The sequence below is a fragment of the Lathyrus oleraceus genome, chromosome 7 (assembly GCF_024323335.1).
Source record: "Lathyrus oleraceus cultivar Zhongwan6 chromosome 7, CAAS_Psat_ZW6_1.0, whole genome shotgun sequence".
NCBI lineage: Eukaryota > Viridiplantae > Streptophyta > Magnoliopsida > Fabales > Fabaceae > Lathyrus > Lathyrus oleraceus.
The window spans coordinates 460,727,886-460,799,974 of NC_066585.1; the positions used below are offsets into that span (position 1 = coordinate 460,727,886).

Sequence of the window (72,089 nt, forward strand, 5' to 3'; positions counted from 1 at the left end):
GAAACTTTTTGTCTGACCTCCAATTCCTCAATGTTGATGTTTGACATGTTATATGAGGCTTGTATGGACATGAATGGGACCTTTCCAACCATCTCACACCTTCAAATTCCTGATTAAATGCACAGTTGACCACAGTTGACTTTGCTAGGGTTTTGGTTGACTGAGCCATGCTTTGATGAATTTCAATCCTCTACCACTTGAGATCTTGATACCAAATGATGTCAAAACTCATATGAACTCTTGATGAATGATCATGGTGCCCAAATTCTTCAAGAATGGCCATCATGCATGGCTCAATGACTTACCTTTGACTGATTGACTGTTGATGGCTTCAGCTGCAAGTAACGAGGTTAGATGACAATATTTTTGTACTTTTGGGTTAATAAACAAATGAAAAGAAATGATATACAAATGCAATACATGCTTGGTGATCAAGAACCACACTCAGAAGATAACCCACCCACTAGGAGGGAAGCAAAGGTGCACAATGATCCTTGAGGCAATGATATGATATGATATGATGCCATGAGGGATCTTAGGGACAAAATTGGGGTCTTACAAGTGTCTAACCTGTTTGATTGACACAGGAATGACGAATCTCCCCAACGCCGACATTCTCGAATTGAAAGAGATGATAAGGGAGTTGTCCAATGTTGTACGAGGGCTCGCCAAGGGGCAGAAAGCGATCGCCGAGAAGGTGGAGAGGATTGAAAACTGGCTGAGAATGGGGGAAACCCAGGGAGATGCTCTATCGTCTGGAGTAAAGAAGCCCTCTGGCGGTATTCAGCACAAGAGAGAGGTTGAATCAAGTGATGTGCCTGCCAAGAGGGGTAAGGATCGTTATCACCCGTACACTGCTGCGGTAACAATGCCTGCTGGTAATCAATCGCCACAGCGACAACGGTCACCTCAATAGAGAATTGGTTTGTGTTCCAAGACACTCATCATCCTGAAGAAAGCTAGAACAGCAGACTTGTTTATAGGATGGATATTCGATTCTACAAAGAATACGAATCTTACTCTGCGGAGAAAACAATCAAAAGATTGACCCAAGAGTGAAAGAGACATAATATCCATTACCGTCAGAACGTGGATAGTATGCTCAAAAGGAAAATTATCCTGAATCGGGTTGTAGGTTGTTTATAGGATAAAAATCCGAAAAGAAAGGCATCGGGATACCAACTAGGTATATAAAGATGACCAATCAAGGGGAGCAACAGACATTACCAACAAGAGGGTAAATGAAAGGCGATCTGCTGAGGATTCATTGATGAAAATCAATGATCCGGGGAACACAATCACTGACAAACGGTGAAGGGACCCGCTGGGGATAAAATTGCTAGCATACGGCAATTATCCACAAAAGACTTGTTGGGGATACCAGTGCTTATTCAAGCAACTCATCCAAGCGAAGGAAAATCAACCTCGAATACTAGATGAAGATAAACCACAAAGAGAGGATTACATCTACCAGAAATTGGATAGAAAACCACAGAAAGGGAAATGTCATCGGTTGGGATGAACAACAAAGTTGACTCCGTTAGGGGAGAAAATCGGGTTTAAACTACCGGGTAGTAGGTAGAGAAACCGCAAAGATAGGACTTACAACTGCTGGTTTGTAGGCAGAGGCCAAAAAGTTCTGCTGAGGAACAGAGTGAGAAAAAGGATTTACAACTACCGGGTAGTAGGTAGAAGACCGCAAAGGTAGGACTTACAACTGCTGGTTTGTAGGCAGAGGCCAAAAGTTCCACTGAGGATAAGGTGAATGAGCGCCGGTTTGTAAGCAACTATTCATTTATGCCACAGTGAAGCGCGAGAGACAGTTGAAAAAGGCCAATTCGGGATCGATCCGAAAAGACAAGCTGAATCAAGACACGTCCTAATGAGGATATAACTCAAATAGGCACATCCATCCCAATATATATGTTGGGAGGAAACGGAAGAAACCGTCATCCACGAGGAGACATCTCAGTGGGGAAAGGCAGGAAAGGATAGACACTTTCTGCTTAAGGGCTTACTCTATTCTGAGAGATTAAACGCCCGACATCTGCTTTGGGAGATCTATAAAGGAGATCTATATCACCATAGCAGGGAACAACAAACAAAAGATATATGGCAAAAATGCAACATGAATATCTGAATGTTTATGAGTATGCATGAATATGCGTGATTTATGTTTGATGAATGCTGACAAAACAGACATATCTAACACAAACAGGACCAGGAATCAAACGTCCGGTACTATACTTCCAGGGGAAGGTCCAACTGGAAAGCCAATCTGCTGGAGATCTTCAAACTGGAAAGCAAAGATCTGCGGGGAGGCAAAAGATCGGAGATATCACCAAATCTCTGAGCGATGGATCAACAATCAACCCATCTAGAGTACAGAAAGTCACAACAGGCAACAACGGCCACAAAGACAAATCTGTTGGGGAATGGGAGAAATCCCAAAATATCTGCAGGGGAACAAGAATTCACTGCTATGAAAGCAACTCTACAAAAACTCCACTGGGGAACAACCCTCAAAGGGCGAACAAATCATCCATGTAGAATCTGGCTGCACAAGCAACTCTACCTGGGGATAATGCAAGTATCCAATCCATTGGGGAACAAACCACTGAGGAGGAAGAAAAGATCACACAAGTAGATTCTGCGACAAGCCACTCTACTGGGGATCAAAAGCAACGGGAAATCAACCACATCTATGGATGATAGATCACCAACCAACCCTACTGGGGAAAACAGAGATTTCCAACTCTGGCGGAGACTCTGAGGGGAATATTCAGATGCAATCCTGACTCTGTTGAGGAGTACCCATCCCATTGGGGATTTTGCACAAATACAATCCGCCAAACCACAAATTTACAGGCAGATCCACTGGGGAAGTCACTGAGAAACCCACTGGGAAATATGGAAGAGAGCTGGGGATCAACCACCAAATGCTGACTCTTCTGAGGAGAATATCCACAACTTCTGAGGAGGAACACAATCACTGCCCTGCCGAAGGAATAAGCGCACTGATGGGGAGATATAGCAACTCCGCTGGCGACGTGGCCGGAGAAGAGAGTACTACTGGAGCAAACAAAATCTTCCACAATACTCTGCTCTGGGGATATATCACGGATCCCACTATCGACTGTGCTGAGGAAAGATGGCAACAATCCTGCTTACGACAATGCTGGGGAAAGCGGTAAAGTACCGTGATGTCAATCTACCAACCATTGAATCTTCAATAGGAAAGCAACCATGCTGAGGAGAAAAACCACAACTCCATTGGCGATCGCACTTGGGAGAGTGACAGGGTACCGGGGTCTCGAACCACCTGCTACCGAAACTTCCAAATGGAAAACACCCATGCTGGGGGGAATACTGCTGGAGAAGAACACGAAGTCTTCAACAATACTCCGCTTAGGGAACAACCCTAATCAAGAGCTCTGCTTGGGGAATAGCCCCAACAAAAAGCAGGAGAAAGAGGATACAACCAATGCCAGGAATATGAACAAATGTCTTACCTGTTGGAAATCATGCCACCCTCGGGAGAGCACTGAGAGATTCTTAAGTATCCTTTTGTCATTGTGAATGTTCACTTTGTTTAAAACAACAATTTGAAAAATTTATTTGTTTAAAACAATGACATTTTATCAATTAAAACATGCAAAACATTTGTTGAATTGAAACAAATAAGAATGCAAATAATTGGATAAAAGCTCAAATTGATTTGATGGAATGGTAGCCTGCAAATGGCAAGACTCCATAGATCTGTACAAATTTGAAATCAGTGATATATATTGGAAGAGAGCTACATTGAACATAATGATCCTTTCTCTACCGATTTGAACCTCGATGTATGCGAAGCTTCAGTCGACAACGAATCGAGAACCTCTGACGAAAAGACGGTTGCGGAACAGAAAGTCTTGTCAGGATGCGGTTACTTGCCAAATCCCTAATTTTTGCCTAGATTGCCCCAGGGTGAGGTACTCAATCTAGCGGGATGCAAATATACTCTTTTTTCCATGTCTCTAATTTTTGCTTGGATTACCCTTGCGGGTTCTCCACCGAGACGCTCATTTTTGCCTAAGCCGCCCTTTCGGGTTTTCAACTTAGCGAGCTATTCTGTTTTTCATTTGCATATACTTTTTTTTAGGCAAAGTATTTCTTGACTGCATCTGAATTCACAGGACGAGTGAAATCCTCCCCATCCATTGTTGTAAGCATCAAAGCACCGCCTGAAAAGGCTCTCTTGACAACATATGGACCCTCGTAGTTTGGAGTCCACTTGCCCCTGGAATCGGGCACGAAAGACAAAACTTTCTTGAGCACGAGGTCACCTTCTCGGAATACACGAGGCTTGACCTTCTTATCGAATGCTTTCTTCATTCTTTGCTGATACAACTGACCATGGCACATGGCAGTTAATCGCTTCTCTTCAATCAGATTCAACTGGTCATAACGACTCTGAATCCATTCAACATCAGTCAACTTGGCTTCCATCAAGACTCTCATTGATGGGATCTCCACCTCTACTGGGAGAACAACTTCCATGCCGTAAACAAGAGAGAAAGGGGTTGCCCCTGTTGAAGTGCGTACAGATGTGCGATATCCATGCAAAGCAAATGGCAGCATCTCGTGCCAATCTTTGTACGTAACTGTCATCTTCTGGATGATCTTCTTGATATTCTTATTAGCAGCTTCAACAGCCCCATTCATCTTGGGTCTGTAAGGAGAGGAATTATGGTGTGCAATCTTGAATTCAGCGCACAACTCATCCATCATCTTGTTATTCAGATTAGATCCATTATCAATAATGATCTTATCTGGCACACCATAACGGCAAATCAGCTGGTTCTTGATAAACTTCACAACCACCTGTCTGGTCACGTTCGCGTACGAAGCGGCCTCAACCCATTTGGTGAAGTAGTCAATTGCTACGAGAATAAACCTGTGTCCGTTGGACGCCTTCGGTTCAATCATGCCGATCATGTCGATTCCCCACATAGAGAAAGGCCATGGTGATGAAATCACATTCAGAAGTGTCGGAGGAATATGAATCTTATCCGCATAAATCTGACACTTGTGGCATTTCTTCACATATTTGCAGCAGTCAGACTCCATTGTCAGCCAATAGTAGCCTGCTCTCAGCATCTTCCTAGCCATGGCATGTCCATTGGAATGAGTACCAAATGAACCCTCATGGACTTCAGTCATCAACAGGTTTGCTTCGTGTCTATCCACGCATCTGAGCAAAACCATGTCAAAATTTCTCTTATACATCACTTCACCACTGAGGTAGAAACTGCCTGACAACCTTCTCAAAGTTTTCCTATCTTTCACAGATGCCCCAGGCGGGTAGACCTGGTTCTGGAGGAAATTTTTGATATCAAAGTACCAAGGCTTGTCATCATGTACTTCTTCTACTGCAAATACGTGAGCTGGTCTATCCAAGCGCATCACGGCAATATTGGGGACTTCATTCCACCACTTCACAACAATCATTGAGGCAAGCGTAGCAAGAGCATCTGCCATTCGATTATCCTCTCGAGGGATATGATGAAAGTCAACTTCTGTAAAGAAAGTTACAATCCTTCTTGCATAATCTCTGTACGGAATGAGACTTGGCTGATTCGTTTCCCATTCACCCTTGATCTGATTGACAACCAGGGCCGAATCACCATATACATCAAGATGCTTGATTCTCAAATCAATACACTCTTCTAGTCCCATAATACAGGCCTCGTACTCAGCCATATTATTCGTGCATTTGAAAGTTAGCCTTGCTGTAAGCGGAATATGCGTGCCATGAGGAGTAATGATTATTGCCCTAATTCCATTTCCGTACTGATTTACAGCGCCATCAAACACCATCGTCCATCTGGAACCAGGTTCCGGACCTTCATCAAGTGTAGGCTCATCACAATCTTTCATTTTCAAATACAGAATCTCCTCATCTGGGAAGTCGTACTGAACTGACTGTTGATCTTCAATCGGCTGGTGCGCTAAATGGTCAGCCAAGATACTACCTTTGATAGCTTTCTGAGCTCGATACTCGATATCATACTCAAACAACAGCATCTGCCAACGGGCAATCCTCTCGGTTAAAGCAGGCTTCTCGAAAATATACTTGATTGGATCCATTCAGGATATCAACCAAGTGGTATGATTTATCATGTACTGGCGCAACCGCTTAGCAGCCCAAGCTAAAGCACAACACGTCTTCTCAAGCATAGAGTACCGAGACTCACAATCAGTAAACTTCTTACTGAGGTAGTATATAGCAGATTCTTTCTTCCCTGATTCATCTTGTTGACCGAGTACACAACCCATCGAGTCCTCAAGCACAGTCAGATACATAATCAGAGGTCTTCCTTCTACAGGTGGAGACAAGATTTGAGGTTCAGACAAATACTCCTTGATACTGTCGAAAGCTTTCTGGCAATCCTCGGTCCAATCATGAGACTGATCTTTCTGAAGGAGCTTGAATATCGGCGCACATGTGGCAGTCATGTGGGATATAAATCTGGAAATGTAATTCAAGCGGCCAAGAAAACCTCGGACTTGCTTCTCAGTTTTGGGTGCAGGCATCTCTTGTATTGCTTTGACCTTGGCAGGATCAACTTCAATACCTTTTTCGCTGACTATAAAACCCAACAACTTGCCGGAACAGACTCCAAATGTACATTTGTTCGGATTCAGGCGAAGTCTGAACTTCCTCAGACGCTGAAAAAGCTTTAACAAATGCTCAACATGCTCAACTTCCGTTCGGGACTTAGCAATCATGTCATCAACATAGACCTCTATCTCCTTGTGCATCATATCATGAAACAAGGTAGTCATAGCTCGTTGATACGTGCTCCGGCGTTCTTCAAACCGAAGGGCACCACTCGATAACAGAATGTTCCCCAAGGTGTGATGAATGTTGTCTTCTCCATATCTTCGGGTGCCATTTTGATTTGATTATATCCGGAAAATCCGTCCATAAAGGAAAAGACTTTGAATTTAGCTGTATTGTCTACCAACATATCAATATGTGGTAGAGGAAAATCATCTTTCGGACTAGCTTTATTCAAATCTCTGTAATCAACGCACATACGGACTTTTCCGTCCTTCTTAGGAACAGGCACAATATTGGCCACCCATTGAGGATATGTGGAAGTCACCAGAAACCCCGCATCAATTTGCTTCTGAACTTCCTCTTTGATCTTCACTGCCATATCTAGATGAGTTCTTCTGAGCTTCTGCTTCACAGGCACGCACTCAGGCTTTAAAGGCAGGAAATGTTGCACAATATCTGTATCTAGACCCGGCATGTCTTCATATGACCAAGCGAAGATATCAGAATATTCTCGTAGCAAGCTAATCAAATCCTTCTTAACAGACTCTTCAAGAAGTGCCCCAATCTTCACCATACGAATACAATCCTCAGACCCCAAGTTGACTGTTTCCAGATCTTCAAGGTGCGGCTGAATGATCTTCTTCTCGTGCTCAAGGAGACGGGTAATCTCATCAGGAATTCCTTCAACATCATCTTCCTCTGCCTCGAATACAGGGGATTCAAAATTGGGAGATGGCGTTGGATCATTATGTTCAATGGGTTTTAGAATCAACCTGCATAATGATTTTGGTTAATGAAAAACTTTAGAAATTAAACAAACAAATCATTATGCAAATGAACAATGTTTGCTTTTATTGTTTTTCAGGGTTTTTTGTGATCACTGATTTCATGCAAAAAGCAAAAAGTGAAAACTAATGGAAAAACAAATGTTTAACAATGCATTAATTGAATGAAAACATCATTGTATTAAATGCTGCCAACAATGTCATCACTTCTCCTTTTGGCATGGGAGAAGGGTTTCAAACAAAGTGAACAATTACTCTGATCTATGGATGACTGTAGGAACATCTACAGCGACCCAATTGTGGCAGACACCACCAGGTATGACGAAATCGTTCAGGTCTTCTGCATCCTCTTCCAAGATAGCAGCAGCTTCTTCTTCAGGTTGATCGTCATGGATGAAACCTCCACTCTTGAACAGACCTTGCTCATTAAATGCCCCAGAACAGTAGCCAATGCCAGCCCGAGATGGGTTAACCAGGAATAAATCCATCAACAGTACTTAGTCTGGCGAATATCTCTCTGAGTTCACAGCTCTCTTGCTCAGGATGATCCATCAATCTGGCAGAGATAACCCAATGTAGTACCGGCGAGGTGCGTCTTCAAAATAAATGAAGATCGCAGGGTCAGACCACAGGACGGGAGACCGGAACAAAACACCCGCTTATGCAAATGATGCATGATGTGTTTGTGCATATGCTTGGTTTTTACTTCATAGGAACTCAAGGGTTTTACTTGCAAACTTTGAAATATCAACATTTTGATCGTATATGAGAATATCTCATCAGATACATCAGGTGAAAAAAATTTCCCGGTTTTTTCCATGTATGAAATTTTTTGCAAATAAACTCCTTTGAGTTCCTTGAAAATTTTCTTTTTATCTGATGATATGGATGCAGATGAATGCGTGAATGCATGAATGCAACAATCACACTCAAGGATCAAGCAAGGCACACCAAACAAAGGTCATGGGAAAGCTCAATGTATCCCTAATATCAATCATCCATTTTGGTGGATTTAGGTTTTCACCTCATCAACACCCAAGTTCCATTGATATTAACGGTACATGAACCGGCTCTAACATCCTTAATATCAATCATCCATTTTGGTAGATTTAGGTTTTACACCTTATCAATACCCAAGTTCCATTGATATTAACGATGTTTGAACGACTCAACCACGAATCACGGGTTTGCTGAGAGTCACGAGCCTGGAGTCTCGGTTAAGAACCACCCAAAGGGAGTGTACTAGGGTTTAAACCTGCCGGACATATTCTACCAGAGGTTCCCATAATCATCGTCCCATCTCTCGGATATTATCGGAGGAACGAATACTCGTATTCCAAAAATATTCTCAAGAGAGACTCTTATGAGTGTAGTATCGCGTAACAATCGCATCAGATCTTACATCTGAACGACCTCCACACTACGTCCTAAAAATAGGCCAAGATGGGTTTGGTAAACTACGGTCCTTGGCTTCTAAGGCACATGATTGAAAGAATAATGCCTAACCACAAATAACTTGTGTGACATTATTAATCCAACATGACCTCTACCAAGTGAATGGACTCGCAAGTCAACTGGCTAAGGAATACTCCACACCAGTCAACAAGACTACGCCATTCTCCTATCCTAAGGTGCACTCGAGTTCGGGTATAGAACTCATCTCAGAGAGATCACCAAAGCAAACAGCAATTGTATATCAAGTAATTCAAGCATTACAATCAATACAGTTATCCCAAATTGTACAAAAATATGTCAAATAACACATAAACAAATATCATACAACAAGGGTGAAAAGTAGGCAATACCACCAGGGAAGGTCTAATGTTGTCCCCAGCAGAGTCGCCATTTTTCTGTAGCGGTGTATTCGTCGCTATATGATTTATTGATTAAACCATAAGCAAAGTATACAATGAATCGAGTCGCCACCGCACTTTTATTTATCCTAAGGATTGGTTAAAAAGCGAACAAAAACCTAAGAAGTTTTACACGTAGAAAACCAATAAAAGATCAGAGAGTCTGGGTAAGGGGTAAATTACGCAATGGGAAGGTGTTAGGCACCCATCACGTCCTAGGTACTCCTAGGGAGCCCTTTTCACACTTGTTGTATAAAAATGTTTATTTGTCTATGACATATTGTGCAAACATGAATGGGAAGATGAGAAAAGAATATACAAGTTAGTTATTTTTGTGTTTGAACGGATGAACCCGTTGCCTACGTACCTTCCATCAAAGGTAAGGATCAAAACGCCGTAGTTCGGCTAAAAGATTTCCAACAATTAGTGAGTTTATTTTAAAACACAAGCATTAAGGCTTTTCATTACCAATGGGAGAAAACTCAATCTGAATCAACAATCCACCATGCGAGGACGGCTTCGACGTACTAGAGGGGTTAACCCTGTTTTCAGCACGGAAGTCTTACAATCGACTCACTAAGGACAAGGTAAGATTTACATCAACCGCTATGGTAATTGAAACCTATGGCTAATGTATGAAAACATATTAACAATGGACAAAGCCACAAAACAATTGAATGTGTGAAGTTAATTGATTATGAGTATTCATAAAATATGGTCAAAGTATGGTTAGGATTGATTCAAAGAAGTGTTATGAAATGGGAAATTTGAAAAGTCAAGGACTTAGGGTCCAGGTTTCTAATTTGAAAAGACATGAAGATGTTTGCACAACAAGTCAAAGTTTTTGAAAGCAAAGTGTGAAAAGGTTTAGGACAAAGAGGGTGAATGGATAATGGAGTGTAAAACTTCTCAGAAAGGTTCACCTCTTGAGATCATATAGAAGATGATTCAGGTGCGTCCTTAGGAATAAGCAACAATGCAAGTAGACAAATAAAAGCAAGGTGATACCGGATGCCATCAATGGACTTATACCAATCTCACAAACAAAAGCGGATATCGGATACCAATAAATGGGTTTACACCAATCTCCTAAAACAAAACAATGATACCGGATGCCATCAATGGTCTTACTCCAATCTCACAAAAGCAAAAGCGTATGTCGGATACCAATAAATGGATTTACACCAATCTCCTAAAGTAAAACAAAACTTGGATGTCAGATGCCAATCTGTCTGGACTTATACCAACCTCCAAAGGATGATCATGGGAGTACAAATGCCAACAACATGGTCTTACAATTGCATCCTCACATACAACAAACAAGCAATAAGCAATGGACATGAGTGACCAAATGAAATGGTCTTACACTCTATCCCTTCCGAATCATAGGAACAATGACCAATGAGTGGACTTACAGTTGTCCTCAATGGGTAAACCAAACATGGATCACAAAGATATGCAATGATGATCATGCAATAATGAACAATTAATGATGATAAGTGCACAAAGGCATGCAAGCAAACATGTACAAATGCAACAAGCAATCAATCAAACAAAGTCATTTAGCACCCACTATAACCAAACAATTAGGCTCAATCAAAGGGTTAGACTTAAAAGTCAACTGGAATAGGATAAATGGTGCTCTTAACCTTGACATTGAAAGCCAAGGTGAAGTAGATGAAAGGATATGAGGGGTGTGCCTCATCACTCTTATCCCTGGTCAAGGAGAGCATTGAATATCAGAAGGTGTGGGAGTTCAGAAAGATGGAACTCTCTCCACAAGTTGGACTCGATAGATCTTGGGTTTTTTACTCACTATGCATCAACACACGTGGTGTGAGCAAGGTGAGAGACTCACAGAATAGTAGGAGATAGGCTACATATCTCTTTTGTCTACCAATTGCCTCATATGAGGTCTTTTCCTGCTTGGGGACAAAGTAAACAATCACAAACATTGCCTCTTAAGGAGGACTTCAGACAGGTGCCTGGCCAAGTAACAGGCCAGGTCTTCCAGACTACATGGAGACAAGAGAGTCTACCTCAATGCTTAAGCAAAGCAAAGCAATAGCAAGTTCTCAAAGGAACTAAAGCGACTATGGTACCTCTTGAAGATGCAGTTCGTGTTCTTGCGCTTTTCAATCCTCCAATTGCCAAAACAGATGTCCTATGGTGTTGTGGAAGATGAATGCAAGTGGAAGTTTAGCTCAACACAGCTGGATGATGAAGAAATGTCAAAATGCCATGGATGCTCGAGGTTTCAACAGTTGCGATCTAGCACGAATTTATCCACGTTTTGCTTCAACAGTTCTTCAACAACATCTGCAAATGATGATTAGCACGAAAGAAAGCAAAAAGAATGATGAATTCTTGATGAACAAGTGAAAAAAAGTGTGAGAAAAATTGAGAGAATTTGGAGAATTTTTGCTTTGGATCTGAGTTTCTGATTGTGGATCTCGAATTTCTGTTATGATTAAGCTCTTATACCCTCTGTTAATCCAGCTACTAAACATGATTAGCACAAACCAAATGGATTAGTAAAAATGAGCTTGTTATGTAATTTGGCAAAATTGCCCTTTTTCAATTTGAACCAATGGAACAGTGCAATCTTCCTTTCAGCAAGTCACAAATCATGTTTAAAAGCAATTTGAATTGGCTTGGCATGAAAATTCCATGTACTTTTTGAAAATCACTATTTTTCCCACCAAAATTTAAATGGTTCACTTGAAAAATGACCTTTTTATATGATGATTTTTGATGAAATGTGATGATGGGTCATGATAGTACATGTCAAATGGGATTTTCTCAAAAAAGAATCACCCAAATTGGCCAAATGGTTTGAAAGTTATGCTTCCTTGAAATTCCAAAATTCTTGAAAATGATTTGATCATAACTTGCCAACCACACATGTGAAAATAGTGTTCTTGGACTTTTTGGAAAGGCAAGAGCAAGATCTTCAACTTTCATGTTGGACAAATTTTGATTTGAAGCTTGCTTGAGGATGTAATTTTGAGGGGAAGAACTTTCCATTTTTGGCAGCTGAAAATTACAGGTCGTTACTATTTTGGGAAACTTTTTGTCTGACCTCCAATTCCTCAATGTTGATGTTTGACATGTTATATGAGGCTTGTATGGACATGAATGGGACCTTTCCAACCATCTCACACCTTCAAATTCCTGATTAAATGCACAGTTGACCACAGTTGACTTTGCTAGGGTTTTGGTTGACTGAGCCATGCTTTGATGAATTTCAATCCTCTACCACTTGAGATCTTGATACCAAATGATGTCACAACTCATATGAACTCTTTATGAATGATCATGGTGCCCAAATTCTTCAAGAATGGCCATCATGCATGGCTCAATGACTTACCTTTGACTGATTGACTGTTGATGGCTTCAGCTGCAAGTAACGAGGTTAGATGACAATATTTTTGTACTTTTGGGTTAATAAACAAATGAAAAGAAATGATATACAAATGCAATACATGCTTGGTGATCAAGAACCACACTCAGAAGATAACCCACCCACTAGAAGGGAAGCAAAGGTGCATAATGATCCTTGAGGCAATGATATGATATGATATGATGCCATGAGGGATCTTAGGGACAAAATTGGGGTCTTACAAGTGTCTAACCTGTTTGATTGACACAGGAATGACGAATCTCCCCAACGCCGACATTCTCGAATTGAAAGAGATGATAAGGGAGTTGTCCAATGTTGTACGAGGGCTCGCCAAGGGGCAGAAAGCGATCGCCGAGAAGGTGGAGAGGATTGAAAACTGGCTGAGAATGGGGGAAACCAAGGGAGATGCTCTATCGTCTGGAGTAAAGAAGCCCTCTGGCGGTATTCAGCACAAGAGAGAGGTTGAATCAAGTGATGTGCCTGCCAAGAGGGGTAAGGATCGTTATCACCCGTACACTGCTGCGGTAATAATGCTTGCTGGTAATCAATCGCCACAGCGACAACGGTCACCTCAACAAAGAACACAGAAAGCTGGGTGCCAAGTGAGAAGAAGGACGACAGATCGTCATTTTAATAAGCCGCCCGTGACTTATGCCTCTCTGTTTAAAAGTTTGATGGATCTTGGGTTGGTGCAGCCAAGGACATTGGTTCCAGGGAAACCGGAGCAGAGGCTTGCAAGTTATGATGAGAATGTCAGGTGCAAGTTCCATGCTGGTGCACCCGGACATCACATTGAGGATTGCAAAGCTTTTAAGCATGTGGTCCAGGACTTGGTGGATTCTAAAGCCATCAATTTTGCACTAATGTCGGATGTTAGTACTAACCCCATGCCGATGCATGGCCCTATGGGGGTGAATGTGATGTCCAAAGACAAGAGGAAAATGGATGAAACGAATGGGGATCAGTTAAAGATTCCAATGTTTGTGGTTCAGAGGCCTCTGATGAAGAATGGAGATTTCCCTGGTTGTGATAATTGTTGTGCGGTTGTCGCCACCAACGGGTGTGTAATGATGAGGGAAACGATCCAGAGAATGATGAAAGTAGAAATGGACGATGTAAGATGTAAAGCACCTGTCTGGTAGTTGAAACCGTCAAGGTGGAAAATGCCATTATTGCTGAGAAAGAGAAAAAGCCGTCCATTTCTTCTTACAAACAGGCAGTGGAAGTAGTGAGAAATGGAGGGATCCCAGGCTGGGGAAAGATCATAGGCATTATGGTAAAAGCGGATATGTTTGGGGTTGGCTATCAGGAAGGCCAAGACTCGTCTGAGCAGAACAGAGGACGTCGTCCACCGTTCACATTTGTCAGTGCCGGAGTGCTAGATCCAGATCACGCCTATACAGTGGGTGAAGAGATTGACAGTGACCGCGAGCTGGAGTCGTGGATAAAATCGTGCGTACCAGGAACTGGAAGGCCTAAAAAGATCAGAATTGTCACTCATCCGGAAGAGTAATATTTCTTGTTTTTCAGTTTTTATTTGCATGAAAGCCATGCGTGTTGCCCGACACGTAATGGTTCATTGTAAGGGCCACCTCATGTTTCATTTTGCAACATTTTGCATCATAAATAAATGGATGTTTTTCAATTAAAAGCGGTGTTCCCTGTTTTTCATTTATTTTTGCAGTTTAAAAACAAATAAAAATGGCAATGTTTGTTTTCATTTTTCCCCTTTTTGATTTGTCTCGTTCCGACTTCGAAAAATATTTCTCCGGATCTCATTGATAACAATTTGGTTACACCTCATATGACTTCGACAATTCGATCTATCATGCCGAAGAAGAAGGCGAAGAAGATTATGATCTGCTGGAATTAGCCAAGTTGTCAAAACAAGAGGAGAAGGTGATTCAACCGCACGAGGAGCGGGTTGAGATTGTGAATCTGGGTACCGCCGAGGTCAGAAAGGAAGTGAAAATTGGGAGCCGCTTCAGAGGCGAGTCGAGAGCAGAATGGTAGCCCTGTTGAAAGAGCATGTGGATACCTCCACCTGGTCATGTCAGGACATGCCAGGATCGGATACCGATGCCGTTGTGCACAAGCTACCAGGGAGAGAAGACTGTCCTCTAGAGAAGCGAGACGCTGGTGCTACTTATTAGAGGGCCATGGTGACTTTGTTTCATGATATGATTCATCATGAAATTGAATGCTATGTTGATGACATGATAGCAAAGTCCCAAACAGAAGAGGGGCATCTGGCAGACCGGGGCCAGTCATTTGACCGGTTGAGATAATCCAGACTGAGGTTGAATCCGAATAAGTGCACTATCAGAGTGCGGTCCGGTAAGATGTTGGGGTTCATTGTAAGAGGGGAATCGAGGTTGATCCTACTTTAAAAAAAAAGAAGAAAAAAGAAATGCCTGAACCGAAAACAAAAAAGAAGAGATTAAACGGTCAGGTGAAATAATGATTGCCAAGGGGCACTGACAGATAAAAGAATAAGTCGCGGGAACCTCTGATTCAAGGAGTAATTGTTACTCTGGTACTTGACAGCCCTTGAGGAGTATATGAGGTGCGTATTGTGTCAGCATGACGAGTCTTGTCAAAAAGAGCATGCAATTTACCTTAGCAAAAAGTTTACCGACTGTGAAACAATACATGCACGGCTCGAGAAAACTTGATGTACTTTGGCATAGGCTGCTCGCTGACTGAGACTGTATATGCTGGTTCATACCACTTTGTGGATTTCCGAGATGGATTCGCTCGAGTATGTGTTTGAGAAGCCAGCATTGACCGGACGGGTTGTGAGAGTGCAAAAGAATATTGACTGATTTGTGATGCTCTCAGAAAGTGATCAAGGGGAGTGTATTGTCTGATTACCTCGCCTGACAACCCGTGGAGGATTATCAACCGATGATGTTTGAGTTCCCTGATGAGGACATCTCGAGGTGCTCAAATCTAAAGATTGAGAGTAACCGATCCCAGAGGAGGGGCCTGACCCTGAATCCGAACGGGTTCTGATGTCTGATGGGGTTAATGTGAAGGAGTTAGTGTTGCTTTGGTTACGCCACAAGGATTCCACGTTCTCTTTGCTGCCCGGATAACATTTGAACGCGCCAACAATGGTGGCTGAGTATGAAGCTGGTATACTGGGTATCGATCTCCGGTGCGTGCATCTACTGGGGCAACGCCTTTCTCTTTGGTATATGGGATGGAAGTCGTGCTACCCATTGGAGGTCCAGATCTCATCATGGAGAGTCCTGAGGTGAAATTGCAAGAGGCTGAATGGGTAAGGACCCGGTACGAAGAGTTGAGCCTGATTGAGGAAAAGAGGCTGGCGGTCATCTGTCATGGGCAGTTGTACCAGCAAAGGATGAAACGTGCTTTTGACCGAAAAGTACGACCTCGGGTGTATCACGTGGGTGATATGGTGCTGAAAAGGATCCTTCCTCCTCAAAACGATCGAAGGGGCAAATGGACACCTAATTATGAAGGTCCATTCGTGGTCAAGAAGGTTTTCTCTGGCGGAGCCTTGTTGCTGACGACCATGGATGGCGAGGACTTTCCATCCCCTGTGAATGCGGACGCAGTTAAAAAATACTTCGTATAAGAGACCCGCTGGACGAAAAGAAAAAAATAGTCCAGGCAAAAATGGGCATCCCGGCGAACCAAAAAATGATGAAAAAGGTTCGGGCAAAAATTAGGGATAAAAAGAAAAACTGTACACCCGGCAAGTCGAAAACCTGAAAAGGCGACTTGGGCAAAAAAGGGTATCCCGGTGGACTGAAAACCCGAAAGGGCGGTCCAGGCAAAAGAGGGATTGAAACGAACAACTGCGTCTGGCATGATCGTTTGTACTTCGGATATGACATGGATAATACCCGGTAGGGATCAATCAGAAGCGTCTTGTTCAGAAGGCAGAAAGCACGGAGAGTCTGAGGACATATGGGGTGTAACCGAGTTGGGACTCGATGAGATCACGGTTTCACATTGCCATTAGGATAGATTTTTCCTTTTGTGCGCAATTACCTCTTTTCAGGAATTGCTTCCTTTGTATTGCTCATTCATGAGCCACACTTTTCCAGTCAATAAAATGCATGTTCAGTCAAATAAATTTTGTTTTTGCTTTTCATTACCGCTTTGATTGCAAAAACATCCAATTGTTTGTGATAAAGAATCTTTGCATTTTTAAAGACATACAGGTCCCTTCCAATGCATGCTTATAAGATTGAAAGCTTGAAATCTTATTCGGAAGGTTGAGTGACCCAAATGTTGAAATCTTGACACGCCTGGGGCACGTTTTTATCTAACGATCTCTTTTGCAGGAACTGTTGGATATTTTCCCTCACTTGCAGGTTGTGATGTGGAAGCTTTTGATAAAAGAATCCCCGCGGAGTCCGATCAGGGACGAATGAATAGAAGAATGGTGATAAAACGACGAAGAGACGTACGACGATCCTGGATTTTAATTAAGAAGACTCTTCAAAGTCTGAAGATTAAAAAGTCTGTATGAATCCCAGGAGTTCGCTCTCCGTCGAGTGCGGAGCGGTCGAGAATACAAGGTGATGAATCAGAAAAGTCCAGACGAGTCTGGGAGTTCTCAAAATTGGAAAGTGGATAGTGGATTTGGATGTGGAATACCAAGGTTCGACGAGTCGACGGGTGTTCAATACCAGACTTTCCTCATTTTTCCCAAGCAGAGGTGTGGGGACTAACTCCCCAGTAGATTCAAGGTCTGTGACTTCCCTAGCAGGGTCAGGATGGTTATCCCCGGCAGGTTTAAGATCAGCATTTCCTCAGCAGCCGGGCCTGGAGGTTGCTATTTCCCAGCGGAGGTATCTATGGTGGGTTGTTTCTCCAAGCAGAGTCCGGATTGTTATAGCCCCAGCAAGTTAGAGACTGTTGTTTCCCCACAGAGTGCATTGGTGGTTCTTATCCCCAGCGAGGTCCCCAAGCGGATCGGGTGCAAAGGAGGTTTATCTCCAGCAAGGGTGGCCTATTGCCCAGCAGCATTACTATTCCCCAGCAGGGTGGAGATTGGAGTGTTGGCGAGTGCCTCAGCAGAGTGTTTCGAGCTCCCCAGAAGAGTCCCTTGAGGGGGATACTTTTTTATGCATTCATCATGTAGATAAGCATAGCATATTGCATAATAAATCGCGTAGCATTTCCATGATTATGGAGCATTACGCTAAAAAAAATCATGCATCATTATTGCAAGCATGAGCTAGTCTCAGACCGTGGTTATCGTTTGAGAGGTGGTTGCCTGAGGGTGAAGGTGTTGCTTTGAGGAGTTTGGCACCGTATTTTTTACCAACAGTACTTCCCCAGTAGTGCGATACTGGAGGAAACTTTTTCCGTCGGACAGAGATGGAAATGTGACGCGACCAGCGCGACTCGAGCCGTGGTTACCGCTTGAGATTTGGTTTCGCCGGATGGTGAAGATGTTACTCGGAGGAGTTTAACATCATGACGCGATCAACGCGACTCGAGCCGTGGTTACCGCTTGAGATTTGGTTTCGCCGGATGGTGAAGATGTTACTCGGAGGAGTTTAACATCATGACGCGATCAGCGCGACTCGAGACGTGGTTACCGCTTGAGATTTGGTTTCGCCGGATGGTGAAGATGTTACTCGGAGGAGTTTAACATCATGACGTGATCAGCGCGACTCGAGACGTGGTTACCGCTAGAGATTTGGTTTCGCCGGATGGTGAAGATGTTACTCGGAGGAGTTTAACATCATGACGCGATCAGTGCGACTCGAGCCGTGGTTACCGCTTGAGATTTGGTTTCGCCGGATGGTGAAGATGTTACTCGGAGGAGTTTAACATCATGACGCGATCAGCACGACTCGAGCCGTGGTTACCGCTTAAGATTTGGTTTCGCCGGATGGTGAAGATGTTACTCGGAGGAGTTTAACATCATGACGCGATCAGCGCGACTCGAGCCGTGGTTACCGCTTGAGATTTGGTTTCGCCGGATGGTGAAGATGTTACTCGGAAGAGTTTAACATCATGACGCGATCAGCGCGACTCGAGCCATGGTTACCGCTTGAGATTTGGTTTCGCCGGATGGTGAAGATGTTACTCTGAGGAGTTTAACATCATGACGTCAGATCAGCAATGTTCCCCGGTAGTACGATACTGGAGGAAACTTTTCCGTCGGGCGGAGATGGAAATAAAATCAAAGGATGTTACGCGATCAGCGCGAAAATACAGTTCAATCAGAAAAAAAAGATTATCATCAGAAAGTTTCGGGGTTCAAGAAAAAGTAAAAAAAATAGAGGATAATAATCCCCAGCGGATGTGGAGTTCAGGCCATGGTTATCCCTGTGTTACCATTTATTTTGGTATCCAGGTTGACATTCAGTTTCGGTATTCAGGCCGACTTGCTCCGTACCAGACGGATTCTGTTTTTGAGATTGCTTCTTTGCCGATTCTGACAAGCATGGTTAATTATTTTCCCATCAGAGTGCAAATTGTTCGTCTGTTCTTGGTATTCAATCACTCTTCATCCTGATCATCTGAAAGCCGAGGCTGTTCATATCGACAGGTTCACAGTGGATTGAATAGGGGTAGCTGTAACACCTCAAAATTTGCCCTCCTCTCTCGGGACTAGCTGAGCATATTGCATATCATTTTTAGGTCATTAGGCATTGCATATTTGCATATCATGTGGCAACATTGAACAAGTCATCCTCCTAAGTCTTGATCAGAAGATAAAGAGGTCAAAAGATTCAAGCCTGAGGGTCCTATTGAATTGATCACTAGCCATCTGAGGGTTTGTGCTTCAAATTAGGGTTTCTTGGTGCCTCAAGGAGGTTGAGCTTGATCTTGGTAGCAATGGTACATCATCATCATCCTGGTCTTGTCATCACCAAGAGATTCATTGTGCTTGATCAGATTCCTTGGGATTAGGGTTTTGACCTCAGGTCAACCCTAATCATCTGAATTATGCCAATCAGGGCTTGTTAAGGAGATGAGGTCTTCATTGAGATGAGGGATCATTCTATGGTTATATTGAGCTTATGGAAGCTAGGGTTTCATGTTTGAGCCATTTCATCAGAAGATTGAAGCTCAAGTTCATCTGTGCATAGCCAATTCATCTATCAGTCAACAAAAGTCAACCACAAGTCAACTGATGGATTTGGAGGTGGGAGAGGGTTAGAGACACTTAATTCATGTCCAAACAAGTTTCAATTGACATTTCAAACATCAACAATGAAGAAAATAAAGTCAGATGAAAACTTTCCAAAAATAGAAAGTGACTTGTAATTCAAAATTGCCAAAAATGGAAAGGTTTTCTCCTTAAGATTACATGTCCAAAAATGCTTCAAATGAAATTTTGTTCAACATGAAAGTTGTAGATCTTTCTCTCACCTTTCCAAAAAGTCCAAGAACATGAATTTCTCATTGGTGGATGGCAAGATATGATCAAATCATTGTCAAGGAAATTTGAACTTCAAGAAGGCATAACTTTTGAACCAAAAGGCCAATTGGAGTGGTTCTTTTTGGAGCAATTTTCTCTTGATGTGCACTATCATAATCATGCATCACATTTCATCAAATCTCATCACAAAAATATTTCATTTTTCACTTGAATTAATTTGAATTTTGGTGGGAAAAGTTGAATTTGAAAAATAAGCATTGCATTCACTTGATTTCACTTGCATTTGCCTCCAAAACCATTTTGCAAGTGAATTGGACAGAAAAACGTGTACTGTAGCATTGTTTCCATGCACATGAGGGTGGATTGACCAATTAGGCATAACACTTCATTTCCCTAATTACCTTGCATTTGGCTTAACCTTGATTAGCATCTTCATTAATCCACCATATATAAGGATAATTCTAACAGAATTTGGCATTAACACATCATTTGCACCAGATCTAGATCAAAAATTGCAAATTGCACAAAACTTTCTCTCTCATTTTTTCTGCAAATTCTCCAAAAACCTTGCCTGGTTCTTCATTGTTCCGTCATCCACAAGCATTATTGAAGGTTTTGGAAGCAAGCATTCAAGGTTTTCGTGCTGTTTCAAGAACTGTTGCATCAAGCATCTTTCATGGCAACTGAGGATTGGAGCTAGATCTTGCATGTTCAACACTCAAATCATCATCCATTCAAATACCTGAGCTTGGTAGAGCATCTGTTTTGCATTTCCCGGCCTTGAAACGAGCAAATCAACTTCTGCATCTTCATTGAGGTGAAAATTCGATTGCTCTAATTCTTCCAATTATCATGTGCATCTTGTAGATCGTGGAACATAGGACATTCTGCACTTTAGATCTCTTGATTTCATTGAGTTTTGAGAAAGTTATCATGATTTGAAGTTTGGATGTCAAAACTTATTTTGCTCGATGCTTTTGATATGGTTAGAATTAGATGAAATTGATGTTGGATTAGTGATGTGTGTTAAAGGATGATTCGAATGGTATATATTTCATGAATTTCTGGAATGATTTGTTCTTGACCTGGATGAACATGATGAACACTTGATGAATGTCTAGGGTTTCCAATTTCCATAAGCATTTTGATCTTCTTGCGCTCAGTTTGCATGTGTTTCGTGGTTTTTGTCCCATGCACCAATAGCAGTGATAACACGAAATTATATCATATTTTAGGACTTAATTCAATTAAATTTTATTATTATTTATTTCAGTTCACTTCATTTTATTAGATATTACGCGGTATTTTCTTCCTATTTGTCTCAGGTGGCTTATTTTGAAGCATAAGTAAAAATGGAAGAAAAGGAGGTGCAAAAAGGAAAGAAAATGAACCAAATGTCAAAGCCCAGCCCAAAACACAAAACGCAGGTGCCGTGCATGTGACGGACGTCACAGAGGGCGTGACGAGCGTCACGCCTTGCACACTCCTGTGATGGACGTCACACATGGTGTGACGAACGTCACACCATTCCCCTACATTTTTGGCGCAAGGAACGCCTCAGAGACGTTGAGGAGACGTTGAGGAGTGTTGAGCCCTATATCCACGCCATGCTTTTATGCACGTTGAAGACCTTTTTGGCAGCGGAAGCGGTTACTCAAGCATATATAAATAGCCACTTGCAAAACCAAAAAGGGTTCCGAAGCTTTTCCACATTTTTTCCTTTGCCGTTTTCGCTTTTGCATATTTTCTTTTCCAGCAACTTACGCATTATTGTTTCTTATTTATTTTTACGAGTTCTACACTATTTCCTTTGCAATTCCTATTTTTCTTTTTAGCATTTAGTTAATTCTTTTCGCACAATAGTTTCTACACCGGAAACTATTGTGCACCTTTTTACCGGATCTAACCTTACGTTAGAATCTAGTTTTTATTTCCTTCGTTTTGTTTTGTTGTTTAATTGAAGAATCCAAGAACAAATCCTACCGGCTTGTGGTGGAGTGTTCAAGACTATTGTTTAACTCATTCAGGTTCTTTAATTATTATTTAATGCTTTGTTTTATTGTTTATTTATATTATCTGCCTGGGATGAGTCTGTTTATGCATGATAAGTATTTTAGTTTGTTTAACATGTCTGGCTAATTCGCTTAGATGTCGGTATGTAAAGTAAGCGGAATAAGGAATCAAAACTAAGTCGGTTAAATTAAGTTTAGAATTAAAATCACTCTTTTTACGGTCTCAATTTACAGGTTTAATAACAAAGGTTTTTACGAAAGTAAAAGACATAAAGAAGTTAAAATCAATAGAGCGAGAGTTTGAGGTTTTAACTGGACAGTGTAAATTAGACATTAATTCTAGATCAGGGCGAGAGCAAGTTTTAGAGTTAATTAAATTCCGATCTTTTCCAAAAAGTATTTTTAAAGATTGAATGTGAGGACGAGAGTTAAGCATTCGAATTTAATTATATAACCTAAGTCAACAGAGCGAGAGTTTGAGATAAGGGTGTTTAAACGGTCAGTGTTTTCTTGAAAAGAGTTTCTATGGACTGTATTGCTTTCAAAAAATGGTTTTTGACTTAATTATAAGTGACAGCTACATTAACATAAAATCATGGTTTATTCAACAGAGCGAGAGTTTGAGATAAAACTTTTAATCAATAAAGTCAACTGAAAAGATTTATTTTAAAACCAAGAGACCGACAAAGGATTGATTCCCTAATTACGACGAACTACATACCGATATCTGCTTTATTAATATTTAATCTAGATCTTAGTTTAGTTTTTAGCTTTCCCCCAAACAATCAAACATTGTTCACCTTAGCTTTACGAAGTAACCTTAGATAACGGTATATCGATTCATAAGTCCCTGTGGGATCGATATCTTTTAAAACTACGCGATAGAACTGTGCACTTGCAGTTTGTACCCCAAATTCGACTCATAAAGTCGCGATCAAGTTTTTGGCGCCGTTGCCGGGGACTTTTATTTAATCGATATCGTAACTCTTCCGTTACACTGTAGAGACTAAGGTTTCTTTTTCTTCTATTCTTTCTTTCATTGATTTGTATGCCACACACTCGCTCTCAAGGCGAACCGCTCTATTTACGAATCAACGATATCGAACTATATCTTCGAGTCCTACGACGAATTCGGGAATATCGTGCTGCAAACAATCTCCCTCCTATAGAACTTCCTGATTTCAAAAACCTTTTTCCTTCGATAACCGAGATGGCAGAACCAGCTCGTGCTCTTAGAGATTACGCCGCTCCATCGCAAGATGAGCCGCATTCAAGTATTGCTCCACCCGCAATCGAAGCAAACAACTTCGAACTTAAACCTTCGCTGTTGCAGGCTGTGCAACAGAACCAATTCTCTGGAAATCCTACCGAGGATCCAAACCTTCATTTATCCGTATTTGTCCAATACGCTGATACTGTTAAAGCTAATGGTGTCACTTCGGAGGCAATTCGACTTCGTCTTTTTCCTTTCTCATTAAGAGATAGCGCTAGAAGATGGCTTCAGTCTCTCCCTTCAAACTCTGTCACCACATGGAACGAGTTGAAGAAAGTTTTTCTTGCCCGATACTTTCCGCCCAGCAAAACAGCTATGTTAAGAGCCCAGATAAACGGATTTAAACAGAAAGACAACGAGTCTCTTTTCGAAGCATGGGAAAGATACAAAGACATGATGAGACTTTGCCCACACCATGGTTTGGAAGACTGGTTAGTAATTCACACATTTTATAATGGTCTCTTGTACAACACAAGGTTAACAATAGACGCCGCTGCAGGTGGTGCACTAATGAACAAACCTTATGCTGATGCTTACCAGCTTATCGAAAGCATGGCCCAAAACCACTATCAGTGGGGAACCGAATGAACAATGGTGGAAAAACCTCAAACGAAAACTGGCATGTACGAGATAAGTAACCTTGATCACGTTAATGCAAAAGTGGATGCTTTGGTCCAGAAAATTGAAAGTTTAAATGTATCACCTCCAGCCGCCGTGGTTGCTATAACTCAGAATTGCGAGGTCTGTGGAATCCAAGGTCACACTCCTACGGATTGTCAACTCTTGACAGGAATCCAAGCAGAGCAAGTAAACTATGCTCAAGGAAGCCCCTACTCGAATACCTATAACTCAAATTGGAAGAACCATCCAAACTTTTCGTATAAGAGTAATAATGCTTTGTACGCACCTGGACAGTCTCAAAATCAAGCCCCAGCTATACCTCCGGGATATCAGAAACCGAACCCATCCATGCCTAACAATAACGCCCCTAGGAAATCCAACTTGGAAATCATGATGGAAAACTTTATAGCTTCCCAACAACAAACCAATAAAGATTTTTTAAACCAGAATGTACACACTGGTGAACAACTTAAACAACTAGCAAGCAAAGTAGATGCCCTGGCTACCCATAACAAAATGCTGGAAACACAAATATCACAAGTAGCCCAACAACAAGCACCTACTGCTGCCCCAACTGGTACATTCCCTGGACAGCCCCAACCTAACCCGAGAAGCCACGCTCATGCAATTATATTAAGAAGTGGAACGGAAGTGGAAGGACCGTCTGATCTAAGGATAGAAAACCAAAACCCTAAGAAATCAACTGAGGAAAGTGAACCTAAGGAAAAGGAAGAGAGTAATAAGGAAACCCTAGAAAAGAAGGAACCTTATGTACCTCCACCACCTTACAAACCACCTATCCCTTACCCTCAAAGGCTTGTTAAAACCAAAGATGCGGGCCAATTTAGAAAATTTGTTGATCTCCTTAAACAATTAAACGTTACAATTCCGTTCACCGAAGCTATTACGCAGATGCCCTCCTATGCTAAATTCTTAAAAGAAATTCTTTCTAATAAGAGGAAACTTGAAGATAGTGAAACCGTTACACTCCCTGCCGAATGTAGCGCTATAATCCAAAACATGCCTCCTAAACTCAAGGATCCGGGTAGTTTCTCTATACCCTGTCACATAGGAAAATTTGTCATCGATAAAGCCTTATGCGATTTAGGAGCCGGAATTAGCGTTATGCCTTTATCCATATGTAAGAAACTGGAAATGGGAGAATTAAGACCAACCAAAATGTCTGTGCAACTAGCAGATCGTTCCATCAAATATCCTGTAGGAATTCTTGAAAACGTTCCCGTACGCATAGGTCAATTCTACATTCCAACTGATTTTACAATTATGGACATTAGAGAAGATGATATTACACCCATTATACTGGGAAGACCGTTTTTAGCAACTGCCGGTGCAATCATAGACGTAAAACGAGGACGACTCACCTTCGAAGTAGGTGAAGAGAAAATTGAGTTCATTCTTTCCCAATTCTTGAAAGCACCTGCAATAGAAGATACATGTTACTTCATGGATATCATCGATGAATGCATAAAAGAAGCAGAGTTAGGAGAAGACAAATCATCAGACTATCTTTTAAAAGACAAATCTAACCAATGTTTAGCAATAACACCGGACCCCACGCAATGTCTAAACAAACCAACCCTTGACCTGAAAACACTTCCCAAAAATCTGAGATATGAATTCCTAGATTTAGAACTTGAACGACCTGTGATAGTTAATGCAGACCTAGGAAGACTCGAAACAGAAAAACTCCTACATATCTTAAGAAAGTATCCAACCGCACTAGGTTACCACATCACCGATCTTAAAGGAATAAGTCCTTCTATTTGTATGCACCGCATCATGTTAGAAGAAGACTGTAAAACCTCTAGGGAACACCAGAGGAGACTAAATCCGATCCTGAGTGAGGTAGTAAAGAAGGAAATAACCAAGTTATTAGAAGCAGGTATTATATATCCTATATCTGATAGCAAATGGGTTAGTCCTGTACACATAGTACCAAAGAAAGGAGGCATAACCGTTATTGAAAACAAAAAAGGGGAAACTATAACTAAACAAATCGAATCGGGATGGAGAATGTGCATTGACTATAGGAAACTAAACAAAGCAACCCGAAAAGATCATTTCCCTTTACCATTCATTGACCAGATGTTAGAACGATTAGCAAAACATTCGCATTTCTGTTATCTAGACGGTTATTCAGGCTTCTTTCAAATACCAATTCACCCTGATGACCAAGAAAAGACAACGTTCACGTGCCCTTTTGGTACCTTCGCTTATAGACGAATGCCGTTTGGCCTGTGTAATGCTCCTGCAACCTTTCAAAGATGCATGATGGCAATTTTCGCCAACTTTCTCGAAAACATCATGGAAGTATTTATGGATGACTTTTCCGTATACGGACAAAGTTTTAAAGAATGCCTTGAAAACCTAGAAAGAGTTCTTGAGCGATGTGTGAAAGTAAACTTAGTACTTAACTGGGAGAAGTGCCATTTTATGGTACAAGAAGGAATTGTTTTAGGACACATCATCTCGAACAGAGGAATTGAAGTAGACAAAGCCAAAATAGAGGTAATCGAAAACCTTCAACCCCCGAAAACTGTGAGAGAAGTACGAAGCTTCTTAGGACACGCCGGTTTTTACCGACGATTCATCAAAGACTTCTCTAAGATAACTAAACCTTTAACCGGACTATTGATGAAAGATGCTGATTTCATATTCGACGATAACTGTTTAAAAGCATTTCAAGCGCTTAAGCAAGCATTGATCTCCGCACCCATAATGCAGACACCCGACTGGAATGAACCATTCGAAATAATGTGTGATGCCAGCGATTATGCTGTAGGTGCTGTTTTAGGACAACGAAAGGATAAAAAGCTTCACGTTATATATTATGCAAGTAGAACCCTGGATGAAGCGCAAATGAATTACGCCACTACCGAGAAAGAACTCCTAGCAGTTGTATTTGCGCTAGATAAATTTCGTTCTTACTTGGTCGGAGCCAAAATAATAGTTTACACTGATCACGCTGCTATCAAGTACCTTTTAACAAAAAAGGATGCTAAACCTAGACTCCTAAGATGGATCTTGTTGCTACAAGAGTTCGATTTAGAAATCAAAGACAAGAAAGGAACTGAAAACGTAGTAGCAGACCACCTCTCTAGACTTGAGAACCTTGAACCGGAAAGAACCTCAATTAACGATGATTTCTCGTACGATAAACTTATAGCTACTTTGGAAGAGAACAACTCCGACACGCAAGCAGAAACCACCTTAGCTATATCTGTCACACCATGGTACGCTGATCTCGTCAATTATTTAGCTGCCGGAATAGTTCCGCCCACTTTATCTTACCAGCAGAAGAAACGATTCTTCTACGATATAAAACACTATTACTGGGATGATCCTTTACTTTTCAAAAGGGGCCCAGATGGTATTTTCCGTCGATGTATACCCGAAGAAGAGGTGGAAAATATAATCCAACACTGCCACTCCGCTCCTTATGGTGGACACACAAGTACATCCAAGACCTGCTCTAAAATCCTACAAGCCGGCTTTTATTGGCCAACTATATGGAAGGACGTGCATGCGGCTATTAAGGAATGTGACAGATGTCAACGTACAGGAAACATATCTAGACGTGACGAGATGCCACAAAAAGGTATTTTGGAAGTGGAGATCTTCGACGTGTGGGGAATAGACTTCATGGGACCTTTTCCACCCTCTTTCGGTAACAAATACATACTCGTGGCAGTTGACTACGTATCAAAATGGATCGAAGCTATAGCTTCTCCAACAAATGACACCCGAGTAGTAACTAGACTCTTTAAGAATATAATATTTCCGAGATTTGGCATCCCAAGAATAGTAGTCAGTGATGGTGGATCGCACTTTATATCCAAGGTACTCGAAAAGTTATTGTTTAAATATGGCGTGAGACATAGGATAGCGACACCTTACCACCCTCAGACCAGTGGACAAGTGGAAGTATCTAACAGAGAAATCAAGCAAATACTAGAAAAAACAGTCGCCACTTCAAGGAAAGACTGGTCGTTGAAATTACCAGAAGCTTTGTGGGCATACCGAACTGCTTATAAAACCCCCATAGGGACGACCCCATTTAAGCTCATATATGGAAAATCCTGCCACCTCCCGGTAGAATTAGAACATAAAGCCTATTGGACTATTAGAAATCTGAATCTAAACTATAAAGCCGCGGGTGAAAAGAGAATCCTTGACATAAACGAATTAGAGGAACTCAGAAGAGACGCCTACGAAAATGCCAGAATCTACAAAGAAAGAACAAAACAATGGCATGACAAGCGTATATCAAGGAAAATCTTCAAGCAAGGCGACGCAGTCCTTTTATTTAACTCTAGACTAAAGTTATTCTCGGGAAAACTACGATCTAGATGGTCAGGTCCTTTTCATATCACTAACATCTTTCCCAATGGAGCGATAGAAATTAAAGGCAAATCCACAGAACCGTTCACCGTAAACGGGCAACGTCTAAAACACTATCACTATGCGGAAACCAATGGAGATTCGCAAATCCTACACTTAGACGAAATGCCTCCAGGATTAATAGATTATATTTAACAGTTTCTTTGTCGAGCTTGCGACATTTAAACAAAGCGCTTAGTGGGAGACAACCCACAATTATTTTATTATTTCCTTATATTATTATTATTATCTTCCTATTTCTTCCTTAATTATTCTTTTAATTTCTGTTTAGTATTCATTCCTAATTCATTTTAATTTAATAATAATTTTTTCTTCTTTCGGCATTTGGCCAAATCCTGACTAAAACTCATGTTTTCTTTTCTCTAGCTAACACTAACCAGATGGGACATATTGATCGTATGGGTATCAAATTCAGAGGAATGGCTCAGAAACAAAAGTTTGAAGAACTAGCCACTAGAGAGATGCTACCTAGTTTATATACTGATGATTGGGCTATGACTGCCCTTGGACTGAGACAAAGTGTCCTGTATTTGCTGAATCAGATAGGATGGGAGACATCCCCTATCCTAAGACATTTCACCACCTACCGGAGACTCACACTAGAATTCCTTAGCTCATTAATCTATCTACCCAGCCATGGAAAAGGAATTAGCAGAGGTTTTATCCAGTTCAGAATGTTCAACATGGAGTACCAATTTAATATTAGAGACTTTACCAACCTTTTGGGTTTTCCTACCTCCTTTGACACATTCATAGTAAGCCAGGAAGAACTTTTTGAATATAGAGAACTTGAACACTTTTGGGGTAAGTTGACTGGAAATGACGAGCCCGAGGAACATGAGTTTCTCTCTGGAAACATACACAACCCGGCCTTTCGCTATTTCCATAAGATCCTGACCCACACTTTATTTGGGAAGAAGCCAAATAGTACTTCAGTTTCACGTGATGAACTCTTCATCATATTTTGTGCTTCCCAGAACCGTCCAGTAAACGGTGCCACTTTTATGTTAGCTAATTTGGACCACCTTATCCAGGATGAGCGAGCACCAATCCGAATAGGCGGTTTGATAACTATGATAGGTAATGCTATTGGATTACGTCAGCCTATGCTTGACCTAAGCCCTTTTTGTGGCATTACTACTATGAGTATACCCTTCCTCTTCAACACTATGTTTATAGCAAACCTAGGGTCTGACGAGTTTGAGCTTATTATTGATAACCAAATTCTTTGCCTATTCACCATGCCCGATCCTAGGACTAGTGTTCATAACCGCAGTAACTGGCTCTACAACCTGAACGAAACCCCCTCTCCGGCTAGATCCACTGAATCCATCCAGGACTATGAGATTTGTGATGACTATGAGACTTATGATGACCAGATCCCTCATGCTGAATCTGACCCTCAGACACCATCTGGCTATTATGATATTGACCCTCCTCCTCAGCCTGTTCAGACCGAAGAATCAGCAGTATCCGACCTCCGGCATCATATGCCCGGAACTGATTACAACACCGCCATTGAAGCTTTGATGTCAGAACAAGGCGCCCTCAGAGAAGAATTTACTGACATGAGACACGAAGTTCTAGGGTACATGAGCAGTATGACAGATCAGTTTCACGAGTTGCTACATCGTGTTAACTCTTTTGCTCCTCCGGCCAGAGATCGTGCAGATGGATAGTATTCATTTGTTTTTCTTAGTTATTTAGTTTTAAGCTAGATTATTCATTAATGTTATTTGAATTCATGTTCGCATTTGTTTCCTTTTCGCATTTCTTTTGTTCTTCTTTCCAATATTACATTATGATCATTTTATTGAAGCTATTTATTTAATTTTATTATGCAATAGCTATTATGTTCTCTACTGTTGCTACCTATGACTTATTATTATACAAAGTAAAATAAGCATGCAGGAGAAATTAAATTGCAGAATAAATCAATCAGTAGCAAACAAACAAAAAAATAACAATATATAATAACTTACCTGAAGGACGCTAGCTGAATATTAGCCAAACAGACAGTGTGACGAGCGTCACACATTCTGTCACGGACGTCACACTAAGAACCTGTGACGCCCGTCATGCACCTGTAACGAGCGTAACACCCTTCAGACTAGGTGAACGTTAAGGAGCCGTTAGAGACGAACGTTACACCCCTTCAACTTTTTACCTTCCCCATTTATTCACATTTACCCACATTTATTCACTTTTCAACCACCTCCTTTCCAACTTCCAAATTCTTTTCCTATAAATACCCACCAAACCTTCCTTCATTCACCACAAACCATTCTCTAATATCAAATACATTTCTTTTCTTTCCAAATCACTCCTTCAAAATTCATTCATCACAATGGCAGGAAATCAGAATTTCGGAAATATCATCTTCCGATCCGAAGATGAAAATTATCAAAGGGAGCAATTCGAGCGTTTCCAACAGCGAGGCGTCGTTTCCACCAGGTATCCCGATTTAACTTGTTTACAACAATTAGGATTACTCCAAGGTATCGAATGGATGCTCCGCCTAGCCGACTTAACCTTCCTTTGCACTCATAATCAACCCACCTACCCATTGTCGCATCTCGAAAAATACGATTCCTCGCGATGGTCGCGGAAAAAATTTATGTTCGAACAGAGTCGCCACCGAACTTTATTTACCCTAATAAAGGGATAGGAAAATATCGATAAAACCTTTTAGAAAATAGAATAATGGTCGTCGCAACCATATTCGGGTTCGGGAGTCGATTACGCAAGGGGAAGGTATTAGCACCCCTCACGTCCGTTGTACTCAACGGGAACCTTTTAGTCTAATTTGCTATTTGAATGTTAGTTAACTGTTATTCGCTTTTTTCGAGTAATTAAATATTGAATAGAGATGGATGAAGACCTCAAAAGGAAAACAGGGAGGTTTTTTATTAGTGTGCTCGCAAGGATACAGCAATCTCCTGCCTACGTATCCTTATGGTGCAATAAGGAAATCAGAGCATTCGTAGTTCGGGCAACTACGGTTTTGGTGTGTTTTGTTTTGTGAACGACTGTGTAGGTCGGCGTTCTAAAGGCTAAACGCTGGCTTGTCTACTCTCGGCGGAGGCTTAAGCACTGGTTTGTTATGCGCATTAGAAAGGATTGACAGTGTTCTTTTGAAGAGGTTTTGGTCACGCGGGGGTGACGAGTTGATTTGATGTGTTTGGGTTTGATTGGTTTCGATCGCTCGGGGGCGAGAAGTTAGTTAGATTTGTTGGAGATGTTTTTTGAAGAACGACGAAAGATTGAGCAATATGGTGTACACCAATCGTTCAGTACTTTCGAGGAATAACGAGGCGTTCGCCTTCTACTCCTTTTTCGTTCGAATTATTTTTGAAAGTTGTGTTTGTGGATGTTGAATATGCACGGTAGTGAGGCGTACGCCCCCCTACTTGCTTATTCAAGGAATAATGAGGCGTGCGCCACCTATTCCCTTATCCAAGTTTATTTAACGTGTTTTAGTCGGAAGTCGATAATTTGTGCAATATGGCGTACGCCAATTATTCAAATAATCGAGAGAGGGTGAGGCGTACGCCTCCCATCTTTTATCATCCGGGGTTTAAATTGTAAAAGATATGTTTGGATGTTTGTATTCGATTGCGGTTTTGATTTGATGACGAAAATTCGAGCAATGTGGCGTACGCCAATTATTCGAATGATCGAAAGATAGTGAGGCGTATGCCTCCTATCCTCTTTTCATCTGAAATGTAGAATAAAATGTTTGTAGGATTTGGGAATTTGTAGAAATGTTTTGAAATATTATGATTTGAAGTGTTAATCGGGTGACAAGAACTTGCGCAATATGGCGTACGCCAATTATTCAAGTGCTTGAGAAATAGCGAAGCGTACGCTTCCTATCTCCTTTTCAACCCAAATTTTATGTTTAAAAGAGAAAATTCTTTAGAAGTTATATTTGATTTGAACAATGATTGTGTGGTTTAAGATTTAATCGGATGACAAGAACTCGCGCAATATGGCGTACGCCAATTATTCGAGTGCTTGAGAAATAGTGAAGCGTACGCTTCCTATCTCCTTTTCATCCCAAGTTTATGTTTAAAAGAGAAATTCTTTTGAAAGTAGATGGTTTGGAAAATGTTTGAATTTTGTGAATGAAATGAGTTTATTTTGTGTATTATTTCATCTACTCGATTAATCAATAATCAAGTAGGTCTCATTGTAAGAAAGCCCAAGAGTAAGCTATGTGAGGTTGATGGCGATGCGAAGAGCAATCGGCTTACAAGGGTGTTTTGAAATGGGCTCGATACTTGGATCGAGAATTGTTGTTTGTGCTTTTTGAAATTGGTTTGTGTTGGATGATGAATTGAAATAAAATTGAAATTTGAAAGGATTATGAAATGGTGATGGAAAAGAAAAAAAACCTTTGATTATTATCAAAATTTACCTAATTTGATTAATCAAACTAATTAAAACTAATTATCAAAATTATTTAATTGGCTCAAATAATTAAGTTAATTAAGGTTAATTAATTAAAAAAAACAATTAATCAAAAATTCAACTAATAATATTTTCCTTATGAAAAAAACAAATTAGTAACAATTTTGACTTTAAAAATTGAATCGGTGACAAATTGTGCTTAGGTACCGGTTTATACAATGACAACAATGAATCGAAATGTCGTATGTAAAGATTGAAACTCGGGGAAAATATGCATTTGATATATTGATTTTTAGGTGGTGTAGCAACATGAAATCATTGGACCCAAGAGTTTAATCCAATTCAAAATATAATGAAGTATGATAATGGCATTCAATTCATTTACAGTATTGCTCTCAACATATTCCATATCTTATCACAAAATAGTGTACACAAACAATTAGTAATTGAAAAGCTAAACAGAGTTATTTGTGGTTTCCAGTGATCGCGTTCGGCCATATGAATTAATATATTTCAAAATTACCATGCTTTTCAAGCCATTACTACACTATAACCTACAAAGTACTATGTAACTTGTAATCAAATTCTATGGTAGCCAGGAAAACTTCATATGATGCGTTCAGTTTAGGGTAAAAAATAATATGTGTGATCTAAATTGCAACGTACATTACAGGTCAAAACCAAACAAAGCATGATCAAGGACTAACAGTAGACACACATAAATATTTCCCAATGCAGAACACCGCAAGGTTCATATACCAAATAAAGTTTGCAATGTAACAGAGGAAGAAAACAATCAACAAAACCTTAACAGAGCAAGAAGCAATCAAACAACCCAGCCTGATATAAACAAAACCATATAAACTTATACACTAAAACAAACATCAACAATAAGAAAGTGGCCATTGCAATGTCGCTGTATTTTTAATGCTCATGACAATTTTGACATTATGCTTGTTTGGGTATACCTATGTACAGAAAATCACAAGCAGCAACAACATGGCGTAAACAGAGTTGAAGAGAAATGACTTGAGATTTACCGACACCGCTTCGTCAATGATGCTGGAAAGTTCAGTCTTGATCTTAGATCTGCAATCACGGATGACGGTCACGTGTTCGTCGCTGCCTCTGCTTTCTTCCTTCTGTTCGATGGAGGAGATGATCCTCCACGAAGCGCGTCGTGCTCTGATCACGTTTTTGTAAGCGATGGAAAGAAAGTTCCTTTCCTCGACGGTGAGTTCCTCAATTTCGACGGCGGCGGTTTAGTGATGTGAAGTCGGAATGAGTCGTTGAGGGTTTGCGAATGGGTTGAAGGTGGTTTTAATGGAGGTGACGGCGGTTTGAAGAGGGTTTCGCGGTGGTTAGCGATTGTGACGAAGACGGAGAGATTAGGTTTTGTGGATTTCGCCGGTTTAGTGGGGGGCGATTTTGGTTTGATGATGAAGAATGAAGGGTGACGGTGCGAGGTGATGATTGGAGATGAAGATGGAAGCGGCTAGGGTTTTTTGAGGGATTGTGAGAGATGGAAGACGAATAGTCGTGTTGTCTCTAAGAGAGGGAGAGTGAGGTAGGCATGTGATTGTTTGTGAGCTGAGAGTGAGAGATAGAGTAAGGTAGGCGTGAGAGAGTGTCAGTGAATGAAAGAGAGGTCTTTTTCTTTTATCCTTTTCTTTTTTTGTTTTATTCAACATGTGCTGAGGAATGAGAGTGGAAGAGTGGAATGTGAGTGGGAACTTAGTGGGGTGAGGTGTCTGGCAGACCGTTGGGAGTAGATCCTCTTTGGATTCTTTTTGCTATTTATTTATTTGTTTTTTTTTTTATAAAAACAAAAGAGGATCCAATGCAAATATATATATATATTTTCCATAACTATTATTCATTTAAATAACAAACCATAAAAAACTAACTAATATTTAATTTAAACAAATTTTAATTATTTTAATTAAATAACTAAACAAAAATGTTGACCACTTAGAAATAGAAAAATGAGTACCAATTTGTTCGGAAAATTAAATCGGTCACACTAAAATTGTCAGGACAAAACATACTTATTAAAAAATACAGTCTTTCCTCGAATTTTAGCGATTCAACCGATTTGTCTGTATTCTCAAATAAATTCATTCTGACTGACATTTCAGGTATTTATTCATGATGCAATGTATGTAATGATATGGATATGATGCAAAAATAAAATGAAATCAATTCTGTGAAAATTTAAATATGCCCGGACAAAATTGGGGTATGACAGCTGCCCCTATTTAATTACCTTGAACCAGAAAGTATGAATGACAACAGGCTTCGTACATTCGTGGTGGAAGATAATTAAATACGAAAAGACCCGAATTTTGTCCTTCGAAATGCAATGGAGAAATGCAGAAAGAAAAATGCAGTGGGAAATACAGTAAGAAAGGTAAAATGAGGTAAATGAAACAGTCGAGACTATCTGGGAATCGTCAGAACAGTATCTTGGATGTCATAATCGAGATATTCCAGTAATGGAATGATACCTCAACTGTATCTAAGACTTTCTGATAATTAGCAGATCAGTGTCTCGATTTGAGCGCACGAGATTCTCTGAGGATCAACGAAACAGTACCTTATATGATATAATTGAGATATTCCGACAAGGGAATGATACCTCAATCGTATCTAAGATTCTCCGAGGATACCTAGAGCAGTATCTCTAAAAATGGATGAGACTCTTCATATTGATGAAGCAGCATCTCAAATAGCAGAAATGAGATTCTCTGTATCGAGTCGAAGCAGCATCTTATCTGATAGAATTAAGATATTCCGAACAAGGGAATGATACCTTAATTAAATCTAAGACTCTTCGAGGATACTAGAGCAGTATCTCTAAAAAACTGAATGAGACTCTTCATATTGATGAAGCAGTATCTCAAACAGACAACTGAGATTCTCCATATAAATGAAGCAGTATCTCAAATGTTTATCTGTTGGGGGAAATATTTTAGACGAGACTCCTTTTGGAGGAGATTTACTATAAATGCTCTGCAGTGGAAAAGCTCATAAGAGACTTTTTAGGGTAACCTCTGCTTGGGGAGCAATGATAGCAAAGATGTTGGGAAATATCATTATTAATCACAAAGTCGAAGAGTGACTGGATGGGAAATAATTCCACGAGCACATGCAAGGTAATAACTCTATTGAATTAAATGAGGAAAGTCCGGGATACATATGGACAACCCTGGATCTTGATATTTTATGTTTGTATGATGTTCCACTTTGGGTAGCAATGCCATGCATGAGATGATGCATTAGATGCATGAAGGGATGCAGTTGCTGGGGATATTTAGGATGTGTATGTATGAATGCAAGTAATTTTATTCATTTTTTATGAAATTTCCGTTTTGACGGGAGTGCTTATGCATGGGTATGCTGATGATTGATAGGATTGTATTTGATGAATCTTCCTGTTTGGCAGGAAAATTATGCATGAAATGATGCATGTGATGCATGTGGGAATGCAATTGGGGTAATTGGATGTTTTTGTAGGGTTTTATTCTTGATTGCCAATGAGGTTGGACTTTAAATGGGAATTGCGAAATGAGAATTGGTGAACAATATTGAACTGTCAGATGAGAACAGAACTTGAAGGATATGTCACCAGACGAGAACTGGTGAAAATAAATGACATGTCAGACGAGACTGACTTTGTTTTTGTTTGTCAGACGGGAACTGACTTTTAAAGTGGGCTACCAGACGAGAACTGGTTACGAAAAAAAGACTACCAGACGAGAACTGGTATTGAAATAGGTGACCTACCAGACGAGAACTGGTATTAAGAGATAATTTACCAGACGAGAACTGGTATTTGGAAAATGATTTTTGATATAGTTCGCCAGACGGGAACTGGACTTTAGAATAAGTTGCCATACGAGAACTGGACCTTGAAATGAATTGCCAGACGGGAACTGGGCTTTGAAATAAATTTCTAGACGGGAACTGGACTTTGAAAAGGTTTGCCAGACGGGAACTGGGCTTTGAAATAAAATGCCAAACGAGAATTGGACTTTGGAAAGGTTTGTCAGACGGGAACTGGACTTTGAAATAAAATGCCAAACGAGAATTGGACTTTGGAAAGGTTTGCCAGACGGGAACTGGACTTTGAAATAAAAATGCCAAACGAGAATTGGACTTTGGAAAGGTTTGCCAAACAGGAACTGGACTTTGAATTGTCAAGCGATGTTGGGCTTTGGTGTCAGGTTCAATGTTATGGGGTTAGACCCGATGAATGCTATGATATGCATAGCTTTATGTTAAAGCAAAGCGACATGACTGATGCATGAGGATGATTTATGTAATGATTTGAAGGCTTTCAAAATGCCCCTGCGTGGGTATTGGAAGAGAATGTTCTTTGTAGGAAGGCTTCTGTCTGTCAACAGGTTATTTTATGGGGTGATATCATGATTCCCCGACACTCATCTTGAACTCTGCAGTTGACTTGCGGAAAAAGCTTTTGCCTGAACTGCTTGAAAACATGGAGAGGGCTCGCTCTTGTATGGCTCATCTTGCCCCAATGTGATGGGTTTATGCAAAATGTTTACCTTGAAAGAATTTTGAAAGAAATTGTACCATAATTTGGAGACGGCTTGCCCCAGAATTTTGATCCATGAAAGGATTTATCCTTGGTTAATCGACTCTTGGAGTGGTTGACTTTTCTGTGCTCTTGAGGTAGCTTGCCCCGGTATGAGCGTTGAAGCGACTTAACTCACCCTAACTGAATATTGAGGGGGTCTGCCCCTGGGTCAATAAATCCTCTAGGTGATATGCCCATAGTTAATAGAGTCTTGAGATGATTTGGTATAGATCAACTGATTCTTGAAATGACTTTCCCCTGATTAACAGATGTTTGGAGACTGTTTCAGGCTGAATGATTCCTGGAGTAATCTTCCTCCGATCAACTGTTGTTTTTGGGTGGCATGCCCCTGATTCATGGATTATGAGGTAGTCTTGATTCGGGTCAGCACCAACGAATGTCCAAGTTCCTCTGATTGTTCCTTATTGTTGGAATTTCCTTGACGCTAGGTACTGACTTGCAGTTAAAATTGTTTATTCAGAAATGGTAATTTTAATGCGATACTCATGCAGGTTTTGAAAAATCATTTATTTGAATGCTGTGATAGTGTGTGGCGAATGGACCATGAGTCCAAGCGCAATTTTGGTTTAACAATATGAAAGATTACAGCAAGAAGATTATACCAAAGTAGATGGTTAGCAAAACTTTTAGGAGTCAGTTTACGCAACATTGCTGTAATATGCTTTCAGAAATAACCCTGCTTCAATTAGGTCTTTTATGGGTTGTAACGTGGTCTGGTTCATGGTTATCGAAACAAAGGATATGAGGCTCAAAATTATTTTTGTACCCACCCTTCTTCTTGACAAACTCCAATCCTACGCTCAATTAATTCAACATACACATTCATCTTTTAAGAGAGTTTTAAAGGTGTAAGGATAAAGATGGTAATTCAAGGTCTCTTGAAATGGCAGCCACCTTATTTCATTTTTTTGGATGTCGGTGACCATTTGATTTTGGTATGGTGGTCACTGAATCTTGTTTTGGTTTTGCTGAGGATTTTCGTGACCTCTTTTTGATTTTTGTTTTGATCCCTAACTTTTGCATGGACCGCTTTTGAAGCTTTTAGTCCATCGGGATTGCCCTAATTTTTGCCTAAGTCGCCTCTTGGGTGTTCGACTTAGCGGACTTTTCTTTGATTTTATTTTTGATAGGTTGTGACTGCCAAGTCAATGGTCATTGAAGAACAACCACCATAACTTTTGGATTTTTCAAGGTTCCTTCGACACTTTATGATGTGTGCGAAGAATGTCATGTAGTTGATCCACAAACGGGATACTTCATCTTTTAATTTGAATGCATAGTCAGATTAACTGAACACTACCCTGCCCCAGGTTAAATGTGAGGGTTTGTAGATCTGAAAGAAACACCTACTTCTAGGCTCAAAGTGGTTGACTAGGGATTAACTCCTTATCTCTCCAGTGTTTGGGAATTTGAAACAATGCCTGTACATCATCAGCAGGATCTTATCTAAAAGCATACAGTCAACAATTATGGGTATTTTATTTTCGTCATCCTCCCTCCAATTTTGCTAAAACAACAGTTTGATAAACAAGGTGAGGTGGAGAACATGGATGTATTTTTTTTATAAGAAAAGAAAAATGAGCGAATGCGAGATAATTTGTTCAAAACTTGCGTCATTACTTCATTAATATTACCATTAAAGACAACAAAATTTAAAAACAAGTAGCATTTAATCAACAAAGAAATTATAAATGCAAATGAAAACAAATCATTCCAATGATTGCCAATGTTAAGGATGTCTTCCTGTTTGAACCACTGGCCTTATGAGATACTCCCTTGAAGTCTTTGAACTTATTCAGACGAGAGGTTGACGTGCACCAATAGATTTCCGTCTGGAAAGGATATGTATTTTTTGTCAATCAACTGTTGAACCTTGGCTTTGAAAGCGTTGCAGTCTTCGGTCGAGTGCCCTATTGACCCGGCATGATATCCACATTGCACATCAGGGTCATATCCAGGTGGGTATGGTTCTGGCAATGGCCTGAGAGACTTGGGATCCACCAATGAACTTTGAATCAAATATGGTAGAAGTTGACTGTATGACATATGAATTGGATCGAGAGGAGCATTCCTTCTTTCCAGATTGTTTCAAGGCCTAGATTGGTTCAAAGGATGATTTTGATATCCTCGACCACGGGATCGTTGATTTGCGTAAGGAGCAGACCATGGTTGCTGGTATGGTGCTCTCGGTGTTGCTGGTTTCCTGACATCTGTTATGACTGCATTGGTTTCATCCTCTTCTTCCTTTTGGGAATTGTTGAGGGATTCTGTCTCGCTAGCTTGGCTGCTCGAGGCGCCTTGGATTCTTCCGCTTTTTAGGGCACTCTCGATGCGTTCTCCAATTGTCACTAAGTGGGCGAAGTCTGATAATGCATTACCTACCATCCTTTCAAAGTAAGGACTCTGCAAGGTATCCATAAACAAGTCAACCAATTCCTTATCCAAGAGTGGTGGTTGCACTTGGGCTGCCAATTCTCTCCATCGTTGTGCATATCCTTTGAAAGATTCATTGCTCTTTTGGGATAAGCTTTGCAGCTGCCTTCGGTCTGGAGCCATGTCCAAGTTGTAGTTGTACTGCTTCAAAAAAGCATTGGCTAAGTCTTCCCATGACTGAATATGGCTTCTTTTCAATTTCATATACCAGCTCAATGATGCTCCAATCAAACTGTCTTGAAAACAGTGAATCATCAGCTTGTCATCGTGAGTATGTGACACCATTTTTCGGAAAAACATCACCAAATGGTGCCTTGGACAACTATCCCCTTTATACTTCTCGAAGTTGGGTAATTTGAATTTCGGGGGGATTATTAGGCCTGGTACTAAGCACATATCAAGCCTAAAATTGTCATTCACATCCATTGCTCGGACTCTCTCCTCAAGAGCATGAAGCCTTTCAACATCAGGATTGGTCAATGGCATCAACTGGGATTGAGTAGGAATGTTCACTTGTGGAGGATTATATTCATACAGAGGGTCATACATTTGGTTGGTAATTACAGTAAAGCCTGATGAGGAACCAACATTCTCTGTGACACCATGTTGAAAATTGTTCTTTGATTGGGCTAGCCTAGCGTCCAACATCTGGTCTACCTTTCCTTTCATGTTGTTCATATCCATTTTCAACTCAACTTGATTATGTTCTCAATGCTCCCTTTTCTTTCAGTAGCTCTCAAAGGTTCAGTACGAGTGCCAGGAAATCAGCCTGCTGGTAATTGGCAAAAGGACGGGATGAGTTTTTTTTGTATTGGAAAATGATATGCAATCCATGCTGATGAAATGCGAATGCATGAAATTTTATATTTGTATGCAAAGAAAATGTAATGCAGGTATAATTAGGATCCAGGATATCATGAGTATCATATGGTACACCCTATATGGAGGTTTTATGTTCTCTACCCCACACACAAAAGGATGGCTCATAAGGTTGTTCGTTTTCATGATAAGAACTTAGAGTCATGGACCAAGTTCAGTCTTCCATCGCAATAATGGGCTAGCCACATCGAAATGGAAATTCTGAATCAATCTACTCTGAGTGGGATCCTCGTATTGTTCGAACAGGGTGTACACCCTTCGGTTCAATACTACACGATCGCCAATCATGAAGACGGACTTCAGTTTAAGATGAGGTTCCCAGAGTCATTGACCATGTTCAACGTTTCCTCGCAATAATGGGCTAGCCATATTATGATGGAAATTCTGAACAGATCTACTCTAGGTGGAGTTCTCGTATTGTCCCAATAAGGTGTACACCCCCCGGTTCAATACTACACAACTCCGGGTTCTAAGTTCTTCTCAAAGCTCGGGTACGGAGCTTATCTCACAACATGTGTCAAACACCATAGATCACCCCACATAATAGCAGAATAAATTACATAGCATAAATAATACATCAAGATATACAGAAGAAAATAAAAAGAGGTATTCTAACATTCATAGCAAATTGACTAAGTTAGGCTTGACTCTCTCTTGCTTGGAGCTATGGTCCCCAGCAGAGTCGCCATCTGTCGCATCTCGAAAAATACGATTCCTCGCGATGGTCGCGGAAAAAATTTATGTTCGAACAGAGTCGCCACCGAACTTTATTTACCCTAATAAAGGGATAGGAAAATATCGATAAAACCTTTTAGAAAATAGAATAATGGTCGTCGCAACCATATTCGGGTTCGGGAGTCGATTACGCAAGGGGAAGGTATTAGCACCCCTCACGTCCGTTGTACTCAACGGGAACCTTTTAGTCTAATTTGCTATTTGAATGTTAGTTAACTGTTATTCGCTTTTTTCGAGTAATTAAATATTGAATAGAGATGGATGAAGACCTCAAAAGGAAAACAGGGAGGTTTTTTATTAGTGTGCTCGCGAAGATACAGCAATCTCCTGCCTACGTATCCTTATGGTGCAATAAGGAAATCAGAGCATTCGTAGTTCGGGCAACTACGGTTTTGGTGTGTTTTGTTTTGTGAACGACTGTGTAGGTCGGCGTTCTAAAGGCTAAACGCTGGCTTGTCTACTCTCGGCGGAGGCTTAAGCACTGGTTTGTTATGCGCATTAGAAAGGATTGACAGTGTTCTTTTGAAGAGGTTTTGGTCACGCGGGGGTGACGAGTTGATTTGATGTGTTTGGGTTTGATTGGTTTCGATCGCTCGGGGGCGAGAAGTTAGTTAGATTTGTTGGAGATGTTTTTTGAAGAACGACGAAAGATTGAGCAATATGGTGTACACCAATCGTTCAGTACTTTCGAGGAATAACGAGGCGTTCGCCTTCTACTCCTTTTTCGTTCGAATTATTTTTGAAAGTTGTGTTTGTGGATGTTGAATATGCACGGTAGTGAGGCGTACGCCCCCCTACTTGCTTATTCAAGGAATAATGAGGCGTGCGCCACCTATTCCCTTATCCAAGTTTATTTAACGTGTTTTAGTCGGAAGTCGATAATTTGTGCAATATGGCGTACGCCAATTATTCAAATAATCGAGAGAGGGTGAGGCGTACGCCTCCCATCTTTTATCATCCGGGGTTTAAATTGTAAAAGATATGTTTGGATGTTTGTATTCGATTGCGGTTTTGATTTGATGACGAAAATTCGAGCAATGTGGCGTACGCCAATTATTCGAATGATCGAAAGATAGTGAGGCGTATGCCTCCTATCCTCTTTTCATCTGAAATGTAGAATAAAATGTTTGTAGGATTTGGGAATTTGTAGAAATGTTTTGAAATATTATGATTTGAAGTGTTAATCGGGTGACAAGAACTTGCGCAATATGGCGTACGCCAATTATTCAAGTGCTTGAGAAATAGCGAAGCGTACGCTTCCTATCTCCTTTTCAACCCAAATTTTATGTTTAAAAGAGAAAATTCTTTAGAAGTTATATTTGATTTGAACAATGATTGTGTGGTTTAAGATTTAATCGGATGACAAGAACTCGCGCAATATGGCGTACGCCAATTATTCGAGTGATTGAGAAATAGTGAAGCGTACGCTTCCTATCTCCTTTTCATCCCAAGTTTATGTTTAAAAGAGAAATTATTTTGAAAGTAGATGGTTTGGAAAATGTTTGAATTTTGTGAATGAAATGAGTTTATTTTGTGTATTATTTCATCTACTCGATTAATCAATAATCAAGTAGGTCTCATTGTAAGAAAGCCCAAGAGTAAGCTATGTGAGGTTGATGGCGATGCGAAGAGCAATCGGCTTACAAGGGTGTTTTGAAATGGGCTCGATACTTGGATCGAGAATTGTTGTTTGTGCTTTTTGAAATTGGTTTGTGTTGGATGATGAATTGAAATAAAATTGAAATTTGAAAGGATTATGAAATGGTGATGGAAAAGAAAAAAAACCTTTGATTATTATCAAAATTTACCTAATTTGATTAATCAAACTAATTAAAACTAATTATCAAAATTATTTAATTGGCTCAAATAATTAAGTTAATTAAGGTTAATTAATTAAAAAAAACAATTAATCAAAAATTCAACTAATAATATTTTCCTTATGAAAAAAACAAATTAGTAACAATTTTGACTTTAAAAATTGAATCGGTGACAAATTGTGCTTAGGTACCGGTTTATACAATGACAACAATGAATCGAAATGTCGTATGTAAAGATTGAAACTCGGGGAAAATATGCATTTGATATATTGATTTTTAGGTGGTGTAGCAACATGAAATCATTGGACCCAAGAGTTTAATCCAATTCAAAATATAATGAAGTATGATAATGGCATTCAATTCATTTACAGTATTGCTCTCAACATATTCCATATCTTATCACAAAATAGTGTACACAAACAATTAGTAATTGAAAAGCTAAACAGAGTTATTTGTGGTTTCCAGTGATCGCGTTCGGCCATATGAATTAATATATTTCAAAATTACCATGCTTTTCAAGCCATTACTACACTATAACCTACAAAGTACTATGTAACTTGTAATCAAATTCTATGGTAGCCAGGAAAACTTCATATGATGCGTTCAGTTTAGGGTAAAAAATAATATGTGTGATCTAAATTGCAACGTACATTACAGGTCAAAACCAAACAAAGCATGATCAAGGACTAACAGTAGACACACATAAATATTTCCCAATGCAGAACACCGCAAGGTTCATATACCAAATAAAGTTTGCAATGTAACAGAGGAAGAAAACAATCAACAAAACCTTAACAGAGCAAGAAGCAATCAAACAACCCAGCCTGATATAAACAAAACCATATAAACTTATACACTAAAACAAACATCAACAATAAGAAAGTGGTCATTGCAATGTCGCTGTATTTTTAATGCTCATGACAATTTTGACATTATGCTTGTTTGGGTATACCTATGTACAGAAAATCACAAGCAGCAACAACATGGCGTAAACAGAGTTGAAGAGAAATGACTTGAGATTTACCGACACCGCTTCGTCAATGATGCTGGAAAGTTCAGTCTTGATCTTAGATCTGCAATCACGGATGACGGTCGCGTGTTCGTCGCTGCCTCTGCTTTCTTCCTTCTGTTCGATGGAGGAGATGATCCTCCACGAAGCGCGTCGTGCTCTGATCACGTTTTTGTAAGCGATGGAAAGAAAGTTCCTTTCCTCGACGGTGAGTTCCTCAATTTCGACGGCGGCGGTTTAGTGATGTGAAGTCGGAATGAGTCGTTGAGGGTTTGCGAATGGGTTGAAGGTGGTTTTAATGGAGGTGACGGCGGTTTGAAGAGGGTTTCGCGGTGGTTAGCGATTGTGACGAAGACGGAGAGATTAGGTTTTGTGGATTTCGCCGGTTTAGTGGGGGGCGATTTTGGTTTGATGATGAAGAATGAAGGGTGACGGTGCGAGGTGATGATTGGAGATGAAGATGGAAGCGGCTAGGGTTTTTTTGAGGGATTGTGAGAGATGGAAGACGAATAGTCGTGTTGTCTCTAAGAGAGGGAGAGTGAGGTAGGCATGTGATTGTTTGTGAGCTGAGAGTGAGAGATAGAGTAAGGTAGGCGTGAGAGAGTGTCAGTGAATGAAAGAGAGGTCTTTTTCTTTTATCCTTTTCTTTTTTTGTTTTATTCAACATGTGCTGAGGAATGAGAGTGGAAGAGTGGAATGTGAGTGGGAACTTAGTGGGGTGAGGTGTCTGGCAGACCGTTGGGAGTAGATCCTCTTTGGATTCTTTTTGCTATTTATTTATTTGTTTTTTTTTTTTATAAAAATAAAAGAGGATCCAATGCAAATATATATATATTTTCCATAACTATTATTCATTTAAATAACAAACCATAAAAAACTAACTAATATTTAATTTAAACAAATTTTAATTATTTTAATTAAATAACTAAACAAAAATGTTGACCACTTAGAAATAGAAAAATGAGTACCAATTTGTTCGGAAAATTAAATCGGTCACACTAAAATTGTCAGGACAAAACATACTTATTAAAAAATACAGTCTTTCCTCGAATTTTAGCGATTCAACCGATTTGTCTGTATTCTCAAATAAATTCATTCTGACTGACATTTCAGGTATTTATTCATGATGCAATGTATGTAATGATATGGATATGATGCAAAAATAAAATGAAATCAATTCTGTGAAAATTTAAATATGCCCGGACAAAATTGGGGTATGACACCCATCCCTAACCTTAGAATTCTTAAGTTCATACGACTACACCACTCCCGTCGGTGAAGACGAATTTTTAACCGGTACCGCAACCTTCCGTATGTTTAACACCGAGTACTCCTTAACCCAAAACCAATTGAGTACCATGTTACAATTTCCCATAGAAGGTCAGGTACACCCCAGAATCCCTCCAAACTCAAACTGGAACACAGTTGACGTTTTCGACCTTTTCAAGAAAATTTCCGGTATAAATGCCTACAACTGGGAAGAGCTCCTTCTTTCCCATATACATAACCCAACTATCTGGTACTTTATCCGCATCTTGCAAAACACAGTTTTTGGAAGACCAAACAACAGCAAGGTCAACTCAAAGGAGCTATTCTTCCTCCAATGCGTCTTCGAACCGGATACTAAGGTAAACGCCGCCTCCTTTCTATTTCATCATATTCGCACCTTATGTGCTAGAGGCCGGCAACCTTTTATAATTGGTGGATTAATCACCACCATAGCACTTGGCCTAAACCTAGGGGATAAACTCCAAACTTTAGAATCTCTACCTCCCCTATCTATGGATATCAGCTACTGTCGATCCAGCCGCCTGATTAAGAACAGAGTAGGCGGAGGATATTATCTTATGGTGAACAACCAGGCAGTCCCAAGCGTTGTTCTACCAAATATCGCCCTAACTGATGTCACAAACCCCGACCGCCACCTCTATGATCTAAACGCTCCCGAAGCCACCGAGCCTTCACAAACAAACCCGCACACAGACGAGTTTGAAGCAATGGAGCAAGGTGATCATCCTCCTACACAACATTCAGTCCCGCTCAACCCTTCCGGTAATGCAACTGGCCCATCCTCCCAACGTCGTCGACGAAGAAGGCTTGCAACCAACGACGACATCATGGATGCTATTGATGGTATGCAGGCACAGAATGTCGAGATGATGCAAATGATGCGTCAAATGCAACAACAACAGGATGCTAGGAATGCCATAACCGACCAGCGGTTTACTGAGTTGTTCAGCAGGTTCGACAACTTAGACTTACGTCAGAGATCACCAGGTCCAAGAACCAGAGGCGGAAGGCAGCCTTAGTTTAGTTTCTTTTTCCTTTCCATATTGTATTTCATTTCCTTAAAACATTAGGGACAATGTTTAGTTTAAGTATGGGGGGGAAACCATGTTCTTTCTATTTCCATTTCTTCAAGTATGTACCTTTCCTTTCATTGCTATTTTAATTATTATTTATTTGCTTAAAAAAAAATAAAAAAAAAACAAAAAAAAAAATCTATTATCTTAAGTTAAGTCCCGAGTGTGAACAAAATTTCCATTATCTATTCCCTCAAACTTTCATGAGCCACAACAACAAAAATTCAACACCCAATAAGTATAAAGGTTGCTCATCTTATCGATCTTGAGTCGAATCAAGACAAAGACTACTACCGCCAAACACTCTAAACGAACCTCAACATGTTAGATCAGGATAAGTACCTATTATACCAATTCCTTGAACTTTTAGTTTTATAGTAACCCCAAGTAGTTTATACGAGAAGTCAGCACCATCTTAATAGCAAACTACGTGGAGAGCCGATGAATATAAGTGAATGATTCCCAAAGTAACATAAAAAAAAATATATATATATATCAGGAAATGCACTAATTAAGTTAGGTGATCCTTACCAGATCATTTAATCTAAAGGTTGCAGATCATACAAAAACACAATATGAAAGATCCATTATGAGTTGGTTCAGTAGGTATCTGGTACTGAACTTGGTAGGGCGAACTACGGTTCGATCCCCCGCAATTTGCAATGGGCTGAATAACGAAGTTATCCGACTTATGTACCAGAACTTCTAGCTAAAAGGGGATCATAATCACTAACTGGTTACTCCACTATGTGCGCGAAAAGATAAAGGGCTTAATGTGATTTCGCTAGAATGAAAACGGGTGAAATAAGAGTAAAGGAACCAGGATAGCTATCATAGTGTACTTGAACTGATTTGCATAAGGCAGGGTTATCTAGGTTGTGACGGTGGTTGTTGATGTCAAGATTAAACTCAAGTTGCTTCTAAACAAAATCCACTTGCAACCTATTACGAATTGATGTGTGTTTTGAAATTTCATCTGGCTAAATTTTTAAAACGAGTTCTATACTGAATTTTGCTTGAGGACAAGCAAAGATCTAAGTATGGGGGAGTTTGATAACACGAAATTATATCATATTTTAGGACTTAATTCAATTAAATTTTATTATTATTTATTTCAGTTCACTTCATTTTATTAGATATTACGCGGTATTTTCTTCCTATTTGTCTCAGGTGGCTTATTTTGAAGCATAAGTAAAAATGGAAGAAAAAGAGGTGCAAAAAGGAAAGAAAATGAACCAAATGTCAAAGCCCAGCCCAAAACACAAAACGCAGGTGCCGTGCATGTGACGGACGTCACAGAGGGCGTGACGAGCGTCACGCCTTGCACACTCCTGTGACGGACGTCACACCATTCCCCTACATTTTTGGCGCAAGGAACGCCTCAGAGACGTTGAGGAGACGTTGAGGAGTGTTGAGCCCTATATCCACGCCATGCTTTTATGCATGTTGAAGACCTTTTTGGCAGCGGAAGCGGTTACTCAAGCATATATAAATAGCCACTTGCAAAACCAAAAAGGGTTCCGAAGCTTTTCCACATTTTTTCCTTTGCCGTTTTCGCTTTTGCATATTTTCTTTTCCAACAACTTACGCATTATTGTTTCTTATTTATTTTTACGAGTTCTACACTATTTCCTTTGCAATTCCTATTTTCCTTTTTAGCATTTAGTTAATTCTTTTCGCACAATAGTTTCTACACCGGAAACTATTGTGCACCTTTTTACCGGATCTAACCTTACGTTAGAATCTAGTTTTTATTTCCTTCGTTTTGTTTTGTTGTTTAATTGAAGAATCCAAGAACAAATCCTACCGGCTTGTGGTGGAGTGTTCAAGACTATTGTTTAACTCATTCAGGTTCTTTAATTATTATTTAATGCTTTGTTTTATTGTTTATTTATATTATCTGCCTGGGATGAGTCTGTTTATGCATGATAAGTATTTTAGTTTGTTTAGCATGTCTGACTAATTCGCTTAGATGTCGGTATGTAAAGTAAGCGGAATAAGGAATCAAAACTAAGTCGGTTAAATTAAGTTTAGAATTAAAATCACTCTTTTTACGGTCTCAATTTACAGGTTTAGTAACAAAGGTTTTTACGAAAGTAAAAGACATAAAGAAGTTAAAATCAATAGAGCGAGAGTTTGAGGTTTTAACTGGACAGTGTAAATTAGACATTAATTCTAGATCAGGGCGAGAGCAAGTTTTAGAGTTAATTAAATTCCGATCTTTTCCAAAAAGTATTTTTAAAGATTGAATGTGAGGACGAGAGTTAAGCATTCGAATTTAATTATATAACCTAAGTCAACAGAGCGAGAGTTTGAGATAAGGGTGTTTAAACGGTCAGTGTTTTCTTGAAAAGAGTTTCTATGGACTGTATTGCTTTCAAAAAATGGTTTTTGACTTAATTATAAGTGACAGCTACATTAACATAAAATCATGGTTTATTCAACAGAGCGAGAGTTTGAGATAAAACTTTTAATCAATAAAGTCAACTGAAAAGATTTATTTTAAAACCAAGAGACCGACAAAGGATTGATTCCCTAATTACGACGAACTACATACCGATATCTGCTTTATTAATATTTAATCTAGATCTTAGTTTAGTTTTTAGCTTTCCCCCAAACAATCAAACATTGTTCACCTTAGCTTTACGAAGTAACCTTAGATAACGGTATATCGATTCATAAGTCCCTGTGGGATCGATATCTTTTAAAACTACGCGATAGAACTGTGCACTTGCAGTTTGTACCCCAAATTCGACTCATAAAGTCGCGATCAAGCAGCGTGCCACCTCACTTAATGAAACGGCGCGTTTCATTAAGTGAGCGCTGGATTTCAAATTGCTCGCCGGTTCGAGCCTGGACCAGAGCACTTCTTCATATTGCCTTTTGCATTTATTTCCATTGTCTTCACATGTTCATGTCCACTCCATTCATGCATTTTTAATTTTCTTCTCCATTAAAAAAATCATAACTCTCAAAATAATAATCCAAATCACATGAGACTTTTTGCATTTTATTCATCATCATGTCTACTTTTGTATGGATATTTTTCCAGATATTGTGCACGTGTGGTTTTTCATGTTGCCTAGGGTTTGCTCATACATGTGTTTACTTGCACCTTGCTTGATATTTTGGTTGTGAAATGGTGATGCTTAATCCAATGAAGCTGAAATTTTACATGTGTAATCTAGACACTTTGATGGATATTTTTCTTAGAGTTTGCTATTTTTGCATTCCTGGTTTGTGAGATATGATCTGATCAATATAGGTGTGACAATGTGTGTCACACCATTTCTTGTCCAACTTGTGGATTTTCATTACCATGCCATATGAACTTGAATTGATGTGAATTTTTTCATGTTGACTCCTCTGGATGTTAAGTTTGCTCATGAATTTTTGTGGATTTTTTGAAAGCATTTCCAATTTGTTTGAGATTTTCTCTTCTGGCTTGTCATTTGTGGACTTTTTGAGAGTCATGATCTTAGGTGATTTGTGAAATTCTTGATATGTGTCACATGAACTTGAAATTTTGTGGAGTGATTATAGACACCTTGAAGTTTTCCATGGCTTTGGTTTGATGCATTTATCTTGTGCCAATTCTGTTTTGTGCTTGCTTGAAGTTGATGCATGATTTGGTGCCTTGTATGAGCTTGTTTTGCCTTGCCTTGTCTTATGGATTTTATTTGACATGCTTCCACTTGTCCAAATGACCTGAATTTTGGTATGATGATCATGTAATGAGTTCTGTTTAGCCATGATTTTTCTTGGGATTTATTGAATTATTTTTGAGTTAGTTTGGATTGGATCATTCTATTTGGTTCTATGAGGTTCTAACTTGCATGCTTTGCTCTTTGCCTTATGAAATGAAATTGGTTGATGATATGGATATGAGACCACTTGGATTTGTTTCTTATTTGATTGAACTTGATTTTTGATAATTTTCATGTTCTGTTTTGGTTTATTGCTCCCATTTTGACCCTAGGCCATGTCCTAGTGGTTAGTGCTTAATGTTTGAGCTTTGTTTCAGGTCAAAGAGCACAATTGCTTATACTTGATGATGTGCACTCAATTGGAGTTGGTCCATTGCTTGTTTATGACTAACCTTGAGTTTGTTTTGTAGGCTTTGAGACTTGTACTTAGGCATTGTGGATTGCACCTTTGTGCATTGCCTTGCTTGTTTGTCTATTTATGTACAGTTAACTGTTGACCACTAGCTTATCTGTTTGACTGTTTGAGCTGTGTACTGATTATGTTAGATTGTTTTCAGGTACATTAGTTGCTATAGTTCATTTTGAACTTGCTTTTGCTGTTGCTTGGTTGCTTAACCAATTGAGGTAGAACTCACTAACTTCATGTAGTCTGGAAGACCTGGCCTGTTACTTGGTCAGGCACCTGTCTGAAGTCCTCCTTAAGAGGCAATGCTTGTGTTTGTTTATCTTTGTCCCCAAGCAGGAAAAGACCTTTGATAAGGCAATTGGCAGATACAAGAGATGTGCAATCCATCTCCTGCTATTTAATCGAGTCATCCCTTTGCTCACACAACTGGTGTTGATGCATTGTGGATATTAACCCAAGATCCATGTTGAGTCAGTCATAAGTGTAGAAGGGTTCCCACTTTCTGAACCCACACTTCCTTTGTCTAAAGCTCTCCCTAGCCAAGGATAAGAGCTGTGAGGCACACCCCTCACTCCTATTTCATCTGCTTCACCCTAACTCTCAATGTTAGGGTTAAGAGCTAACATCACCTGATACAGTTGGCTTGCTTTTGCAGCCTAACCCTTGTGTGAGCCCACTTTGTCTGTATATAGTGTGTGCTAATTGTGTATGTTTGCTTTGTTTTGATTATGCTTGCATGCTTTGCTTTGCCTGTTTAGGATTAGCTTGCAGCCTGTGCAAGTAGATAGAAAACTCAACCTATGACCATTATGGAATACATGATAACTATTAGGCTCGAGTCAGTCTCCCTTTTAATTGGTCATTTCCCAGTCTCTGGTTAGGAGAAAGTTTCTCCCCTGTTAAGGGGAACTACGTTGCCCTGATCCTCATACCAGATGAGGTACGTAGGCAGGAGATCGTACGAGATCTCTCCGGGCACCTTTTTTTCTTTTTGTGTATGTTTGCTTGACAGTTGCTAGGCTCGAGTGCCAGACTCCTTAGTAACTTGTTGTCTGTTTGGTTTTTTCTTGTGTGTGTTAGGAGACGGATGTAAGCCCAGCGATTGGCATTCCGTATCCTATTGTTGTGTGCTTGGAGTCCGATATAAGTCCAGCAAGTGGCATTTGGTTTCCAGTGTGGGTTTGTTTGGTTCGGAGTCTGATGTAAGTCCAGCAATTGGCATTCGGTTTCCATGTTTGCCTGTTTGCCTGTTTGTTTTGACGTCTCAGTGTATGTGCGTGTGTTTGTTTCGGCGTGTGTGAGCCGAACTACGGTAGCTCTGATTCTCATTCCAGATGAGATACGTAGGCATAGGATGCGATATCCGAGCGAGCCCTTTCCCCTTCTTCCACCTGTGTTGTCTTCAATGTGTGTGTGTGATGTTTGTTTTAGCAACCTTGTTCTATCTTTTGAGCGTGGATCCCGTCGAGTACGACGGATGCGTAGGGGTGCTAATACCTTCCCTTCGCATAACCGACTCCCGATCCCATCTCTCTTTGGTCGCGAGACCATGTCTTTTCCAGGTTTACTTCGAGTGTTTCCTTTCCCTCTTTTGGGATAAATAACGCACGGTGGCGGCTCTGTGTTGTTTTGTTTTAGCCCGCCGGTTGTTTTTCACGGATGCGACAGCTGGCGACTCTACTGGGGAACTACAGAAGTTGACCTATTGCTGGTCCATCTTCCCTAAGCGAGTCTCTCCTAGCGTTATAGGATAGTTTAGGTTGCTTGTGTTGCTTTATTCATTGCATTTATTATTATTCTGTTGTGTATATATTGTTGCAACGTGACATACCACAAGCCGGACGAGGTTCATTTGAGAGTGCTCTTCCTTTGTGGGTTTCCACTTTGGTTGAGTTACTTCATCTGAACTATTGACTTCGGTGACCGTTCTTTCCCGGATCTTTGGTTTAGACGATCTTAAGGGAGCTACAACGGCACACCCGAAAGGGCAAACCCGTTGAGTATCTTTGCCCGATTGTCGAGACTATTATCCGCCTTAGGATGACCTGTTTAGAATTTACCTGTGAGGGGAGGGTGATTCTTACAGATGCATGTTCAGATGGTGACTTTGATGGTGACTATTGGTTCCGTGGATCAGAGTCCTATTTATAAGTCGGATTTATGGACATTTATTTCTGAAGCGCCGGAGTCTTGTCTGTGATATTTATCAGTGGGGATCCGTTTATTTCAGGATTCCCCGGGCCGATTCAGAGATTTTATGGTTGTCTGCTTAGAGATTGTCTGATGATGATGGTGATGTATCTTTCAGTTCCGTTTATTTCGGAACTCCCCAAGTCAGATTTATGGTTAATCAGTACCTTAGATGGTTGGTGATCAGTTCAGAGGCCGTGACTCAGTGCAGTGAATGTTCAGATGACTTGGAGGATGGCACAAAGCATTGCATTCATTCATCAGCATCATCACATTTTGCATTCACTTGCATCTAACACATGTTTATCCATATGCAGGGACATTTTTGATTGAGATCCTGGTTGAGAGACTTTCTTTGCTCAGAAATGAGGACCGGTTTGAAGGCTGATGTTGTTTATAGTTTCTTTGACCCAGAGATCAGTGTGCTGAGAGATATGATAGCATTGATTACACCCGACCATGTGGGGATGTTCCGAGAGGCATACGGTGGTATTCTGAAGATGGTTTTCCGGCTCACAGACAGTGATAGGAGCGCCATCCATAGTTTTCTCCAGTTCTATGACCCGGGTTTGAGATGTTTCGTGTTCCCGGACTACTTGTTGGGGCCCTTGATGGAAGACTATGCTAGCATCCTGGGTATTCCGATCCGAGATCAGATTCTTTTTTGTGCCATTAGGGGAGAGCCTGATATTGTTGAGATGTCTCGTGCTCTTTATTTGAGCCCGGAAGTGACCAAGGAGGGTTTGAAGGAGAAAGGAAAATTACCCGGTTTTCATTTGAGTTTCTTGGAAGTTAAAGCCAAGGAACATGCTGTTGTGGGTAATTGGAAGACCGTCTGCGCCTTGATTGCTTTGAGCATTTATGGGACCATTCTGTTTCCTAATCAGAAGAGCTTTGTGGACCATAATGCCATCAGATTGTTCATACAGAGGAATCCCATTTCTACTTTGATCGGAGATGTCTACTACTCGGTTCATAACAGGAACGAGAAGCGGCGTGGGGGTTTGATCAGGTGTTGTGCTCAGCTATTGCACAAGTGGTTTATGGGGTATTTGCCTTCCCGAGGTGCTTTTGTCGCTCTTGATCCTACGGTCAAGTGGTCGGTCAAGTTGATGGGTTTGCGAGCCACTGATATAGCTTGGACTCATAACGGTATGGCTGGACGAGACTTCATATACAGTTGTGGGAGTTTTCCCAATGTGCCTCTCATAGGAGTTCAGGGTTGCATTAATTACAACCCGACGCTTCTTAGGAGATAGATGGGGTTTGCTATGGAGGTTCCTCCTCTCGAGCGCGAGATTCAGGAGTCTTTCTATTTCCCGGCTGAGGGTAATCTGACACGGTTGAAGTAGGTGTCTGGGGCATGGCGAAATATTCAGAGGAAGGGCAAGGTTCCTTTTGGCAAGGTCAACAACAGGTCTTTTCCTTCATTTGATGATTGACTTAGGAAGAGGATTGAGCTCACGCATCTACCATTGAGGGGCCACGTTCTTCTGTAAGCATGGAAGAATTCCTTGAGATGAAGAGAGCCAGAGATCAGTTGCAAGTGGAGAAGACTGAATTGGAGATGAGTGTTGCTCGGATCCAGATGTCTAATCAAGAGATCAGAATAAGGATGGAAGATCAGGATAAGCGACATGCCCTGGAAGCGAAGCGCTTTGAGATAGACACCGCTTACTATGGGAAGATCAGCCAAGCCTTAGCATCATCCACAAAGGAGCACGACATCACTAAGGAGAAGCTATCCAGAGCTTCAAAGGTCATTGAAGATGAGAAGAGGAGGCAAATCATCGTGAGGGATCAGAGAGATGCCAAAGCCAGAGTCCTTGCTGCAGAATGGGAAGCGGAGAAAGTGAGGATCACTGCTGAGAGAGATCACTACATTGCTGAGAGAGATCATTACTTCAGACAGATGAAGATTCACCAGAAAGAGGTGGGGAGATTACAGCAGGAGAACACCGAGCTCAGGTTCGCCGCAGAGTTTGCTAGGATGGTTGATGATGTAGGGCCTTCTGTGGGACCCCCGTCAGGATAGACCTTTCTCATTTGTGTGGATTACCGTCAGGCCTGTTGACGGAATTCACTTGCTTGTATTTCCTTCCTGATTCTGGAGAATTGTATTTGATTCGTATCAGCTTGATGTATGACTATGGCACTTATTGTGAACTTTTGGTATACAATGTTTGTTTTCATTCAGTGATCGATCTTTAAGCTTTATTTGCTTTCCCGTATGCACTCACACAGCACACACATGGTTGGGTGGTATTATGCTAAATCATATATCTCTGATCTGTATGATCAAATCAAATGACGAATGTCAGAATATTACTGCCGGATTATTATCTGTCTCGATGAAACCAGAACCGAAAAGACAGAGTGTTCCTCATACGGATAGACATTGCATTCATGCATAATCATAATAACTTGTCTTCTATTTTGCAGGTGTCAGCGTTGTAGCGGTGTATTCGTCGCTATATGATTTATTGATTAAACCATAAGCAAAGTATACAATGAATCGAGTCGCCACCGCACTTTTATTTATTCTAAGGACTGGTTAAAAAGCGAACAAAAACCTAAGAAATTTTGCACGTAGAAAACCAATAAAAGATCAGAGAGTCTGGGTAAGGGGTAAATTACGCAATGGGAAGGTGTTAGGCACCCATCACGTCCTAGGTACTCCTAGGGAGCCCTTTTCACACTTGTTGTATAAAAATGTTTATTTGTCTATGACATATTGTGCAAACATGAATGGGAAGATGAGAAAAGAATATACAAGTTAGTTATTTTTGTGTTTGAACGGATGAACCCGTTGCCTACGTACCTTCCATCAAAGGTAAGGATCAAAACGCCGTAGTTCGGCTAAAAGATTTCCAACAATTAGTGAGTTTATTTTAAAACACAAGCATTAAGGCTTTTCATTACCAATGGGAGAAAACTCAACCTGAATCAACAATCCACCATGCGAGGACGGCTTCGACGTACTAGAGGGGTTAACCCTGTTTTCAGCACGGAAGTCTTACAATCGACTCACTAAGGACAAGGTAAGATTTACATCAACCGCTATGGTAATTGAAACCTATGGCTAATGTATGAAAACATATTAACAATGGACAAAGCCACAAAACAATTGAATGTGTGAAGTTAATTGATTATGAGTATTCACAAAATATGGTCAAAGTATGGTTAGGATTGATTCAAAGAAGTGTTATGAAATGGGAAATTTGAAAAGTCAAGGACTTAGGGTCCAGGTTTCTAATTTGAAAAGACATGAAGATGTTTGCACAACAAGTCAAAGTTTTTGAAAGCAAAGTGTGAAAAGGTTTAGGACAAAGAGGGTGAATGGATAATGGAGTGTAAAACTTCTCAGAAAGGTTCACCTCTTGAGATCATATAGAAGATGATTCAAGTGCGTCCTTAGGAATAAGCAACAATGCAAGTAGACAAATAAAAGCAAGGTGATACCGGATGCCATCAATGGACTTATACCAATCTCACAAACAAAAGCGGATACCGGATACCAATAAATGGGTTTACACCAATCTCCTAAAACAAAACAATGATACCGGATGCCATCAATGGTCTTACTCCAATCTCACAAAAGCAAAAGCGGATGTCGGATACCAATAAATGGATTTACACCAATCTCCTAAAGTAAAACAAAACTTGGATGTCAGATGCCAATCTGTCTGGACTTATACCAACCTCCAAAGGATGATCATGGGAGTACAAATGCCAACAACATGGTCTTACAATTGCATCCTCACATACAACAAACAAGCAATAAGCAATGGACATGAGTGACCAAATGAAATGGTCTTACACTCTATCCCTTCCGAATCATAGGAACAATGGCCAATGAGTGGACTTACAGTTGTCCTCAATGGGTAAACCAAACATGGATCACAAAGATATGCAATGATGATCATGCAATAATGAACAATTAATGATGATAAGTGCACAAAGGCATGCAAGCAAACATGTACAAATGCAACAAGCAATCAATCAAACAAAGTCATTTAGCACCCACTATAACCAAACAATTAGGCTCAATCAAAGGGTTAGACTTAAAAGTCAACTGGAATAGGGTAAATGGTGCTCTTAACCTTGACATTGAAAGCCAAGGTGAAGCAGATGAAAGGATATGAGGGGTGTGCCTCATCACTCTTATCCCTGGTCAGGGAGAGCATTGAATATCAGAAGGTGTGGGAGTTCAGAAAGATGGAACTCTCTCCACAAGTTGGACTCGATAGATCTTGGGTTTTTTACTCACTATGCATCAACACACGTGGTGTGAGCAAGGTGAGAGACTCACAGAATAGTAGGAGATAGGCTACATATCTCTTTTGTCTACCAATTGCCTCATATGAGGTCTTTTCCTGCTTGGGGACAAAGTAAACAATCACAAACATTGCCTCTTAAGGAGGACTTCAGACAGGTGCCTGGCCAAGTAACAGGCCAGGTCTTCCAGACTACATGGAGACAAGAGAGTCTACCTCAATGCTTAAGCAAAGCAAAGCAATAGCAAGTTCTCAAAGGAACTAAAGCGACTATGGTACCTCTTGAAGATGCAGTTCGTGTTCTTGCGCTTTTCAATCCTCCAATTGCCAAAACAGATGTCCTATGATGTTGTGGAAGATGAATGCAAGTGGAAGTTTAGCTCAACACAGCTGGATGATGAAGAAATGTCAAAATGCCATGGATGCTCGAGGTTTCAACAGTTGCGATCTAGCACGAATTTATCCACGTTTTGCTTCAACAGTTCTTCAACAACATCTGCAAATGATGATTAGCGCGAAAGAAAGCAAAAAGAATGATGAATTCTTGATGAACAAGTGAAAAAAAGTGTGAGAAAAATTGAGAGAATTTGGAGAATTTTTGCTTTGGATCTGAGTTTCTGATTGTGGATCTCGAATTTCTGTTATGATTAAGCTCTTATACCCTCTGTTAATCCAGCTACTAAACATGATTAGCACAAACCAAATGGATTAGTAAAAATGAGCTTGTTATGTAATTTGGCAAAATTGCCCTTTTTCAATTTGAACCAATGGAACGGTGCAATCTTCCTTTCAGCAAGTCACAAATCATGTTTAAAAGCAATTTGAATTGGCTTGGCATGAAAATTCCATGTACTTTTTGAAAATCACTATTTTTCCCACCAAAATTTAAATGGTTCACTTGAAAAATGACCTTTTTATATGATGATTTTTGATGAAATGTGATGATGGGTCATGATAGTACATGTCAAATGGGATTTTCTCAAAAAAGAATCACCCAAATTGGCCAAATGGTTTGAAAGTTATGCTTCCTTGAAATTCCAAAATTCTTGAAAATGATTTGATCATAACTTGCCAACCACACATGAGAAATGAGTGTTCTTGGACTTTTTGGAAAGGCAAGAGCAAGATCTTCAACTTTCATGTTGGATAAATTTTGATTTGAAGCTTTCTTGAGGATGTAATTTTGAGGGGAAGAACTTTCCATTTTTGGCAGCTGAAAATTACAGGTCGTTACTATTTTGGGAAACTTTTTGTCTGACCTCCAATTCCTCAATGTTGATGTTTGACATGTTATATGAGGCTTGTATGGACATGAATGGGACCTTTCCAACCATCTCACACCTTCAAATTCCTGATTAAATGCACAGTTGACCACAGTTGACTTTGCTAGGGTTTTGGTTGACTGAGCCATGCTTTGATGAATTTCAATCCTTTACCACTTGAGATCTTGATACCAAATGATGTCACAACTCATATGAACTCTTGATGAATGATCATGGTGCCCAAATTCTTCAAGAATGGCCATCATGCATGGCTCAATGACTTGCCTTTGACTGATTGACTGTTGATGGCTTCAGCTGCAAGTAACGAGGTTAGATGATAATATTTTTGTACTTTTGGGTTAATAAACAAATGAAAATAAATGATATACAAATGCAATACATGCTTGGTGATCAAGAACCACACTCAGAAGATAAGCCACCCACTAGGAGGGAAGCAAAGGTGCACAATGATCCTTGAGGCAATGATATGATATGATATGATATGATGCAATGAGGGATCTTAGGGACAAAATTGGGGTCTTACAGATGCCCTTATTTAAGGTCATTCTAGCCGGAGAAGTGAAGTTTAGAAGTCTTCATCTCGACGCGGTAGAATGGGCTTAAATAACAGTAATGAGACAAATTTTGGTCCCTAAAAGACCTCATGATGCAGATGTATGCATGCAAAAGACACAAACTCTGTGGGGATATGGTTCACACAGAAGAAAAGACGATCCATCAGAGTAATACACTCACCAGGAACAGAGACTCAAACGGGACTCTCTTGGGGATAATAAAAGAAAAAGAATGCGTGAGCAGGACACGACTCTGATTTGGGGGAAACAAAACTGACACAGCGCGGACCCAAACTTGGGAGAGTAAGAAATTCCACAGGAAAACACTTCCATTGGAAAGACTCAAGCTGACTCACAAAATGCATGTACTGGGGATAACACCAATACAACAACACGAATAGGAACACAACTCCGCTGGAGAAATCTAGAAAAGACTTTCCAGGGGAAACCAAAGGATGAGATGTTACCGGTTAGTGAGTAACAAGCTCAGGAAGAATGAATATCTAAGACCGGTATACGGGTGAGAGATATCAATCAACCAATCATCTGAGAAAGACCTGAAAAAGGTACATAAACTCAGGAACATCTGACTCCACAGGGGACCAAGGTCATAATAGGGAGCAGAAAGGAAGGAAACACCAAGGATACCGGGTTGTAGGTATGTAACAGGTGACCGACCAAAGCGTGAATTGGTGTGTGTTCCAAAACACTCATCATCCTGAAGAAAGCTAGAAAAGCGGACTTGTTTATAGGATGGACATTTGATTCTGTAAAGAATGCAAATCTTACTCAGTTGGGGGGACAAACAAATGATTCGACAAAAGAGTGCATGAAATATATTATCTATAGCCGTCAAAACGTAGATAATATCCTCGCATGGAAGATTATCCTGAACCGGGTTGTAGGTTGTTTATAGGATAAAATCCGGAAATCGTGAATTGGTTTGTGTTCCAAGACACTCATCATCCTGAAGAAAGCTAGAACAGTAGACTTGTTTATAGGATGGATATTCGATTCTACAAAGAATACGAATCTTACTCTGCGGAGAAAACAATCAAAAGATTGACCCAAGAGTGAAAGAGACATAATATCCATTACCGTCAGAACGTGGATAGTATGCTCAAAAGGAAAATTATCCTGAACCGGGTTATAGGTTGTTTATAGGATAAAAATACGAAAAGAAAGGCATCGGGATACCAACTAGGTATATAAAGATGACCAATCAAGGGGAGCAACAGACATTACCAACAAGAGGGTAAATGAAAGGCGATCTGCTGAGGATTCATTGATGAAAATCAATGATCCGGGGAACACAATCACTGACAAACGGTGAAGGGACCCGCTGGGGATAAAATTGCTAGCATACGGCAATTATCCACAAAAGACTTGCTGGGGATACCAGTGCTTATTCAAGCAACTCATCCAAGCGAAGGAAAATCAACCTCGAATACTAGATGAAGATAAACCACAAAGAGGGGATTACATCTACCAGAAATTGGATAGAAAACCACAGAAAGGGAAATGTCATCGGTTGGGATGAACAACAAAGTTGACTCCGTTAGGGGAGAAAACCGGGTTTAAACTACCGGGTAGTAGGTAGAGAAACCGCAAAGATAGGACTTACAACTGCTGGTTTGTAGGCAGAGGCCAAAAAGTTCTGCTGAGGAACAGAGTGAGAAAAAGGATTTACAACTACCGGGTAGTAGGTAGAAGACCGCAAAGGTAGGACTTACAACTGCTGGTTTGTAGGCAGAGGCCAAAAGTTCCACTGAGGATAAGGTGAATGAGCGCCGATTTGTAAGCAACTATTCATTTATGCCACAGTGAAGCGCGAGAGACAGTTGAAAAAGGCCAATTCGGGATCGATCCGAAAAGACAAACTGAATCAAGACACGTCCTAATGAGGATATAACTCAAATAGGCACATCCATCCCAATATATATGTTGGGAGGAAACGGAAGAAACCGTCATCCACGAGGAGACATCTCAGTGGGGAAAGGCAGGAAAGGATAAACACTTTCTGCTTAAGGGATGACTCTATTTTGAGAGATTAAACGCCCGACATCTGCTTTGGGAGATCTATAAAGGAGATCTATATCACCATAGCAGGGAACAACAAACAAAAGATATATGGCAAAAATGCAACATGAATATCTGAATGTTTATGAGTATGCATGAATATGCGTGATTTATGTTTGATGAATGCTGACAAAACAGACATATCTAACACAAACAGGACCAGGAATCAAACGTCCGGTACTATACTTCCAGGGGAAGGTCCAACTGGAAAGCCAATCTGCTGGAGATCTTCAAACTGGAAAGCAAAGATCTGCGGGGAGGCAAAAGATCGGAGATATCACCAAATCTCTGAGCGATGGATCAACAATCAACCCATCTGGAGTACAGAAAGTCACAACAGGCAACAACGGCCACAAAGACAAATCTGTTGGGGAATGGGAGAAATCCCAAAATATCTGCAGGGGAACAAGAATTCACTGCTATGAAAGCAACTCTACAAAAACTCCACTGGGGAACAACCCTCAAAGGGCGAACAGATCATCCATGTAGAATCTGGCTGCACAAGCAACTCTACCTGGGGATAATGCAAGTATCCAATCCATTGGGGAATAAACCACTGAGGAGAAAGAAAAGATCACACAAGTAGATTCTGCGACAAGCCACTCTACTGGGGATCAAAAGCAACGGGAAATCAACCACATCTATGGATGATAGATCACCAACCAACCCTACTGGGGAAAACAGAGATTTCCAACTCTGGCGGAGACTCTGAGGGGAATATTCAGATGCAATCCTGACTCTGTTGAGGAGTACCCATCCCATTGGGGATTTTGCACAAATACAATCCACCAAACCACAAATTTACAGGCAGATCCACTGGGGAAGTCACTGAGAAACCCACTGGGAAATATGGAAGAGAGCTGGGGATCAACCACCAAATGCTGACTCTTCTGAGGAGAATATCCACAACTTCTGAGGAGGAACACAATCACTGCCCTGCCGAAGGAATAAGCGCACTGATGGGGAGATATAGTAACTCCGCTGGCGACGTGGCCGGAGAAGAGAGTACTACTGGAGCAAACAAAATCTTCCACAATACTCTGCTCTGGGGATATATCACGGATCCTACTATCGACTGTGCTGAGGAAAGATGGCAACAATCCTGCTTACGACAATGCTGGGGAAAGCGGTAAAGTACCGTGATGTCAATCTACCAACCATTGAATCTTCAACAGGAAAGCAACCATGCTGAGGAGAAAAACCACAACTCCACTGGCGATCGCACTGGGGAGAGTGACAGGGTACCGGGGTCTCGAACCACCTGCTACCGAAACTTCCAAATGGAAAACACCCATGCTGGGGGGAATACTGCTGGAGAAGAACACGAAGTCTTCAACAATACTTCGCTTAGGGAACAACCCTAATCAAGAGCTCTGCTTGGGGAATAGCCCCAACAAAAAGCAGGAGAAAGAGGATACAACCAATGCCAGGAATATGAACAAATGTCTTACCTGTTGGAAATCATGCCACCCTCGGGAGAGCACTGAGAGATTCTTAAGTATCCTTTTGTCATTGTGAATGTTTACTTTGTTTAAAACAACAATTTGAAAAATTTATTTGTTTAAAACAATGACATTTTATCAATTAAAACATGCAAAACATTTGTTGAATTGAAACAAATAAGAATGCAAATAATTGGATAAAAGCTCAAATTGATTTGATGGAATGGTAGCCTGCAAATGGCAAGACTCCATAGATCTGTACAAATTTGAAATCAGTGATATATATTGGAAGAGAGCTACATTGAACATAATGATCCTTTCTCTACCGATTTGAACCTCGATGTATGCGAAGCTTCAGTCGACAACGAATCGAGAACCTCTGACGAAAAGACGGCTGCGGAACAGAAAGTCTTGTCAGGATGCGGTTACTTGCCAAATCCCTAATTTTTGCCTAGATTGCCCCAGGGTGAGGTACTCAATCTAGCGGGATGCAAATATACTCTTTTTTCCATGTCTCTAATTTTTGCCTGGATTACCCTTGCGGGTTCTCCACCGAGACGCTCATTTTTGCCTAAGCCGCCCTTTCGGGTTTTCAACTTAGCGAGCTATTCTGTTTTTCATTTGCATATACTTTTTTTAGGCAAAGTATTTCTTGACTGCATCTGAATTCACAGGACGAGTGAAATCCTCCCCATCCATTGTTGTAAGCATCAAAGCACCGCCTGAAAAGGCTCTCTTGACAACATATGGACCCTCGTAGTTTGGAGTCCACTTGCCCCTGGAATTGGGCACGAAAGACAAAACTTTCTTGAGCACGAGGTCACCTTTTCGGAATACACGAGGCTTGACCTTCTTATCGAATGCTTTCTTCATTCTCTGCTGATACAACTGACCATGGCACATGGCAGTTAATCGCTTCTCTTCAATCAGATTCAACTGGTCATAACGACTCTGAATCCATTCAGCATCAGTCAACTTGGCTTCCATCAAGACTCTCATTGATGGGATCTCCACCTCTACTGGGAGAACAACTTCCATGCCGTAAACAAGAGAGAAAGGGGTTGCCCCTATTGAAGTGCGTACAGATGTGCGATATCCATGCAAAGCAAATGGCAGCATCTCGTGCCAATCTTTATACGTAACTGTCATCTTCTGGATGATCTTCTTGATATTCTTATTAGCAGCTTCAACAACCCCATTCATCTTGGGTCTGTAAGGAGAGGAATTATGGTGTGCAATCTTGAATTCAGCGCACAACTCATCCATCATCTTGTTATTCAGATTAGATCCATTATCAGTAATGATCTTATCTGGCACACCATAACGGCAAATCAGCTGGTTCTTGATAAACTTCACAACCACCTGTCTGGTCACGTTCGCGTACGAAGCGGCCTCAACCCATTTGGTGAAGTAGTCAATTGCTACGAGAATAAACCTGTGTCCGTTGGACGCCTTCGGTTCAATCATGCCGATCATGTCGATTCCCCACATAGAGAAAGGCCATGGTGATGAAATCACATTCAGAAGTGTCGGAGGAATATGAATCTTATCCGCATAAATCTGACACTTGTGGCATTTCTTCACATATTTGCAGCAGTCAGACTCCATTGTCAGCCAATAGTAGCCTGCTCTCAGCATCTTCCTAGCCATGGCATGTCCATTGGAATGAGTACCAAATGAACCCTCATGGACTTCAGTCATCAACAGGTTTGCTTCGTGTCTATCCACGCATCTGAGCAAAACCATGTCGAAATTTCTCTTATACAACACTTCACCACTGAGGTAGAAACTGCCTGACAACCTTCTCAAAGTTTTCCTATCTTTCACAGATGCCCCAGGCGGGTAGACCTGGTTCTGGAGGAAATTTTTGATATCAAAGTACCAAGGCTTGTCATCATGTACTTCTTCTACTGCAAATACGTGAGCTGGTCTATCCAAGCGCATCACGGCAATATTGGGGACTTCATTCCACCACTTCACAATAATCATTAAGGCAAGCGTAGCAAGAGCATCTGCCATTCGATTATCCTCTCGAGGGATATGATGAAAGTCAACTTCTGTAAAGAAAGTTGCAATCCTTCTTGCATAATCTCTGTACGGAATGAGACTTGGCTGATTCGTTTCCCATTCACCCTTGATCTGATTGACAACCAGGGCCGAATCACCATATACATCAAGATGCTTGATTCTCAAATCAATACACTCTTCCAGTCCCATAATACAGGCCTCGTACTCAGCCATATTATTCGTGCATTTGAAAGTTAGCCTTGCTATAAGCGGAATATGCGTGCCATGAGGAGTAATGATTACTGCCCCAATTCCATTTCCGTACTGATTTACAGCGCCATCAACCACCATCGTCCATCTGGAACCAGGTTCCGGACCTTCATCAAGTGTAGGCTCATCACAATCTTTCATTTTCAAATACATAATCTCCTCATCTGGGAAGTCGTACTGAACTGACTGATGATCTTCAATCGGCTGGTGCGCTAAATGGTCAGCCAAGATACTACCTTTGATAGCTTTCTGAGCTCGATACGCGATATCATACTCAGACAACAGCATCTGCCAACGGGCAATCCTCCCGGTTAAAGCAGGCTTCTCGAAAATATACTTGATTGGATCCATTCGGGATATCAACCAAGTGGTATGATTTATCATGTACTGGCGCAACCGCTTAGCAGCCCAAGCTAAAGCACAACACGTCTTCTCAAGCATAGAGTACCGAGACTCACAATCAGTAAACTTCTTACTGAGGTAGTATATAGCAGATTCTTTCTTCCCTGATTCATCTTGTTGACCGAGTACACAACCCATCGAGTCCTCAAGCACAGTCAGATACATAATCAGAGGTTTTCCTTCTACAGGTGGAGACAAGATTGGAGGTTCAGACAGATACTCCTTGATACTGTCGAAAGCTTTCTGGCAATCCTCGGTCCAATCATGAGACTGATCTTTCCGAAGGAGCTTGAATATCGGCGCACATGTGGCAGTCATGTGGGATATAAATCTGGAAATGTAATTCAAGCGGCCAAGAAAACCTCGGACTTGCTTCTCAGTTTTGGGTGCAGGCATCTCTTGTATTGCTTTGACCTTGGCAGGATCAACTTCAATACCTTTTTCGCTGACTATAAAACCCAACAACTTGCCGGAACGGACTCCAAATGTACATTTGTTCGGATTCAGGCGAAGTCTGAACTTCCTCAGACGCTGAAAAAGCTTTAACAAATGCTCAACATGCTCAACTTCCGTTCGGGACTTAGCAATCATGTCATCAACATAGACCTCTATCTCCTTGTGCATCATATCATGAAACAAGGTAGTCATAGCTCGTTGATACGTGGCTCCGGCGTTCTTCAAACCGAAGGGCATCACTCGATAACAGAATGTTCCCCAAGGTGTGATGAATGTTGTCTTCTCCATATCTTTGGGTACCATTTTGATTTGATTATATCCGGAAAATCCGTCCATAAAGGAAAAGACTTTGAATTTAGCTGTATTGTCTACCAACATATCAATATGTGGTAGAGGAAAATCATCTTTCGGACTAGCTTTATTCAAATCTCTGTAATCAACGCACATACGGACTTTTCCGTCCTTCTTAGGAACAGGCACAATATTGGCCACCCATTGAGGATATGTGGAAGTCACCAGAAACCCCGCATCAATTTGCTTCTGAACTTCCTCTTTGATCTTCACTGCCATATATGGATGAGTTCTTCTGAGCTTCTGCTTCACAGGCACGCACTCAGGCTTTAAAGGCAGGAAATGTTGTACAATATATGTATCTAGACCCGGCATGTCTTCATATGACCAAGCGAAGATATCAGAATATTCTCGTAGCAAGCTAATCAAATCCTTCTTAACATACTCTTCAAGAAGTGCCCCAATCTTCACCATACGAATACAATCCTCAGACCCCAAGTTGACTGTTTCCAGATCTTCAAGGTGCGGCTGAATGATCTTCTTCTCGTGCTCAAGGAGACGGGTAATTTCATCAGGAATTCCTTCAACATCATCTTCCTCTGCCTCGAATACAGGGGATTCAAAATTGGGAGATGGCGTTGGATCATTATGTTCAATGGGTTTTACAATCAACCTGCATAATGATTTTGGTTAATGAAAAACTTTAGAAATTAAACAAACAAATCATTATGCAAATGAACAATGTTTGCTTTTATTGTTTTTCAGGGTTTTTTGTGATCACTGATTTCATGCAAAAAGCAAAAAGTGAAAACTAATGGAAAAACAAATGTTTAACAATGCATTAATTGAATGAAAACATCATTGTATTAAATGCTGCCAACAATGTCATCACTTCTCCTTTTGGCATGGGAGAAGGGTTTCAAACAAAGTGAACAATTACTCTGATCTATGGATGACTGTAGGAACATCTACAGCGACCCAATTGTGGCAGACACCACCAGGTATGACGAAATCGTTCAGGTCTTCTGCATCCTCTTCCAAGATAGCAGCAACTTCTTCTTCAGGTTGATCGTCATGGATGAAACCTCAACTCTTGAACAGACCTTGCTCATTAAATGCCCCAGAACAGTAGCCAATGCCAGCCCGAGATGGGTTAACCAGGAATAAATCCATCAACAGTACTTAGTCTGGCGAATATCTCTCTGAGTTCACAGCTCTCTTGCTCAGGATGATCCATCAATCTGGCAGAGATAACCCAATGTAGTACCGGCGAGGTGCGTCTTCAAAATAAATGAAGATCGCAGGGTCAGACCACAGGACGGGAGACCGGAATAAAACACCTGCTTATGCAAATGATGCATGATGTGTTTGTGCATATGCTTGGTTTTTACTTCAAAGGAACTCAAGGGTTTTACTTGCAAACTTTGAAATATCAACATTTTGATCGTATATGAGAATATCTCATCAGATACATCAGGTGAAAAAAATTTCCCGGTTTTTTCCATGTTTGAAATTTTTTGCAAATAAACTCCTTTGAGTTCCTTGAAAATTTTCTTTTTATCTGATGATATGGATGCAGATGAATGCGTGAATGCATGAATGCAACAATCACACTCAAGGATCAAGCAAGGCACACCAAACAAAGGTCATGGGAAAGCTCAATGTATCCCTAATATCAATCATCCATTTTGGTGGATTTAGGTTTTCACCTCATCAACACCCAAGTTCCATTGATATTAACGGTACATGAACCGGCTCTAACATCCTTAATATCAATCATCCATTTTGGTAGATTTAGGTTTTACACCTTATCAATACCGAAGTTCCATTGATATTAACGATGTTTGAACGACTCAACCACGAATCACGGGTTTGCTGAGAGTCACGAGCATGGAGTCTCGGTTAAGAACCACCCAAAGGGAGTGTACTAGGGTTTAAACCTGCCGGACATATTCTACCAGAGGTTCCCATAATCATCGTCCCATCTCTCGGATATTATCGGAGGAACGAATACTCGTATTCCAAAAATATTCTCAAGAGAGACTCTTATGAGTGTAGTATCGCGTAACAATCGCATCAGATCTTACATCTGAACGACCTCCGCACTACGTCCTAAAAATAGGCCAAGATGGGTTTGGTAAACTACGGTCCTTGGCTTCTAAGGCACATGATTGAAAGAATAATGCCTAACCACAAATAACTTGTGTGACATTATTAATCCAACATGACCTCCACCAAGTGAATGGACTCGCAAGTCAACTGGCTAAGGAATACTCCACAGCAGTCAACAAGACTACGCCATTCTCCTATCCTAAGGTGCAATCGAGTTCGGGTATAGAACTCATCTCAGAGAGATCACCAAAGCAAACAGCAATTGTATATCAAGCAATTCAAGCATTACAATCAATACAGTTATCCCAAATTGTACAAAAATATGTCAAATAACACATAAACAAATATCATACAACAAGGGTGAAAAGTAGGCAATACCACCAGGGAAGGTCTAATGTTGTCCCCAGCAGAGTCGCCACTTTTCTGTAGCGGTGTATTCGTCGCTATATGATTTATTGATTAAACCATAAGCAAAGTATACAATGAATCGAGTCGCCACCGCACTTTTATTTATCCTAAGGACTGGTTAAAAAGCGAACAAAAACCTAAGAAGTTTTACACGTAGAAAACCAATAAAAGATCAGAGAGTCTGGGTAAGGGGTAAATTACGCAATGGGAAGGTGTTAGGCACCCATCACGTCCTAGGTACTCCTAGGGAGCCCTTTTCACACTTGTTGTATAAAAATGTTCATTTGTCTATGACATATTGTGCAAACATGAATGGGAAGATGAGAAAAGAATATACAAGTTAGTTATTTTTGTGTTTGAACGGATGAACCCGTTGCCTACGTACCTTCCATCAAAGGTAAGGATCAAAACGCCGTAGTTCGGCTAAAAGATTTCCAACAATTAGTGAGTTTATTTTAAAACACAAGCATTAAAGCTTTTCATTACCAATGGGAGAAAACTCAACCTGAATCAACAATCCACCATGCGAGGAAGGCTTCGACGTACTAGAGGGGTTAACCCTGTTTTCAGCACGGAAGTCTTACAATCGACTCACTAAGAACAAGGTAAGATTTACATCAACCGCTATGGTAATTGAAACCTATGGCTAATGTATGAAAACATATTAACAATGGACAAAGCCACAAAATAATTGAATGTGTGAAGTTAATTGATTATGAGTATTCACAAAATATGGTCAAAGTATGGTTAGGATTGATTCAAAGAAGTGTTATGAAATGGGAAATTTGAAAAGTCAAGGACTTAGGGTCCAGGTTTCTAATTTGAAAAGACATGAAGATGTTTGCACAACAAGTCAAAGTTTTTGAAAGCAAAGTGTGAAAAGGTTTAGGACAAAGAGGGTGAATGGATAATGGAGTGTAAAACTTCTCAGAAAGGTTCACCTCTTGAGATCATATAGAAGATGATTCAAGTGCGTCCTTAGGAATAAGCAACAATGCAAGTAGACAAATAAAAGCAAGGTGATACCGGATGCCATCAATGGACTTATACCAATCTCACAAACAAAAGCGGATACCGGATACCAATAAATGGGTTTACACCAATCTCCTAAAACAAAACAATGATACCGGATGCCATCAATGGTCTTACTCCAATCTCACAAAAGCAAAAGCGGATGTCGGATACCAATAAATGGATTTACACCAATCTCCTAAAGTAAAACAAAACTTGGATGTCAGATGCCAATCTGTCTGGACTTATACCAACCTCTAAAGGATGATCATGGGAGTACAAATGCCAACAACATGGTCTTACAATTGCATCCTCACATACAACAAACAAGCAATAAGCAATGGACATGAGTGACCAAATGAAATGGTCTTACACTCTATCCCTTCCGAATCATAGGAACAATGGCCAATGAGTGGACTTACAGTTGTCCTCAATGGGTAAACCAAACATGGATCACAAAGATATGCAATGATGATCATGCAATAATGAACAATTAATGATGATAAGTGCACAAAGGCATGCAAGCAAACATGTACAAATGCAACAAGCAATCAATCTGAAATTCTAGTTATCAGACTTTGGATGTCACACGGGTTGTTATGACATCCAATTCTGCACAGACAGGAATTATGCAGAACTTAAATGTAAGTGCAGTAAATAACACAAGTAATTGTTTACCCAGTTCAGTCCAACATGACCTACATCTGGGGGCTACCAAGCCAGGGAGGAAATCCACTATTAGTAGTATCAATTCAAAGCTAAACTCACCCGTTTACAACTTATCACTTAATCCCTACCCAATGCAATTTCAATCTTAACCTAAGATCAGAGTTCCTACTCACTCCCCCTCAATCACCTCAGTGATTACTATCTTTAAACAATATTAAAGACAAGTTGAAGTCACACTTCAAACAACTCTTGATTGTGCTTCACAACTTTAATCAAGATACACAGCACTCACGCTTAAAAGCTTTGAGTGACACAACACTTACAACTCAATGAACACCCTATACCAAAACAATCATCAACGTGATAATGGCTTGGCATACAAGATATGTCTAATACAAGACTCACAAAAATACAGCAATGAAGTATGATGGACACACTTAATCTTCACGCCTCAAAAATCCCTGAAACTGAATGAAGGAACGCCTTCCTTTTATATTGCAGTATCCTGGGCTTTTGCACCTGTATTCTCCTGAATTTAAGGTCACACAAGTTCCCATAAATTCAACATTTAGGTTACTAACAAATAGGCTATTTGTTAGTTTCATTGAATGTAGATTGGTTGTTGATTTCCTGGTTTTTCTCTAAGCTGTTGACTTCCTGAAGAATAGCCTGAGAAAAAGCTGAAACAGAAAACTGAACAACCTACAATATAGCATATGCTGTCAGGCATGAATGTCACGACATTCAACTTGACATCAAGGTCCATATGCTGAGTCTGTTTTTCCAGAAAACAGACTGTACAATTTTGCTGACCTGTACATGATCAAAATGACCATACTACAGTGACAGCTTACATTAATAAATGTCAAAGTGTCCAACTTAACATTTACACAATTGGCCTTAAGTTAGTTCTGTTATTCTTTTGAAGAACAAACTAAGTTACATGCTGAAGTATAGCACAACACCACTCTGTCTAATCTTCAGCAGCTGCTGTCAATGATGAATGTCATAACATCCAGTTTGACATTCAGTCAGTAGGCCTTATGCCAGGTCTGGTCTTTCCTTGATAACCAGACTGGAAATAAATACTAAGTTCTAACAGAACACCTGCTGTTATATTCCTTAGTATCTGTTGACAGGTATGAATGTCACAGCCTCCAGTTTGACATTCAATAAATCCTGTGTTAGCTAGTCCTGCAGTAACTACACTGTAGTCACACATACATGTCATGACATCAGTCAAGACATTAGTAACCATCTAGTGTTTTACCATATAATGCAGCCAATTAAACACCTACAAACTCCCCCTTTGGCAAATTTTTGGCTAAAACACTTTGATCCCCATAACAGAGTTCATAGCAGCGGAATCACACACCTAGCAGGAAATAATACTAGCTAATACACACAGAGTGGCAGCACACTCACACACATGGAAGTTAAATAAAAACTTCACACACAATTGCTGCAGGGGAGGAATCTGTCGTCCTGAGAGTCTGTTGTAGAGACACCCACTCTGTTTGTTCAGGGGTTACTCCCCTTTTTTGTCAAAAATGTTGCCAAAGCCAACAACATAACCAGAGAATAACGACAGAGTTACAGACTTGGTTTTACTTCACAGTTTCAACCAAGTTACCATCCACTTGATCTTGCTTCACAGCTTTGATCAAGTAATCACC

The 72,089-nt window shown here is 40.5% G+C and overlaps 1 protein-coding gene and 1 pseudogene across 1 annotated transcript; both read right to left on the reverse strand.

Moving 5' to 3' along the window:
- Window positions 1-23,858: 23,858 nt before the first annotated feature.
- On the reverse strand, window positions 23,859-23,958 carry LOC127109178 (uncharacterized; annotated as a pseudogene).
- A 15,743-nt stretch (window positions 23,959-39,701) lies between these two features.
- On the reverse strand, window positions 39,702-40,730 carry LOC127104364 (uncharacterized). Its single transcript, XM_051041545.1, has one exon. The coding sequence runs from the start codon at window positions 40,728-40,730 to the stop codon at window positions 39,702-39,704; it is 1,029 nt and encodes a 342-aa protein (XP_050897502.1).
- Window positions 40,731-72,089: the final 31,359 nt, after the last annotated feature.

Excerpts from the sequence above, each read along its gene's own strand:
- LOC127104364 (XM_051041545.1), bottom strand. The coding sequence starts at position 40,730 with ATGGATATGAACAACATGAAAGGAAAGGTAGACCAGATGTTGGACGCT.